At 48.0% G+C, this 71,621-nt stretch overlaps 1 protein-coding gene, 1 long non-coding RNA gene and 1 pseudogene across 2 annotated transcripts; all 3 read right to left on the bottom strand.

Annotated features, from left to right (window-relative positions):
- Window positions 1-22,067: 22,067 nt before the first annotated feature.
- Window positions 22,068-41,296, bottom strand: LOC146752748 (uncharacterized; annotated as a pseudogene).
- On the bottom strand, window positions 24,094-25,457 carry LOC146752749 (zinc finger protein 621-like). The gene is made up of 3 exons (XM_085531484.1): window positions 25,302-25,457; window positions 24,986-25,112; window positions 24,094-24,266 (listed from the first exon to the last, which is right to left on the bottom strand). Exons 1-3 carry the CDS (start codon window positions 25,323-25,325, stop codon window positions 24,118-24,120), a joined length of 300 nt encoding a protein of 99 aa, XP_085387610.1. The 5' UTR covers window positions 25,326-25,457; the 3' UTR covers window positions 24,094-24,117.
- A 13,509-nt stretch (window positions 41,297-54,805) lies between the features above and the next one.
- Window positions 54,806-56,782, bottom strand: LOC146752747 (uncharacterized). The gene is made up of 2 exons (XR_014940467.1): window positions 56,741-56,782; window positions 54,806-55,077 (listed from the first exon to the last, which is right to left on the bottom strand). It is a non-coding gene; the product is annotated as an uncharacterized LOC146752747 (long non-coding RNA).
- Between the last annotated feature and the right edge of the window lie 14,839 nt (window positions 56,783-71,621).

Genomic DNA, 71,621 nt, shown 5'->3' with positions numbered 1-71,621 from the left:
GTGACCTTGAAAGTCCAGGCAAACTGTCAACATTCAGGAGTAGCTGTAAACTCTGAGCATTGCTGTCTTGCTTTTGTAAAGAAAACAAAGGGATTTCTTTCTCTCCCAGAGCACAGCTAGCTAGCTCTGACTTTTACAGCGCCTGCCAGCTACTGCCAGCTATGAGTCTGCTCTTTATTTTAGGAGCACTGCATAGGGGATTCAAAGCCATCATGTTCTTTGGAACTTATTGGCCCCTTCTTAATTTTTGGATTTCTTGTTATAGATATATGCATTATACAACCAAGTAAGGGCATTGATGGAGACACCTGCCTGGTACTTCTATGCATTGTGGTATGATGTGAATTTTGACACTTGCATCCCAGATGAAATAGTTAATTTTACAATGACTAATTTCACAATTGCTAATTTCACAGCAGCTAATTTTACAAACACCACGATGTTCAATCTGGTTTCCAGGCTGCCTTATCAGTTTGCCGCAGAGTTTTTGAAAACCGAGTTAGTGTTCATACTCGTGTTCATACTCATGTTCACGTCATGCGTCATGTTCACATTCTATGCGGAAGTCCCCTCCAAAACCAGAAAATGCTGACTGGCAAGGAATATGGAAAGGTTTAGGAAAAATCTTAGAAGCGTGGGGACCCGCAGTGTCATGGGATTTCACTCTTGAACACCTGAGGGACCCTGAGAAATTGAGTATTTGAGTCAGAGATCTAAGGAGGTAAACCATACTTGGGGTTTGCTTTATGCTTACTGTACGTTGTATAATACTACCCAAGAGAGAGAGAGTTTCCTATCTGAGGTTCAAACCTCAAAAGAAAATCCCCAAGTTAATACTGATCAATCACAGGAGTCACCAGTAATAATATCAGTTGCCCATGTGGAAGGAAGAAATGAAAACGGGTGTCCTTCTGTCTAGGACGAGAAGAAGGAGAAGCAGAGGAGGAGGCAGCAGAAGATCCAGGTAGGGGGTCTGGATTGGCACTGAGAAATGCAAAAAAACAAAACAAAAAAAAAAAAAAAACAAACAACTAAGAGGCATGAAGAAGAGACTGATGAGGAGGAAATCTCTATTACCATTCATCAATCTCTGAAGATGGATGAATTCCAAGGCTCAAGAAAGGAGTTTACATGGCATCAAAATGAAGGTCTCTTGCCTGATTGATTTGCTGCTGGGACAACGGGGCCAACAGCCTGTCTCTAGCTGGTAATGAATCTCACCAACTAGGAAGCATTGCCAGAGACCCAGCTATCGACAGAGAGATTAGCAGATGTTTGGATGGAGCTGGCACCCTCTGGACTGTTAACAGCCGTGAGGGAAATGTAACCCTTCAAGGATGCTTTGAAGCCTCAGACTATTAAGTGGGATACCATTGAAAAAGGTATCCAGTACCTGAGGGAAATGACCGTGGTGGAAATGTTGTATGACCCTGATCCACAAGACCGTGATCCTGAGAGAGTGAGGACCAAGCCTAGCATGTGGCAGAAACTCACAAGTACAGCACCAGAAAGATATGCACACACACTGGCAGCAACATTTGGAAGATCTGAGGAACAAGAGAGAAGACCCCGAGTTTTTGAACTGATTATGACACTTCAAAACTATGAAGAGCAGCTCCCCCCAGTACGCACCACAGTTTCTGCCATCTCACGAGTAGAAGACTGATAGATGAAATGCACAAGAAACTATTTCCATCGACTAATTGTGATGGTTGAGTAGTAGTATCAGAAACGACTGATGAAGGTCAGTCTCCATATGGGTCACCAGGTCTAGTGAAGGACCTGATCAAAATATTCCAATCCTACTCCTCACCTGTATCATCAAAAGTTTCAGCTATTAGACGCACGTGCTTTCCAGCTCGAGCAAGGAACAACAGTAAGATTGCACAGCGTGTTTCCATGTGGTGCTACCTACGGGACCACAGAGAAGACACGAGGAAGTGGCACGACCAACCTACTCCTGTACTACGAGCACGGGTGAGAGAACTACAAAACAGACCAACCACCAGTGGAGTTGCTCCATTCATCACAGGTAACCAATAGAGGGGCCCTGCCCTCAGTCTTGGCGGGGAGAGGGATAATAAGAGTTTATTGGACTGTGTGGATTAAATGGTCTGGCACAACAGAACCACAGAACCACTGCTGGATACCAGTGCAAAGTGCACTCTAATGCCCTCGAATCACAAAGGGACAGAATCAATCCATATTTCTGGAGTGACTGGGGGCTCTCAAGAATTGACTCTGTTGGAGGCCGAAATAAGCCTCACTGGTAAAGACTGGCAAAAACATCCTATTGTGACTGGCCCAGTGGCTCCGTGTGTACTTGGTATTGATTACCTCAGAAGGATCCGAAGAGGTATTGATGGGCCTTTGGAATAGCTGCTGTAGATATGGACAACATTAAGTAGCTGTCTGTTTTGCCTGGCCTGTCAGAGGACCCGTCTGTTGTGGGGCTGCTACGAGTAAAAGAGCAGCAGGTACTGATTGCTACAAAGACAGTGCACAGACAGCAGTACTGCACCAACTGGGATTCCTTGATCCCCGTTCATGACTTGATTTGCCAGCTGGACAATCAGGGAGTGATCAGCAAAACGCGGTCACCTTTTAACTGCCCATATGGCCAGTGTGTAAAGCCAGTGGAGAATGGAGGCTGAGGGTAGACTACCGTGGCCTGAATGAGGTCACACCCGCACTGAGTGCTGCTGTGCGGGACATGTTGGAACTCCAGTACGAGCTGGAGTCAAAAGCAGCCAAATGGTATGCCACCACTGACACTGCTAACGCCTTCTTCTCCATTCTTTTGGCCGCAGAATGTAGGCCACAGTTTGCCTTCACCTGGAGGGGCATTCAGTATACTTGGAACCGTTTGCCCCAGGGGTGGAAACACAGCCCAACCATTTGCCATGGGTTGGTCCAATCTGTATTGGAACAGGGTGGTGCTCCTAAGCACCTGCAGTACATTGATGACATTATTGTGAGGGGCAATACAGCAGAGGAAGTTTTCACAAAAGGAGAGCAAATAATCCAAATTCTTCTACAAGCTGGCTTTGCTATTAAGCGAAGCAAAGTAAAAGGGCCTGCCCAGGAAATTCAGTTCCTAGGGATAAAGTGGCAGGATGAATGTTGTCACATCCCAACAGATGTGATCGACAAAATGACTGCCATGTCTCTACCAACTAGCAAGAAAGAGACAGTCTTTCCTGGGTGTAGTGAGGCTTTTGGAGGATGTACGTTCCAAACTACAGCCTCATTGTAAGTACCCTTTAGCAGGTGACCTAGAAGAAGAATGATTGTGCATGGGGCCCTGAACAGCAGAAGGCTTTTGAGCAGATTAAACAAGAGATAGCCTGTGCCGTGGCCCTGGGCCAGTATGGATGGGACAGGATGTAAAGAACATCCTCTACATTGCTGGTGCTGGAGAGAAAGGCCCCACTTGGAGTTTGTGGCAAAGAGCCTCAGGAGAGACCTGAGGCCGACCCCTGGGATTCTGGAATCGATCATATAAGGGGTCTGAAGAGTGCTACACTCCAACTGAGAAGGAGATCTTAGCCGCGTATGAGGGGGTTCCGGCTGCTTCCGAAGTAGTCGGGACTGAAACACAGCTCCTTTTGGCACCTCGACTGTCAGTGCTGAACTGGATGTTCAAAGGACAGGTTCCCTCCACCCATCATGCTACCGATGTCACCTGGAGCAAGTGGATTACGCTGATTACACAGCGAGCGCGAATGGGAAACCTCAATCGTCTAGGAATCCTAGAGGTAATCATGGACTGGCCTGAAGATAAAAAGTTTGGAACATCACCAGCAGAAGAGGTATCACGTGCTAAAGAGGCCCCACCATACAACGAATTACCAGAAAATGAAAAGAAATATGCCCTATTCACTGATGGATCATGTCGCATTGTAGAGAAGCATCGCAAATGGAAAGCTGCTGTGTGGAGCCCCACACGACAGGTTGCAGAGGCCACTGAATGTAAGGGAGAATCAAGTCAGTTTGCAGAGGTAAAAGCTGTCCAGCTGGCCTTAGATGTTGCTGAACGGGAGAGGTGGCCAATGCTGTATCTTTATGCTGACTCATGGATGGTGGCAAATGCCTTATGGGGGTGGTTACAGCAGTGGGAACAAAATAACTGGCAACGGAGGGGTTAATCTGTTTGGGCCGCTGAACTATGGAAGGACATTGCTGCCCGAATAAGGAACATTGTTGTAAAGGTGCGCCATGTAGATGCTCATGTGCCTAAAAGTAAGGCTACTGAAGAACATAAAAATAACCATCAGGTTGATCGAGCTGCCAAAATTGAGGTGGCTCAAATAGACTTGGATTGGCAGAATAAGGGCGAATTATTTCTAGCTCGATGGGCTCATGAGACCTCAGGCCATCAAGGAAGAGACGCAACATATAAGTGGGCCAGAGACCGAGGGGTGGACTTAACCATGGACGCTATTGCGCAGATTATTCATGATTGTGAAACATGTGCCATAATTAAACAAGCCAAAAGGATGAAACCTCTCTGGGAGGAAGGGCGGTGGCAAAAGTATAAATATGGGGAGGCGTGGCAGGTTGATTATATCACCTTGCCACGATCTCGCAGTGGTGTTATGTACTCACTATGGTAGAGGCAACCACTGGGTGGCTTGAAACATACGCAGTACCCCATGCTACTGCTCGAAACACCATATTAGGTCTTGAGAAACAAGTCCTATGGCGACATGGCACCCCAGAAAGAATTGAATCTGATAATGGGACACATTTCAAAAATTCTCTTATAAATACTTGGGCCAAGGATCATGGCATTGAGTGAATTTATCATATTCCCTACCATGCACCAGCTTCTGGTAAAATTGAACGATATAATGGGTTGTGGAAAACTATGTTGAAAGCAATGGGTGGTGGAACATTTAAGCACTGGGAGAAGAATCTGGCAGAAGCCACTTGGTTGGACAATACTAGAGGATCTGTCAATCGTGATGGTCCTAGTCAATCTAGCCCCCTACACACTATAGAAGGAGATAAGGTCCCTGTTATACATGTAAAGAACATGTTGGGAAAAGCTGTTTGGGTCCTTCCAACTTCTGGAAAGGGCAAACCTATCCGTGGAACTGTCTTTGCCCAGGGACCTGGGTGCACTTGGTGGGTAATGCAGAAGGATGGGGATGTTCAGTGTGTACCACAAGGGAATTTGATGCTGGGGGAGTGCAGTCAATAATTTTATAATTATATTATAATTTTATTTTATCTATCTATATATATATGTTTGCATGTGTAGTGTATTTTAGTTATTATAGTTGTACATTTAGTTATGTTACATGCAATTCTACTATTTAGCTATCATAATTTTACATACGTGTATATATATGTATATATATTAACCATGATGTAATAATGTAGAATAAGGGCTGGAATGTCATGGTTTTGTAATTTTGTAATTTTGCTATCAGTATTCCACATCATAACATCATGTAAAGTATGGATACTTCTATTGAATGTGCAGTCCACAGAAGAAGACTACATATCCCAGAGAACAACAGGGGTAACAATAAGTCACGGGACCAGGACGCTGCATAATCTCGTTTCCAGGCTGGAGTGCCCTCCTTCTTCTCTCCAACTTCTCGGAGAGTGGGAAGCGTTCCAGCCGTGTCGCCTAGAGTTCACAGTAGGCCTCTCGGTTTTCGGGGACTCTCTCTCTCTGTTTCGTTTGATTTGTTAGCCTGAATTATATTATATTGTGTTATCTTGTATTTCGATATCATTTAGTAAAATAAGTTTTTCCTCCTTAGATTGCCGCTGTTTTATCCCACTCCTTTTTCCCCTCTTTTCCGGGCCCCGGGGGGGGTGGGGGGGGGCACGGGGTGGCTTCCCCTGTCACGGGCATAGGTAAATCTAAGTAACCCGTAACAGGGGCCTGTATGGGGTCTATGGGACCTATATGGGGTTGTGGGGCCTGTGTGGGGTCTATGGAGCCCATATGGGGTTGTGGGGAATCTATGGGCTCTATGAGGCTCATATGTGGTTGTGGGGCCTATAAGGGGTCTATGCGTCCCATATGGAATTTTGGGGCCCATATGGGGTTGTGGGGCCTGCATGAGGTCTATGGGGCCTGTATGGGGTTGTGAGACCTGTATGGTGTGTCTGGGGCCTATATGGGGTATATGGGGCTTCTATGTGGTATATGGGGCCTGTATGGGGTTGTAGGGACTGTATGGATCTATGGTGCCCATATGGGGTTTTGGAGCGTGTATGGAGTCCATGGGGCCCATATGGGGTAGTGGGGCCTGTATGGGATCTATGGGGCCAGTATGGGGTTGTGGGGCCTGTATGGGTTCTATGGGTCCCATATAGGGTTGTGGGGCATGTATGGAGTCGTGGGGCCTGTATGGGGTTGTGGGGCCTGTATGGGGTCTTTGTGTTTCATATGGGGTCTATGTGTCCCATATGGGGCCTGTGTGGGGCCCATATGGGGTTGTGAGGCATGTATGGAGTCTATGGGGCCCATATGGGGTCTATGTGTCCTGTATGAGGTCTATGGGGCCTATATGGTTTTGAAAGACCTGTATGGTTTTGTGGGACCTGTATGGGGTCTATAAGGACCTTATGGGGTTGTGGGGTCAGTATGGGGTCTATAGGGCCCATATGGGGTTTTGGGGCCTGTATGGTGTCTATGGGGCCCATAAGGGGTCTATGGGTCCCATATGGGGTCTATGGGGCCTATAATGATTTGTGGAGCCTGTATGGGATCTATGGGGCCTGTATGGGTTTTTGGAGCCTTTATGGCATTGTAGGTCCTATGGGGTTGTGGGGCCTGTATTGGGTTTTTGGGGCTGTATGGGGTTTTTGGGTTTGTATGCAGTCTATGGGGCCAATGTTGGTTGTGGGGCCTGTATGAGGTTTATGAGGCCCTTATGGTGTCGATGGGTCTCATATGGGTTTGTGAGGCCTATATGGGGATGTGGGGCCTGTATGGGGTCTATGGGGACCATATGGGGTTGTGAGGCCTGTATGGGTTCCATGGTGCCCATATGGGGTTGTGGGGTCTGAATGAGGTCTATGGGGCCAGTATGGGGCTTTGGGGCCTGTATGGGGTCTATGGGGCCCATATGTGGTTGTGGGGTTTGTATGGGTTTGCGGGGCCATTTTGGTGTTGTGGGGCCTGTATGGTGTTGTGGGCCCTGTATGGGGTTATGGGGCCCTGTTATAGTTTTGTAATTTGGTTGGTGTTGGTATTCCACATCAGAACACCATGCCTAAAAATGGGAGGAAAGGGGACAAGTTTTTTTTTTCTGTGGACTGCCTTAAAAGTTCATGTGGGGAGGGGCACCGGAGGGGAAGTGGGGCAGGGGACGGGGTTCCTGGCCCGGCTCCCTGCGGGGAGACAACGCGGGCGGAGCTTCTTACCTTCCACAGCTCCCTCGGTGAGATTGGGGACTTGGTATTCTCTTTGTTGAAACTCTCTTGTTGTTGTTTAGCGTTATTAGGTTATTAAACTGCCGTTCGTTCTCAGATCACCTTTTTCCTCCTTCATTTTTTGTTAGACCCAATCGCAATCTCCCTTCCCTTCCCTTCCCCTCTCCCGAAACGCACGTGGCCGGACCGCGCTGTGCCGTACCGTGCAGCGCCGCTAGAGAAAGGGGGGCACTTTTGTTCCTGCTCCCCCGGGTTTTTGCCCACTGTCCCGGAGTGAGCTCTAGAGAGAACTCCGTGACAAGCCCATACGGGGTTGTGGGGCCTGTATGGGGTTGTGGGGCCTGTATGGTGTCTATGGGGCTTATATGGGGTTGTGGGGCCTCTGTGTTGTCTGTTGGGCCCATATGGGGTTGTAGCAATTTTATGGGGTCTATGGGGCCCATATGGGGTTGTGGGGCCTATATGGGGTCTATGGTGCCCATATTGGCTTGTGGGGCCTGTATGGGGTCTATGGGGCTTATATGGGGTTGTGGGGCCTCTGTGGGGTCTGTTGGGCCCATATGGGGTTGTAGCAATTTTATGGGGTCTATGGGGCCCATATGGGGTTGTGGGGCCTATATGGGGTCTATGGTGCCCATATTGGCTTGTTGGGCCTGTATGGGGTCTATGGGACCCATGTGGGTTTGGGGTCCTGTATCGGGTCTATGGGGCCCATATGGGTTCTATGGGTTAATATGGGTCTATGGGGTCTATATGGTTTTGTGGGGCCTTTATGGGGCCTATGGGTCCCATATGGGGTCTGTCAGTCCCATATGGGATTGTGGGGCCTGTATGGGGTTGTGGGACCTGTATGGCATCCATGGGGCTTGTATGGCATCCATGGGGCTTGTATGGTTTCTGTGGGGTTTGTATGGTGTCTGTGGGGCTTGTATGGGCTTGTGGGACCAGTACGGAGTCTATGGGGACTGTATGGGGTTGTGGGACCCACATGGTGTTGTGGGGCCTATATGTGGCTGTGGGACCTGTATGGTGTTGTGGGGAATATACGTGGTTGTGGGACCTATATGGGGTGTATGAAACCCATATGGGGTTGTGGGGCATATCTGGGGTTGTGGGGCCTGTATGGGGTTGATGGGGCCTGTATGGGGTCTGTGGGGCCAGTATGGGGTTGTGGGGCCTGTATGGGGTCTATGGGGCCAGTATGGGGTTGTGGGGCCTGCATGGGGTCTATGGGTCCCATATGGGGTAGTGGAACCTGTATGGGGTCTATGGGGCCTATATGGGGTTGTGGGGCCCATATGTGGTTTTGGGGCCTATATGGGGTTGTAGGGACTGTATGGGTCTATGGTGCCCATATGGGGTTTTGAAGCCTGTATGGGGTCCATGGGGCACATATGGGGTTGTGGGGCCTGTATGGGGTGTATGGGGCCAGTATGGGGTTGTGGGGCCTGTATGGGTTCTATGGGTCCCATATGGGGTAGTGAGGTTTGTATGGGGTCTATGGGGCCCATATGGGTTTGTGGGGCCTGTATCTGGTCTATGGCCCATATGAGGTCACCCCAACTATCTTTTTAACTTGCAGTTTTCGTCCTGATAGCTACTCCCTTGCTGAGTTCCCAAAACCATGGCCAACTTCTCCCCACCATCACACATCCCATTGCTCTCGTCGTCCTTGCAGATGGCACAGCAGCTTGGTCAGCTGCACAGTGTCTACGTGACCCTTCTCAGCTAGCCAGTTGTCAATAAATCTGTCCACACACAAGGTGTGTTTGTTGGCTGCCAGGTTCCTCCTCGCCCTGTCTGCCTCAGCCTGGACTTACTCTGAGTCTTCCTCTGCACACACAGCAGGAAGCTCACCCTGTCTTTCCCTGCTGAGCTGAGTTTGGGATGGAGGGCGAGGGAAAGGAGAGGGCTGTGCAGCCCCAAAGCTGTCCCCACTGCCCTGGCTTGTGCCTCTCAACAGCAGGAGGGGGCTCCTGAGCTCTGTTCCCACACAGGACCACCTCCAGCTCTTCCTCCAGCCAGCCTGTAATGCATCCACCCTTTCTACCTCCTCCACTCGCAAGGGGTCTGGATTCCTACCTTCGGCTCCTTCATCATCCATCATCTCCAAGGAGATCAGGACAGAGGACAGGACCGTGACCCTGTGCTGGCCCGTGTTTCACCTGGCCAGCAACCTCACAGCTGTGCACCACCTCAAGTCCCTAATGGCAGGGAGTCCCTGCCAGGTAGGAGGGGGGATTCAAGCTCTGCTGGCTTTGTGGACGGGGCAAAGAGGGCCACCACATCCCTTCTCAGAAGCAGGCCTACCCCTCGCAGGAGCCCATCCAAACGCAGGGCCGTTCTGGATGATGTCCCTTAGAACCAGTTCTAGGTGGAACAGCAACCATATCATCAACACCATCCCTGGTATTTTCTCAGCCCACAGGAAGGTGGAGCCCCTGAAGTGCAGCCAGGTGGCCGCAGCCGCCTCTGTGAGCAGGCGGAGAGTGCAGGCTTGTATCCAAAGCACCGTATGGTTGCTCTCCATCTGCCTGCAGAATGGGGAGAACGTGGCCGTGGTGCTCAAGGATGTCGGAGTGCTCTTCACTGATGGGCTGACCTTCGAAATAAAGTTCTATTATGTCTTCATTGAGAAGCTGCCAGGGAAAAAGAACTTCAGGAAACCCATTTTTTTTGCTTCAGAGACCAGCTTCAAGCAGGTAAAACTGCACTGGAGAAGGAAACTGAAGTGAAGAAAAGTGAAGAAAAAGGACCAGAAAAGCTCTTTTTTTAGAGTTTTTTGGAGCTAGCACCAGTGCTGTGCTTGGACTAGCAGCTGGCAGCTTGTGGGAGGGCTCCTGACTCACCAGGGGCGGAGCTGACACTGCCTGCTCTTTATCACTGGTAATTGACCTTGACCCATTTGCTGTGTGGATAAAGAGAGGCCAGGGAGGGCGGGAACTAGTTCACAAAACAACACAGAAGGTGTGAACAGCTGTTCTGAGCACCTAGTTTGGAGGTAGTCAGTGTTTGAGGGCTGCTTGCACTGCCCACTCAATAAGGCAGCAGTGGGAGTGGAGGCTGCGTCTTGTGTAAGCACGAGTTAGTGCTCTTGTCTTTTTCTCAGGTAACTTGCTCTTCTGTTGACAGGACCTGACGCTAACGCTTCAAACATGGTCCTCACCAGGAAGCGGGCTTCCCGTGCAAAGCCTGTGGCAACCCAGACAGAGGGTCTGCTCCAAGATGTGGCAGTTCAGGTCTCTGGCTGCCAGGAGTGCCTCAACCTACTGCTGCCAGGAGAGGATGAGAAGGATGCAACTTGTGTGCGGTGTGAGCAGCTAGATGAGCTGCTCAGCCTTGTGGTGGAGCTTAGGGAGGAGGTAGTTAGACTGCAAACAATCAGAGAATCTGAACAGGAGAGGCTAAGGTCCATTAAGGACTGTGAAATTGAAATTGATGGGTGGTGCCATGCCCTATCGGGCCTGGGATCCAGGCACACAGCTGAAGCTCCCCAAGGAGCATGTTGCCCCAGGTCGCCTTACAAACAGGCAATAGAAAGGAGTGTGCAGATGGACTGTGCTCCTGCTGCACTGAGCCGTCAGTCCTCCCTTACCCCTACCAATACAAATGTAGAGGTAGGGGGTGTGGGACTGTCGACAGAGCCTCTATCCTGCAGTTGCCAATCAGACCAAAGTAGCCTGAGAGAAAAGGATGGGTGGAAACAGGTACCGGTGGCTCGGTGAAGTGGGTGCCCCCCCCCACGACCATGCTCGGCTCCCCAGGTGCCTCTGCAAAATAGATTTGTGGCCCTGGAAACTGAGGGAGAGGTGAAGACAGATGTGGAATCAGCCCCACCTGTGAGGGTGCCTCGGGGGAAACAGACACACCTGCACCTCAAAACTTCTTCCACACAGAAGGATAGAAGGGTAGTCGTCATAGGTGACTCCCTTCTGCAAGGAATGGAAGGCCCTATATGCCGGCCTGACCCTACCCGCAGGGAGGTGTGCTCCCTCCCCGGGGCACGGGTCAGGGACATTGCTGGGAGACTTCCCAGTCTGATCTGCCCTTCTGATTACTATCCCCTGCTGGTAGTTCAGGCTGGCAGTGAAGAAGTTAGTAAAAAAAGCCTGAAAGCTCTCAAAGATGATTTCAGGGGACTGGGGCGGGTAATTGAAGGAACAGGTGTGCAAGTGGTTATTGCATCTGTACCTTCAGTGGCAGGGAGGGATACTGAGTTGGGCCTGAAAACCCACCTCTTAAACAAATGGTTAAAGAGTTGGTGCAGACATAGGAGTCTTGGTTTTTTTGATCATGGGGCAATTTATTCGGCACCTGGCATGACAGCGGCAGATGGAAGCGGCCTGTCTCAAAGGGGTAAGAGGGTTCTAGCCAAGGAACTGTCAGGACTTATTGACAGGTGTTTAAACTAGGTAGGATGGGGGAAGGGGACAAAACGAGGGCCGCTGGGTCTGAGGCGGCAGTTCAAGACTCAAAGCAGAGCTCGCTAGGTGCAGACAATGGAGTTAAAAGGCATGGAGAGGGGTGGGGAGATGCTGCCTCTCTCAAGTGCCTGTATACCAACGTGCGAAGCATGGGGAATAAACAGGAAGAACTGGAGCTCTGTGTGCGGTCAAGTGGCCATGATCTCATTGCGATCACGGAGACGTGGTGGGACAGCTCGCATGACTGGAATGTTGTCATGGAAGGCTATGTGCTTTTTAGGAAAGATCGGCTGGCAAGGCGGGGTGGTGGAGTTGCTCTTTATGTGAGAGAGCAGCTAGAATGTATTGAACTCCACCTGGGCGAGAGTAATGTAGAAGTTGAGAGCTTGTGGGTGAGAATCAAGGGCCAGGCTGGCAAAGGGGACACTGTTGTGGGTGTGTACTACAGGCCTCCTGATCAGGAGGAGGAGGTTGATGAGGCCTTCCGTAAGCAACTGGAAATAGCAGCACGCTCCCAAGCACTGGTACTTATGGGGGATTTCAATTATCCAGATATTTGCTGGACGACCAACACGGCCAGGCATGCGCAGTACAGACAATTCTTGCAGTGCATTGAAGTTAACTTCCTGATGCAGGTGGTAGAGGAACCGACGCGGGGTGGGGCATTGCTGGACCTTATTCTCACCAATAAGGAAGGACTTGTTAAGGAAGTAAAAGTTGGGGGCAGCTTGGGATGTAGTGACCATGAGATGGTGGAGTTCGAGATCCTGAGTGGAGGAAGCAAAGCAAAAAGTAGGATTGCTACCCTGGACTTTAGGAGAGCCAACTTTGATCTCCTTCAGGACCTACTTGGGGCTATCCCGTGGGCCAGGGTGCTAGAAGGCAAGGGGGCCTGTGAGAGCTGGTTAGCGTTTAAATGGCTCTTCTTCCAAGCTCAGGATCGGTGCGTCCCTGTGACTAAGAAATCGGGAAAAGGTGCAAGGAGACCTGCGTGGATGAGTAAGGAGCTCATGTGCAAGCTCCACGGAAAGAAGAAAGTACATGATATGTGGAAGAAGGGTCTGACCACTTGGGAACAATACAAGAATGTAGTCAGGGACTGCAGAGATGCAACCAGGAAGGCCAAAGCCCACCTGGAGTTGAATCTAGCTAAGGAGATAAAGAATAATAAAAAAGGCTTTTTAAAATACGTTAACAGCAAAAGCAAGGCTAGGGAGAATGTGGGCCCCATACTAGGTGAGGGGGCGCTCTGGTAACAGGGGATGCTGAGAAGGCGGAAATACTGAATGCCTTCTTTGCTTCTGTCTTTAGTGAAAGGGCTCTCCCTCAGGAATCCCAGACCCTGGAGGTTGATGAGAGAGTCTGGGGAATGGGAGATTTCCCTTTAGTCAGGGAAGAGGTGGTCCGTGAGTGCCTAGGAAACATTAATGTCCATAAATCCATGGGACCTGATGGGGTGCATCCACAGGTGCTGAGAGAGCTGGCAGAAGTCATTGCTGAGCCGCTCTCTGTAACCTTTCAGAGGTCTTGGAGAACTGGGGAGGTGCCTGAAGACTGGAGGACGGCCAATGTCACTCCAGTCTTCAAAAAGGGCAAGAAGGAAGACCCGGGTAACTATAGGCCAGTCAGCCTCACCTCTGTCCCAGGGAAGGTGATGGAACAGCTTGTGCTGGATGCCATCTCCAGACAACTGGGAGATAAGGAGGTTATCAAGAGAACTAGGCGTGGGTTCACCAAGGGGAGGTGGTGCTCGACCAACCTGGTGGCCTTTTATGAAGATGTCACTAGCTGGGTGGACAGGGGGAGGGCGGTAGATGTAGTCTACCTTGATTTCAGTAAGGCTTTTGATACTGTCCCCCATGACATTTTTATAACAAAGCTGAGGAAGTATGGGATAGATGAGTGGACAGTGAAGTGGGTCGAGAATTGGCTGACTGGCAGAGTGCAGAGGGTTGTCATTGGCGGTGCGGTGTTCAGCTGGAGGCCTGTAACCTGCGGCGTCCCCCAAGGGTCTGTACTGGGTCAGGTCTTGTTCAACATCTTCATCAACGACCTTGATGAGGGGATAGTGAACACCATCAGCAAGTTTGCTGATGACACAAAGTTGGGAGGATTGGCTGATACACCTGAAGGCCGTGCTGCCATTCAGTGAGACCTGGACAGGCTGGAGAGCTGGGCAGTAAGAAATCGGATGAGGTTTAACAAAAGCAAGTGTAGAGTCTTGCACCTGGGTAGAAATAATTGCATGCACCAGTACAGGCTGGGGGAAGACCTGCTGGAGAGGAGCTCTGCAGAGAGGGACCTGGGCGTCCTGGTGGACGACAGATTGACCATGAGCCAGCAGTGTGACCTTGTAGCCCAAAAAGCCAATGGCATCCTGGGGTGTATTAAAAAGAGCGTGTCCAGCAGGTCGAAGGAGGTGATCCTCCCCCTCTACTCTGCCCTATTAATGCCTCATCTGGAATATTGTGTCCAGTTCTGGGCACCCCAGTACAAAAAAGACAGGGATCTCTTGGAAAGAGTCCAGCGGAGGGCCACTAAGATGGTGAAGGGCCTGGAGCATCTCCCCTATGAGGACAGACTAAGTGATCTGGGTCTGTTTAGCCTTGCAAAAAGAAGGCTGAGGGGGGACTTGATCCAGGTTTATAAATACCTGAGGTGTGGGAGCCATAGTGGTGAGTCTGGTCTCTTTTCAGTAGTGCGTGGGGATAGGACTAGGGGTAATGGGATGAAAGTACAACATAGGAAGTTCCGCACGAATGTGTGCAAGAACTTCTTTACGGTGAGGGTGACGGAGCACTGGAACAGGCTGCCCAGGGAGGTGGTGGAGTCTCCTTCTCTGGAGATATTTAAGACCTGCCTGGACGCCTACCTGTGTGACGTGGTGTAGGGAGCCTGCTTTGGCAGGGGGGTTGGACTCGATGATCTCTAGAGGTCCCTTCCAACCCCTACAATTCTCTGATTCTGTGATTCTGAGATTCTTTCGGGTCACCTAATAGAGGGGGCTCACAATGAGGCTATAATTCGGGATGTGCACCCTCCAGAAGCCCACTACACCCAGGAAAGACTGTGTCTCTTTTTTGTCAGTGGGTGCAGACATAGCAGTAATTTTGTTGATCACGTCTGTTGGGATGTGACGACGCCCATCTTGCCATTTCACCCCTAGAAACTGGATTTCTTGGGCAGAGCCTTTCACTTTGTCTCGCTTAATAGCGAAACCAGCAGACAGGAGGATTTGGATTACCCGTTCTCCTTTTTTAAAAACTTCCATTGCTGTATTACCCCACACAACGATAACATCAATGTACTGCAGGTGCTCTGGAGCACAGCCCTTTTCCAACGTGGCTTGGATCAGCCCATTGCAAATGGTCGGGCTGTGTTTCCACCCCTGGGGCAAACGGTTCCAAGTGACCTGAACACCCCTCCAAGTAAAGGCAAACTGTGGCCTACACTCTGTGGCCAAAGGGACAGAGAAGAATGCATTAGCAATATTAATGGTGGCATACCATTTTGCCTCTTTCAATTCCAGTTCATACTGGAGTTCCAACATGTCTGGCACAGCAGCGCTCAATGGGGGTGTGACCTCATTAAGGCCACGATAGTCCACTGTCAGCCTCCAATCTCCACTGGCTTTGCGCACTGGCCATATGGGGCTATTGAAAGGTGAATGGATTTTACTAATTACTCCCTGACTTTCTAGTTGTTGAATTAGCTTATGGATGGGGAGCAAGGAATCCCTATTAGTACGGTACTGTTGTCTGTGTACCGTTCTCGTGGCAATTGGTACCCATTGTTCTTCCACCTGTAGTAACCCCACAGCAGACGGGTCCCCTCATAGGCCAGGCAAATCAGACAGCTGCTTTATGTTTTCTGTTTCTATAGCAGCTATTCCAAAAGCCCATCAGTATCCTTTGGGGTCCTTGAAATGTCCCCTTTTTAGGTAATCTATCCCAAGTATGCAGGGAGCCCCCTGGCCAGTCACTATACGATGTTTCTGCCAGTCTCTACCGGTGAGGCTTATCTCGGCCTCCAACACAGATTGTTCCTGCGAACCCCCAGTCACCATGTATATGTATCAGTTCTGTCCCTTTGTAACCTGAGGGTATCAGAGTGTACTGTGCACCAGTATCCACCAGCTCCTTATATTTCTGTGGTTCTGATGTGCCAGGCCACCGAATGCACACAGTCCAATACACTCTATTATCCCTCTAACCCCCTGGCTGAGGGCAGGGCCCCTCTATTGGTTGTCTGCAGCGGTAGAGGCAATCTCAGTAGTGGCTGACCTCTTTTGTAATTCTCTCGCACGTGCTCACAGTGCAAAATTGGGTTCGTCATGCCACTTCCTCATATTCTCTCCATGGTCACGCAGGTAGTTCGACATGGCACCACATGACATAGGCTCACTGCTGTCATTCACTCGGGCAGGCGGGCACTTGCGTCTGATGGCTGAGACTGCCACAGGTTCACTGTGGTTCCTTGCCACGAACCAGTTCTTCAGCACGTTGTCTTGTTTTCTCTATATTTGGTCCAGTCTCTCCGTTATTAGGCAGATGGCTGCGATGGTGGCACGGTATGGCACTAGTGTGCTTTCGGTATTTTGCAGTGAAAGAATAACCTCAAAAATTGGAGGTCTTCTATCCAGCTCTTCATACCTGTTAGAGTTCGTTAATAGTATACTGGAATATTTCTCTGGTGCTGACCGTATAAGTTTCTTGCATAGTTCTGGAGTACTGCTCACCTTCTGTGGGTCATGGCCATCCTCTGGGTCCTTAGGGACAAATGTGGGATCGAACAGAATTTCTGCCACAGCCATTTCTCTCAGGTACTGGATACCTTCCTCAGCTGTACTCCATTTTTCCAGTACAGGCTCCAAATCACTTTTTAGAAGACAGGTTGCCTTTACAACTGATAGCATCCTCTCCCAGAGAGTGGCAACTCCATTGAGACATCTGCTGATCCCTCTATCAATAGATGAGTTTCGAGCAATGTTTCCTAATTGATGAGCCTCATTGCAACTTAGGGACATGCTGGCGGCCCCATTGTCCCAACACCGGAGCAGCCAAGTGACAAGGCGTTCACCTGGGAGTCGGGCAAACTCCTTTCTCGTGCCTTGGATTTCAGTAATTTTCATAGGTTTACGAATAGAGGAAACAGTGACTTCCCCCTCATCATCGCTATCCTCTCCGTGTCTGTTAGTCTTCCTCGGTGGTTTTGGGGAGGGCCTCCTCAACTTCATCCATCCATTCCAGACATGAGGACACACACTCCCATCTCTGGCCTTCCAATGGGGCAACTGACACTGATGCTGGTGCTTCCTGTGGTTGGCTGGGATTAACTTGAAGCCTTTCCCTTAGGGTTTGGATCTCATTCTTGAGACTCTCTATCTCCTTCATAAGCCGTTCGTTCTGAGATTCCCCTGAGTTACACCATCCCTCACTCAAATGTTCATTTAATTTCCCAAGGTTCCCTCTGGTGTTCAGGGGTGAGATTACCTGAAACCGGGGGTCCCAATGCTCCTTGCCCTTTTCCGAAGTCTCTCACTATTCTTTGCAAGTCTCTCTGGACTTTATAGTAAGCTACTACAATTATTACAATTAGAGAGACTAACAACACAGTATCCAATTTGACACCCCAGTCATACTTAAGGAATTCAGAGCATTCGTGAACCAGTCCGAGCACAGTGTCTGTGTTGTTTGTTAGGCTGGAAGGGAGCCAGGCAGGTATCCCTATCCCTGGCACCTGTTGGCTTAATGCATTTACAACTAACCCCCCCAACACGATGCTCTGAAGCCAGGACCACAGGAACATAAGGACCATCAGTCCTACGTACAGGGCTGCTGAAATAAGCCAATTCATTACTGCCCAAAACATTGCCCAGAGAATTGCCCGCATTCTCCACCAAAAAATGTCACGAACTTCCCGCTAGAGCTCACTCTGGGACAGTGGGAACAAACCCAGGGGAGCAGGAACAAAAGTCCCTCCCTTCTCTAGCAGCACAGTGCAGCACTTCACAGCGCGGCCCGACCACATGTGTTTCAGGAGAGGGGAGGGGAAGGGAGATTGCGATTAAGTCTAAAAAAAAAATGAAGGAGGAAAAAGTGATTTGAGAACAAATGGCAGTTTAATAACCTAATAACGCTAAACAACAACAAGAGAGTTTAAACAAAGAGAATACCAAGTCCCCAATCTCACCGATGAGATATGGAAGGCGGGAAGCTCCGACCGCGCTGTCTCCTCACAGGGAGCCACGCCAGAAAAACACGTCCCCTTCCTGACCTCCCCTCCGTTGCCGATCCCCACATGCCCATTTAAGGCAGTCCAGAGGAAAAAAAACTTGTCCCCTTAATTCCCATTTATCCGCATGGTTATCTGATGTGGAATACAAACACCAACCAAACTACAAAACCATAACAGATACCATCAGAAAAGGTATCCAGTACCTGAGGGAAATGACCATGGTGGAAATGTTGTATAACACTGATCCACAAGACCATGATCCTGAGAGAGTGAGGTCCAAGCCTAGCATGTGGCAGAAACTCACAAGTACAGCACCAGAAAGATACGCACAGACACTGGCAACAACATTTAGAAGATCCGAGGAACAAGAGAGAAGACCCCAAGTTTTTGAAATGATTATGACACTTCAAAACTACAAACAGCAGCTCCCCCCCACTACGTGCCGCATATTCTGCCATCTCACGAATAGAAGACCGACTGGATGAAATGCACAAGAAACTGTTTCCATCGACTAATTGTGATGGTCGAGTAGCAGTATCAGAAACGACTGATGAAGGTCAGTCTCCATATGGGTCACCAGGTCTAGAGAAGGACCTGATCAAAATATTCCAGTCCTACTCCTCACCTGTATCATCAAAAGTTTCAGCTATTAGATGCACGTGCTTTCCAGCTCGAGCAAGGAACAACAGTAAGATTGCACAGCGTGTTTCCATGTGGTGCTACCTACGGGACCCCGGAGAATATATGAGAAAGTGGCACGACCAGCCTACTCCTGTACTACGAGCACGGGTGAGAGAACTACAAAACAGACCAACCACCAGTGGAGTTGCTCCAGTCATCACAGGTAACCAATAGAGGGGCCCTGCCCTCAGTCAGGGTGGGGAGAGGGATAATGAAGTTTATTGGACTCTGTTGATTTGATGGTCTGGCACATCATAACCACAGAAATATAAGGCACTGGTGGATACTGGTGCACAGTGCACTCTAATGCCCTCGAGTCATGAAGAATCAATCCATATTTCTAGAGTGACTGGGGGCTCTCAAGAATTGACTGTGTTGGAGGCCAAAATAAGCCTCACTGGTAAAGACTGGCAAAAACATCCTACTGTGACTGGCCCAGGGGCTCCATGTATACTTGGTATTGATTACATCAGAAGGGGGCATTTCAAGGTTCCGAAGGGGTATCGATGGGCCTTTGGAATAGCTGCTGCAGATATGGACATTAAGAAGCTGTCTGTTTTGCCTGGCCTGTCAGAGGACCCGTCTGTTGTGGGGCTGCTACGACTAAAAGAGCAGCAGGTACTGATTGCTAACAAAGACAGTGCACAGACGGCAGTATCGCACCAATAGGGATTCCTTGATTTGATTATCCACCTGGAGAATCAGGGAGACATCAGCAAAACTCACCTACCTTTTAACAGCCCCATATGGCCAGTGTGTAAAGCCAGTGGAGAATGAAGGCTGATGGTAGACTACCGTGGCCTGAATGAGGTCACACCCCACTGAGTGCTGCTGTGCCAGACATATTAGAACTCCAGTACGAGCTGGAGTCAAAAGCAGCCAAATTGTATGCCACCACTGGCATTGCTAATGCCGCCTTCTCCATTCTTTGGCTGTATAATGTAGGCCAGTTTGCCTTCACCTGGAGGGGCATTCAGTATACTTGGCACCATTTGCCCCAGGGGTGGAAACACAGCCCAACCATTTGCCATGAGTTGGTCCAATCTGTATTGGAACAGGGTGGTGCTCCTAAGCACCTGCAGTACATTGATGACATTATTGTGAGGGGCGATACAGCAGAGGAAGTTTTCACAACAGGAGAGCAAATAATCCAAACTCTTCTACAAGCTGGCTTTGCTATTAAGCGAAGCAAAGTAAAAGGGCCTGCCCAGGAGATTCAGTTCCTAGGGATAAAGTGGCAGGATGAAAGTTGTCACATCCCAACAGATGTGATCGAAAAAATCACTGCCATTTCTCTGCCAACTAGCAAGAAAGAGACTTAGTCTTTCCTGGGTGTAGTAGGCTTTTGGAGGATGCACGTTCCAAACTACAGCCTCATTGTAAGCCACCTTTATCAGGTGACCTAGAAGAAGAATGATTTTATATGGGGCCCTGAGCAGCAGAAGGTTTTTGAGCAGATAAACAAGAGATACCACGTGCTGTGGCCCTGGGCCAGTATGGACGGGACAGGATGTAAAGAACATCTTCTACATTGCTGGTACTGGAGAGAAAGGTCCCACTTGGAGTCTGTGGCAAAGAGCCTCATGAGAGACCTGAGGCTGACCCCTGGGATTTTGGAGTTGAGCGTAAAAGGGGTCTGAAGAGTGCTACACTCCAACTGAGAAGGAGATCTTAGCAGTGTATGAGGGGGTTCGGACTGCTTCTGAAGTAGTTGATACTGAAACGCACCTCCTTCTGGCACCTCAACTGCCAGGGCTGAACTGAATGTTCAAAGGAGAGGTTCCCTCCACCCATCATGCTACCGATGCCACCTGGAATAACTGGATGGTACTGATTACACAAAGAGCGTGGATGGGGAACCTCAGCCATCCAGGGATCCTAGAGGTGATCATGGACTGACCTGAAGGTAAAATGTTAGGAACATCACCTGCAGAAGAGGTATCACATGCTAAAGAGGCCCCACCATACAATGAGCTACTAGAAAATGAAAGGAAATATGCCCTGTTCACTGATGAATCATGTCGTATTGTGTGGTATTACCGCAAACAGAAACCTGCTGTGTGGAGCCCCACATGACAGGTTGCAGAGGCCTGAAGGTAAAGGAGAATGAAGTCAGTTTGGAGAGGTAAAGGCTGTTCAGCTGGCCTTTGATGTTGCTGAATGGGAGAGGTGGCCAATGCTTTATCTTTATACTGACTCATGGATGGTGGCAAATGCCTCATGGGGGTGGTTACAGCAGCGGGAGCAAAATAACTGGCAGCAGAGGGGTAAACCTATTTGGGCTGCTGAACTATGGAAATACATTGCTGCTCAAACAAAAGATATGGTTGTAAAGTTGCATCATGTGGATGCACACATGCCCAAAATTCGGGCTACTGAAGAACAGCAAAACAACCATCAGGTTGATCCATCTGCCAAAATCGAGGTAGCTCAAATAGACTTGGACTGGCAGAACAAGGGTGAATTATTTCTACCTCGATGGGCCCATGAGACCTCGGGCCATCAGGGAAGAGATGTGACACATCAGTGTGCTGCAGACCAAGGGGTGGACTTAACTATGGATGCTATTGTGCAAGTTATTCACGACTGTGAAACATGTGCCATAATTAAACAAGACAAAAGGCTTAAACCTCTCTGAGAGGAAGGACGATGGCAAGTTAAATACAGGGAGGAGTGGCAGCTTAATTATATCACCTTGCCACACTCTCACAATGGTAAGTGTTATGTGCTTACCATGGTGAAGGCAACCACTGGGTGGCTTGACACATACACAGTACCCATACTACCACCTGAAACACCATACTGAGTCTAGAGAAGCAAGTCCTGTGGCAACCTGGCACCCCAAGAGGAATTGAGTCTGATAATGGGACACATTTCAAACATTTCCTTATAGATACAGTGGGTTTACCATATCCTATGCCATAACCAGCTTCTGGTAAATTTATTGATACAATGGGTTGTTGAAAGCTATGTTGAAAACAATGGACGGTGGAACACTGAAGCACTGGGAAAAACATTGGGCAGAAGCCACTTGGTTGGTCAATACTACATATATGTATACATAGTATGGGATGTTCAATGTGTACCACAAGGGAATCTGATGCTGGGGGAGTGCAGTCAGTAATTCTTTGTATATATTTGTATGTAGACCTGTGTGTGTAATGCATTTTAATTTTTATTTGTATATATGTATGTACTTTAAGCATGATGTAATGATGTAGATTAAGGGGTGGAATGTCATGGTTTGGTAATTTTTTTGCTATTGGTATTCCACATCAGAACATCATGTGGAGCACAGAGAAGAACTACACATCCCAGAGGACCTCAGTTTCAATAAGACTGTATTATATTGTGTAATCTTACATCCCAACATCATAGTTAGTAAGGTAAGTCTCCACCTTAGATTGTTGCTGCTGCTCTGTTTGTTTCCCTGAGCCCAGCTCCCGTCTCCCTACCCCTTTTTCCTTCCCATTAATGGGGGGCGGGGAGCCCATAGGCCTGCTAACCCCAGTCACGGACATAGATTGATCTAGATAACATAATGACACACTCCTGTGTGGATGCTCTGATGCAGCATCAGTTCAGAACTCCCTTTGAAGCTCTTACCACACTCAGGACACTTTCAGGGTATTTCTTTTGTGTGGATGTGCTGGTGGCGCTTCAAATCAGAACTCCTTTTGAAGCTCTTCCCACACTCAGTACATTTAAATGGTCTCTCTCCCATGTGGATAAACTGATGGGAAGAGAAGCTGGAACTCCATTTGAAGCTTTTCCCACACTCAATACATTTAAAGGGTTTGTCTCCCGAGTGGACATTCTGGTGCAGTTTCAATTTAGAACTGCTTATGAAGGCCTTCCCACACTCAGTGCACTGAAAGGGTTTTACTCCTGTATGGATGCGCTGGTGGCACTTCAGTTCAGAATTGCTTTTGAAGCTCTTCCCACACTCAGGGCACGTATAGGGTTTCTCTCCCGTATGGATGCGCTGGTGGCACTTCAAAAAAGAACTGCTGGCGAAGCTCTTCCCACACTCAGTGCACTTAGACAGTTTCACTCCTGTGTGGATGCGCTGGTGGCGCTTCAAATCATAACTCCCTTTGAAACTCTTCCCACACTTAGGACATATAAAGGGTCTCTCTCCCATGTGGACGCGCTGATGGGAAGAGAAGCTGGAACTCCATTTGAAGCCTTTCCCACACTCAGGGCATTTAAATGGTTTGTCTCCTGAGTGGACATTCTGGTGCAATTTCAATACAGAACTGCTTTTGAAGCTTTTCCTGCATTCAGGACACTGAAAGGGTTTCAGTCCTGTGTGGATGCGTTGATGGCACTTCAAAACAGAACTGATTTTGAAGCTCTTCCCACACTCAAAGCACTTATATAGTCTCACTCCTGTGTGGGTGCGCAGGTGGAGCTTCAATTCAGAGCTGCTCCTGAAGCTCTTACCACACTCAGTGCACTTAAATGGTCTCTCTCCTGTGTGGATGCGATGGTGTTGGGAGAACTTGGAACTGCTTTTGAAGCTCTTCCCGCACATAGAACACTTATATGGTTTCTCTGCTGTGTGGATGCGCAGGTGCATCTTCAATTCATAGCTGCTTCTAAAGCTCTTCCCACACTCAGTACACTTAAATGGTCTCTCTCCTGTGTGGACGCGATAGTGGTAGATGAGGCTGGAACTGTTTTTGAAGCTCTTCCCACACTCAAGGCATATATATGGTCGCTCTCCTGTGTGGACACGTTGGTGTCTTTTGAGTTTAGAACTACATTTAAAGCTCTTCCCACACTCAGGGCACTTGTACATTCTCTCTCTTCTGTGGATACACTGCTGGGAAGTGAGGCTCCCAGTGTCCGTGAAACTCTTTCCACAATCAGAGCACTCGGAGGCTCTCTCTCCTGTGTACATGCACTGATGGCCAGTGGGGTGGACTCTCCTTTTCATGCTCTCTGCAGAATCACAGAACTCGTAATGCCTCTTTGCTGAGTGCATGCACTGGTGGTTAGTGATGCTGGAATCTGTTTTAAAGCTTTTCTCACACTCAGTGCACGGATTCTGCTTTTTCATCCAGCACGCATCCTTGCTCCTGGTTTCCTCAGGCTGCTTTGGACCTATGGTGAAGTCCACTGGGTTCCTCAATGTCATTCCCAGACGCTTTCCCAGGGGCTTCTTGATGTGCTCACCTGGACCTTGCTGCAGGCCTTCATGGGCATCCCTTCTGATTTCTTCCGCAGAGATGTGACCCCACTGTCTATCTGCTACACAACTTCTCTGCAGAACCTCCTTTGCATTTTTGATCCCATCAGCTGCTGGATGACAGAGAAAATGCAGCAATAGCACACGGTGCCCAAAATAAAACAAAGGCAGAGAAGGCTCTTACAGCCCCAACATTCCCCTTCCCTCCACCATCTCACCTGGGATGAGGTCTCCTGGCATGGCCTCAGGGCTACACACATCTGGGATCCAGGGGTCTTCCCCACTTTCAAGCAGGGAGATCACCACGGGCTTGGGGGCTGGAAATGGAGCTTCAGGGAGAGAAACAGGGAACAAGAGAGCATTTCCCTCATTCTGGCACAGTGCCTGTTCAACAGCTCCACTCTGTCTCCCTCCCCATGGACAAACCACCCCTTGGGCCTGAATGTTGGAGCAAAGAATGATATGACATCTGAACATTATGAAGGGATATTTTTTTTATATGTTCAACAGGTCATCAGCACCACTGTGTCCCTCCCCATGGAGAAAACAACATTTGGGTCTGAATGACACCGTGCCTACAGCTTCCCTTGGAGCAAAGAATGCTTTGACATCTCTGAACATTGTGAAGGGATATTTTTTCTTTCAAATTAACTTTAAAACAGATTACTTATTTTCTTACAATCTACCAGTGGTCAAGGCATCAAAATGTTGACGGCAATTGCATGGAAAATCCTCAATTTCATAGCAGTATTCAGGGAGTCATCTGTGAGCTGGAGCTGGTGGCACCATGCAACACACAACACAAGGGCTGGTTTTCTCCCTCCTGGCTGATGCCTGCTTGCCAGCACTGACTCTGCAGCTTTGATCACAGTGCCGTGCATACTATTCCCTTCTGAAACTCATGCTTCTCAGTATCTCCTTTCTTGCTGGCACTGCTGTGTTAGTCAATATGTAGCTGCATGACAATTATTCAAGGCCCAGCTTGCAGAGGCTCATTCTGCACAGCCAAAGGTGCCCTAACAAGGAGGAAAGGCAGACAAGCTCTCACCCAGCGAGGCCACGCACTGGTACGTCTCCAGCATCACGTCCCGGTAGAGCGCTCGCTGCGCAGGGTCCAGCAGCGCCCACTCCTCCCTGCTGAAATACACGGCCACCTCCTCAAAGCTCACGGGCTCCTGCAAGCAAAGAAGCACCTTGCTGAGAACAGCCAAGGCCCAGACAAACAGCTCACACAGGACAGAACCTCCCATCCCAGCCGCTTCTCTGTCCCCAGCACACACATGCTGCGTGAGGGCATCTCCCTCTTCCCCTGCATTCACATCCCTGGCCCTTTGGCCTCTCCTGCCTGCTTCCCCAACCCCTACCTCAGCTGGATGTGCTGCGGCCATTTCCTGCTCTCCTGCAGGCTGGGATGATCACGGCTGGAAGGCAGAAGTTGAACTGGAGCCTGCAGGGAGAAGAGAAATGGCAGGGGAGCTGTGAGAGAATGCAGCAGTCCCAGTCCCAGATCAGCCCTTCTGCAGGGCACAGCCTCGGCTTACAGAGGAAGACAATGTGCTGCAGCACAGGAAACAGCCTAGCTGAGAGAGATAAACTGCCACAAAGCTGTTTCATACTGGGAGGCTGATGCAACTGGTAGCAGACACTTAGTTCAACAGCTGAGACTGAGCTGGGGACTTAAGACAAAGCAAGGCATGGAGGCAGCCATCTTATCACAAAACAGGGAGCAGCACAAGTGCCCCTCCAGCTCTGCTGCACAGCAGCAGGCTGCACTACAGGACCTGCCTTCAAGCAGGGCTCTCTGCAGCTCACACCTGCACAGAGATCCCTTGCAGCTTGACATCAAGACTCCTCCTCAGTACAGATCTTCTCTAAGACAGCCGTGGTTACTTAGGAGCTTTCATGTGCTCTATAAGGCTCTGCCTTAGAGGGACCGTTTGATTCCTTCCACACAAAGCCTTGAGCAAGTTTGGGACTTGGAGAGGATCCAGCCACATCCTAGCTCCTTACCTCTGTGGTCTGAAGACATGAGAAAGAAAGGGGAAGTACTCTGAGCCTCGTGACTCAATGGGATGGCCTCCTGTAGCTGTGCGTGTAACCCTACCCTCTATGCAGTAAATAACCAAGTGTATCCAGTCACCTCAGAAGGGGAGTTTTATTGGAGGTCTGAGTGGAGAAGAAAGTTGAGGACATACAACAAGGACAGGCTGTGCTGACTGGGGATCTTTTGACTGACTGCAAGCACGTCTAAATGGGATGGCTACCCAGGAAAGTGCTGCAAAAATACTGTTAGAAAATGGTATGGCCATCCAACCATCCAGCAGGAGGTGCAGAAAAGCACCTGGTTCATGGAAGAACACTGTGAATGCAGTCCCCAACACACAAACACAGCGAGCCTCAGCGCAGATGGCAGCTGCCAGCAGAGCAGCCTGCTAGAGCACTGCCTCTACAGATCCGTGAGGGGAACACCTGGTGGCAAATAGATTAAATCCTCTGGCAGATGTCTGTACATCCTCTCAGGAGTGGAAGTAGCCTTGGGCTTGCTGAAATCAACCAAGCCCTCATAAAAGGGTTGGGAAAAGTACTTTGTGAAGGAAAATGATGTAGTTCTCAAAACCACCTACTGCTGATGTTACCTAAAAGTGATGAGGGCTCACATTCCTTGTGTAAGGAAGTGCAAAATGGCGAGGAGTCAACTGGATTTTACACACTTCTCAAATAAACAGGATGGCTTACTTAAACACAGAAACAAATCAATAAAACATCCAAAAATCTCCTGAAAAGAGAGAGTATCTGACAGCACTGCAGTCAAACCAGCCTGTGACGGTCACAACCACCACCAGACAATGCTGTGCTGGGAATTTTAACTCAACCAGGAAGGCAACTTATCAAATAGTAGCAGCTCAAAACAGAACAATTAAGGCAATAAACAACCACGTGGTTACAACAGCCTTGTTGAGCCCTTGTTAGAGCACTCCATGATACCTGCATTACATCAATGAATACATTCCTCCCTCTCTCTTCAGCTGAGCACGCAGACTGCGCTCACTGCCAGGGGACGCTCTCAGCAGCGCGTGCCCTTTGCAGAAGGCAGCCTGGGCTGTGCTTTACTGACCTGCTGCTGCCCGGCCGTGTTCTCAACGCGTGCTCCAGTCAGCCCACAGGCTGCCAGCTTCTCATCGTCTGTTTCAGAGCCCAGGGCCGGAGCTGCTGCAGATGCTGAACGTGCTCAGGGCCCGCAGCTGTGCGCTCAAGGCATCTGCAGCTGCCGGGACAGACTCAACAAAAGCCTTGCCAGGGCTTTGCACAACCCCAGCTGAGCCATCAGGCAAGCGCTCAGCAAACAAAAGGTAACGCCATTTCAAGGGTCGCCAGAGGCACGTGTTGCCCGCAGGGTCCCCGAAGGGAAGCTGGGAACTGCCGGGGAGGAGAAGCAGGGGGAGTGGAAATTCCCTCTTGGAGGCTTCACATTAAGACACTCCAAAGGAGGCACCGGGGAGTTTAAAGCTTCCATCAATCCACTCGTGCACAGCTGCAGAGCGAGGCCGTCTCGTGTCTCCTGTAGCCCAGAGGAAGAACTGCAGTCCCAGTTGCTCTGTGTTACAGAGATCCAACCGGGCAGCAGAGCACGCTGACCTCCTCTGCTCCCTTCCTCACTGTCCCAGCTCCCAGCCCGTTCCCGTGCCCCTCGGAGCCCAGCCCGGGCTGCATAAACTGCTGCCCTGGTTGCAGCCCGTCTGGGCCAGCAAACCTGCTGCGCTGAGTGGGAGCTGGAGCCGGGACCAGGGTCCCGCCTGGGGTACGGCAGTGCGGGTTCCGCCCCGTCCGGGGCCGCTGCCCGCTCCTCTCCCGGTGCTGCTGGCAGGGGGCAGGAAGCGTGCGCTCCTCTGCACGAGCCACGAAGGGCACCTACCTTGGGTGCGGAGCAGGCTGCTCCCAGCTCTGGTGCAGGTAGCCAGGCTCCTCGGAGTCGCGTAGAGCAGAGGATGCCGAGTGCCCTGAGCCCGGAGCTGGCCGCAGGACGGCCTTGGTGCACCTCCTGCCACCGCGGTGCTGCCCGGATGGCTTCCAGACAGGCTCTCGCCTCTTCCGCACAGGCTCAGGAAGGCAGGAATTCCCACAGCGAGCACGCCCGGAGCTCGTTCTCATGGCACATCTGCCCTCGGAGGAAGGGCGATGGAAGGGGTGTAGGGGAGAACGGTTTGAGGGAGGGAGGAATGGGGGCTGTGTTTTGTTACGCTAATGAAGCATCGCTTTCTGCCGGCTCTCTTTGCTTCCTTCGGTGGGGACATTCGCACACCCTTGTGGTCAGGCATCCCTCCCTTGCTGTCCTGGCGTTCCTTTCACTCCTCTCACCCTTCAGCCCAATCACGATGCCTTCCAACCCAAGTGCGACACCCTCCAGTCCGAGCACAGCACTCTTCAGTCCGAGCATAATGCCCTCCGGTCCGAGCACAACAGTCTTCAGTTCGAGCACAACACTCTTCAGTCCGAGCACAGCGCCCTCCGGTCCGAGCACAACACTCTCCAGTCCGAGCACAACACTCTCCAGACTGAGCACAGTGCCCTCCGGACTGTGCACAACACTCTCCGGACTGAGTATAACGCCCTCCGGTCCGAGCATAACGCCCTCCGGTCTGGGTACAACACTCTCCAGTCCAAGTACGATGCCCTCCAGTTTGAGCGCTACACCCTCCAGCCCAAGCACAATGCCTTCCGATCCAAGAGTGACACCTTCCAGTTCAAGTATGACACTCTCCAGTCAGAGCACAGTGCCCTCCGGAATAAGCACAACACTCTCCAGACTGAGCATAACGTCCTCCAGTCTAAGAATAACACCCTCCAGATCGAGTGTAAAACCCTCCGATCCGAGCGCAACACCCTCCAGTGGAAGTACAACAACCTCCAGACTGAGTTCAGTGCCACCCAGTTCGAGCGGAACACTCTCCGAAACCAGCTATGTGCCCTCGGGGGTGAACTGAATGTATTTAACCAACTACCAGGGGCACATGTAGTACAATTTGACCAGCCACGGGGGGAACATGTAGTCCAGTTTGACCAGCCACTGGGGGCGCGTGTAGTCCAATTTGACCAGCCACCAGGGGCACATGTAGTCCAATCTGACCAGCCACCGGGGGCACGTGTAGTCCAATTGGACCAACCATCGGGGTCACCAGATATAATGTTGGTTGCCCCTGTAAGAGGGCGAAAGACAAAACGAGTTTCAACTCGGTTAGAGAAAATGCAGAAGGAGTTAGAAGAGCGGAGGAAGTTAGGAGAGCAGGGGGACTCAGGAGAGCAGGGGGAGTCAGAAGGGCAGGGGGAGTCAGAAGACCAGAGGAAGTTGGAGGAGCAGAGGATGTTAGAGGAGCATAAGAAGAAGTTAGATGAGCAGAGGAAGTTGGAAGAGCAGAGGAAGTTAGGAGAGAGGGAAAAAAAAGGAGGGTTACCTGGAGGAAACAATAGAAGAGACAGAGTCAGAAGAAGAAGAGGAGCCAAAAGCTAGATTTTCTTTACGAGAATTTCTCAAGTCCAAACTTCTAGATGGGGCAGCCTCATCAACACAGTTGCCACCATCAACACCTGGGACTCTTGATAGAGCAAAAGGCAAGCAAAGTATTAGGACCATTATTGATCGATCTTTTAAACTGAGTGAAATTCGAGATCTAAGCCAAAAGAACATATGGTCACTTGGTTACTTTGCTGCTGGGACAATGGTGCCAACAGTGCATGGCTCGATGGCAGTGAAGCTCGCCAACTGGGTAGCATTTCCAGGGATTCACGTGTGGACAGAGGTATTGGCACATGCCAAAATCAGTCCTACACCCTCTGGAAGCAGATGTTGATAGTGGTAAGAGATAGATTCCCCTTTAAACGGGACTTGGAGCCTGAGAAAAAGAAATGCACTTATATATATGCACTTATATAGAGAAAGGTATCCAATTTTTGAGAGAAAGTGCTCTGGTGGAAATGCTATACAGCCCCAACTTCAATCATAACGATCCAAACCAATTACATGATCCTGAAACAGTCTGTGTTCCACGACAAATGTGGCGTGACTTTACAAAGGCAGCTCCAGAAAAGCATGTCAGTGCACTTGCATTAGTATATGGCAAAGGGGAAAGGAAACACCTTGGGAATGAACTAATTAGCAGACTTCAGGAACTTGAATTATTTATAAGCGCTACAGAAGTTAATCTGTATACTTCAGCCATTGTCAAAATTGTGGAAAGATTAAACAAGATGGAGGGAACACAAAGTGATATTATTGACAAATTGGCTAACGTGCCTGATGTAGATGAATCCATGGTGGTACCAGATGATGGAGACCAGGATTTCCACGATCACCTATTGAGAGAGCTAAACAACGTGAGTTCCTCTCGACTTGTATCATCAAAAATCTCAACCATAAAAAAGAGACGTCCTCGTATTCAAGCAAATGACAATGATAAGACTACACGTCTTGCCTTGTTGTATTTCCTCTGTTGTCATGGGGAGGACATGAAGAAGTGATGTAATTCATCCACTTCTGCACTTCAGGCACAAGTGAAAGAATTACAATGCAAAACAACCAGTAAGGTGAACTCTTCAAAAAAGGGGAGAGTTCCAGTTGCTGCAAGTCAACGAGGTAAACAATAGAGGGGCCCTTCCCCCCGCCAGGGGGGGGAAAGGGACAACAGAGTATACTGGACTGTGTGGATTAAGTGGCCTGGCACATCTCAACCACAGAAATATAAAGCCTTGGTGGACACTGGTGCACAATGCACCCTAATGCCCTCAAGTCACCAAGGGACACAACCAATATATATACATGGAGTGACTGGGGGTTCCCAAGAATTGACTATGTTGGAGGCCGAAATAAGCCTCACTGGTAAAAACTGGCAGAGACACCCTATTGTGACTGGTCCAGAGGCTCCATGTATATTGGGAATCGATTACCATAGGATGGGATATTTTAAGGATCCCAAGGGGTATCGATGGGCCTTTGGGATAGCCGCTGTAAACACAAATGGTATTAAGCAGCTGTCAACTTTACCTGGTCTGTCAGATGATCCTTCTGCTGTGGGGTTGCTCCAGGTAAAAGACCAAGAGGTACCAATTGCCACCAAAGTGGTTCACAGAAGGCAGTACCGCACCAATAGGGACTCATTGCTCCCCATTCATAAGTTAATTCGCCAATTAGAAAATCAGGGAGTGATTAGCAAAACGCACTCGCCTTTTAACAGCCCCATATGGCCAGTGCGTAAAACCAGTGGGGAATGGAGGCTGACGGTAGATTACCGTGGCCTGAATGAAGTCACACCTCCATTAAGTGCTGCTGTACCAGACATGCTAGAACTCCAGTATGAATTGGAGTCAAAAGAAGCTAGGTGGTATGCCACCTTTGATATTGCTAATGCCTTCTTTTCCATCCCATTGGCTGCAAAATGTAGGCCACAGTTTGCTTTTACCTGGAGAGGTATTCAGTATACCTGGAACCGTTTACCCCAGGGGTGGAAGCACAGCCCAACAATTTGCCATGGATTGATCCAAGCTGTTTTGGAACAGGGTAATGCTCCTGAACACTTGCAGTATATTGATGACATTGTAGTGTGGGGCCATACAGCAGCAGAGGTTTCCAAGAAAGGGAAACATATAATCCAAATTCTTTTGAAAGCTGGTTTTGCCATTAAGCGCAGCAAGGTGAAGGGGCCTGCCCAGGAAATCCAGTTCTTAGGTATAAAATGGCAAGATGGACGTCGTCACATCCCAGCAGATGTGATTGACAAAATCACTGCTATGTCTCCGCCCACAAATTAAACAGAGACCCAATCTTTTCTGGGAGTAGTGGGCTTTTGGAGAATGCATGTCCCAAACTACAGCCACATAGTGAGCCCCCTCTATCAGGTAACACGGAAGAAGAATAATTTCTCATGGGGTCCTGAGCAGCAGCATGCTTTTGAGCAGATAAAACAAGAAATAGCCTGTGCCGTGGCCTTGGGGCCGGTACGGACGGGACAGGATGTGAAGAACATCCTCTACACTGCTGCTGGAGAGAAAGGTCCCACCTGGAGTTTGTGGCAAAGAGCCTCAGGAGAGACCCGAGGCCGACCCCTAGGATTTTGGAGTCGAGCATATAAAGGGTCTGAGGAGCGCTACACTCCGACTGAGAAGGAGATCTTAGCCGTGTATGAGGGGGTTCGGGCTGCTTCTGAAGTAGTTGGGACAGAGGTTCAGCTTCTTCTAGCACCTCGCTTGCCAGTAATAAACTGGATGTTTAAAGGACAGGTTCCCTCCACCCATCATGCTACTGATGCCACTTGGAGTAAGTGGATTTCATTAATTACTCAACGAGCTCGAATGGGAAAACTCAGCCGTCCTGGAATTCTAGAAGTGATCATGGACTGGCCTGAGAGTAAAAAAATTGAAACACCATCTACAGAAGAGGTATCACGTGCTAAAGAGGCACCACCATACAATGAGCTACCAGAAAACGAAAAGAAATTTGCCCTATTCACAGACGGATCATGTCGTATTGTAGGGAAGCATCGCAGATGGAAAGCTGCTGTATGGAGCCCCACACGACAAGTTGCAGAGGCCACTGAAGGTAAAGGAGAATCAAGTCAATTCGCAGAGGTAAAGGCTGTTCAGCTGGCTTTAGATGTGGCTGAACGGGAGAGGTGGCCAATGCTTCATCTTTATACTGATTCATGGATGGTGGCAAATGCCTTATGGGGGTGGTTGCAACAGTGGGAGGATGATAATTGGCAACGAAAGGGTAAACCTGTTTGGGCTGCTGAACTGTGGAAAGACATTGCTGCCCGAATAAGGAACATTGTTGTAAAGGTGCGCCATGTAGATGCTCATGTGCCTAAAAGTAAGGCTACTGAAGAACATAAAAATAACCATCAGGTTGATCGAGCTGCCAAAATTGAGGTGGCTCAAATAGACTTGGACTGGCAGAACAAGGGTGAATTATTCCTAGCTCGGTGGGCCCATGAGACTTCAGGTCATCAAGGAAGGGATGCAACATATAAGTGGGCCAGAGACTGAGGGGTGGACTTAACCATGGACGCTATTGCTCAGGTTATTCATGATTGTGAAACATGCGCCATAATTAAACAAGCCAAGAGGATGAAACCTTTTTGGGGGGAAGGGCGATGGCAAAAGTATAAATATGGAGAAGCATGGCAGGTTGATTATATCACCTTGCCACGATCTCGCAATGGTAAGCGTTATGTACTCACCATGGTGGAAGCAACCACTGGGTGGCTCGAAACATACGCAGTACCCCATGCTACCGCCCGAAACACCATATTAGGGTTGGAAAAGCAAATCCTGTGGCGGCATGGCACTCCAGAAAGAATTGAATCAGATAATGGGACCCATTTTAAAAATTCCCTTGTAACCACTTGGGCCAAAAATCATGGCATTGAGTGGATTTACCATATTCCCTATCATGCACCAGCTTCTGGTAAGATTGAACGATTCAATGGGTTGTTGAAAACTATGTTGAAAGCAATGGGTGGCGGAACGTATAAAAATTGGGAGAACCATTTAGCAGAAGCCACCTGGTTGGTCAACACTCGAGGATCTAGTAATCGTAATGGTCCTAACCAATCCAGCTCCCTACGTACCGTGGAGGGAGATAAGGTTCCTGTAGTACACATAAAGAGTTTGTTGGGAAAAACAGTTTGGGTCCTTCCAGTGTCTGGAAAGGGCAAATCTCTCCGGGGTACTGTCTTTGCCCAGGGACCTGGGTGCACGTGGTGGGTGATGGACAAAAATGGGAATGTCCAATGTGTACCACAAGGGAATTTGATGTTGGGGGAGTGCAGCCAATGATTTTCTTGTAGATATATAGGTAGAGTCTCAGAAAATGTTTGACGAATGTCCAATTAGGTACAGGACTTAAGATAGAGTGGATTAATGTTAAGGAAACACTTTTTTCTATATAGCTTAATTAGGCATTCTGTAAGCAAGTTTTCCATCTGGACTCTATATCGTGCACTGGCCATGCATGTGTAGAGCACACATGGAAAGAAGTATAAGTCAAAAGGAAATCTGCAGTGGCGGCTGGGAAAGGATGAGTGCACCTTGATGTGGGGGACGCCCTACTAGTGCTGCCTTTCTCCTCCACCGCTGACATGTTTTCCTTTTTCTGGCAGTTTGGCCATTTTTCTCAAAATTAATAATTAATAGTGGGTTAGGTTATAGAGTTTTGTTCTCAACTTAGGGATTTGTATGGAATAAATATAAATTGTCAAGAAAATAAGGTTGCTGATTACTCACAACTATACGTATGAGTGTGTATGTATGTATAAACATAATGTAATGATGTAGAATAAGGGGTGGAATGTCATGGTTTAATAATTTTGTAATTTTGCTATCAGTATTCCACATCATAACATCATATAAAGCATGAATAATTTTACTGAATCTGCAACTTACAGAAGAAGACTACATGTCCCAGAGAGCAACACGATAGGTCACGGGACGTGGACTCTATATTAACTCTGTCGCAGACTAGACTGACGTCTTTCGAGTTCTGGCGTTCAGGGGAGTGTGTGGGAGCCTTCAGCCGTTCGCCTAGATTCACAGTAGGCCTCTCGGTTACGGGACTCATTCTCTCTCCTATTTTGCTTGATTCGTTAGCTCAATTTTCAATTTTCAATTATACTGTATTATATTGTTTTATCCGGTATTTCGATATAGTATTTAGTAAATAAGTGTGCCTCCTTAGATCGTTGCCGCTGTTTTCTTTTCCTAATTAACTTTTTCCTTTCGGCCTAGGGACCCTCTGGGGCCCACGGCCCCCTGTCACGGACGCAGGTGGATTTTTCGTTCAAACCGTGACAGCGGGACATGTTGGAACTCCAGTACGAGCTGGAGTCAAAAGCAGCCAAATGGTATACCACCACTGACATTGCTAATGCCTTCTTCTCCATTCCTTTGGCTGCAGAATGTCGGCTGTTGGGGTACTAAGCTGTCTTTGCAAGGATTTATGAGTGCATACAGTAGTTCTGAGTAGATGGAGTGTTCTAGAATAGCTGAGTAAGGCCTGCAGATTAAGAGTTAGTGGGTGGGGTGTTTAGTTAGGTGTGTGTAGAGGCTCTCTCGCGTGCATCGGGTTTTGCGTAGAGGGTGTACGCGTCTGCACAGGATTTAGGATGGTATATAAGGAGTGTGATGCAGTGAAAAAATGAGAGAAGACATCATGGCATCCATGTTTGTGTCTCTCCCCCGGAAAGTCAAGGTCCTGGGATAAGTCAGGTTAATTTGCAGATACATCAGTAGGCCACAGTTTGCCTTCACCTGGAGGGGCATTCAGTATACTTGGAACCGTTTGCCCCAGGGGTGGATACACAGCCCAACCATTTGCCATAGGTTGGTCCAAACTGTACTGGAACAGGGTGGTGCTCCTGAACACCTGAAGTACATTAATGACATTGTTGTGAGGGGCGATACAGCAGAGGACGTTTTCACAAAAGGAGAGCAAATAATCCAGATTCTTTTACAAGCTATTAAGCAAAGCAAAAGGCCTGCCCAGGAAATTCAGTTCCTAGGTATAAAGTAGCAGGATGGACATAGTCACATCCCAACTGATGTGATCGAAAAACTCACTGCCATGTCTACATCAACTAGCAAGAATGAGACACAGTCTTTCCTGGGTGTAGTAGGCTTTTGGAGGATGCACGTTCCAAACTACAGCCCTACACCTTTATCAGGTAACACAGAAGAAGATTAGTTTTGGATAGGGCCCTGAACAGCAGAAGGCTTTTGAGCAGATTAAACAAGAGGTACCCTGTGCCATGGCCCTGGGGCCAGTACGGATGGGACAGGATGTAAAGAACATCCTCTACACTGCTGCTGGAGAGAAAGGTCCCACTCGAAGTTTGTGGCAAAGAGCCTCAGCAGAGACCTGAGGCTGACCCCTGGGATTTTGGAGTTGAGCATACAAGGAGTCCGAAGAGTGCTACACTCCAACTGAGAAGGAGATCTTAGCTGCATATGAGGGTATTCAGGTTGCTTCCGAAGTAGTTGGTACTGAAACACAGCTCCTTCTGGCACCTTGACTGTCAGTGCTGAACTGGATGTACAAAGGAGAGGTTCCCTCCACCCATCGTGCTACTGATGCCACCTGGAGCAAGTGGATTGTGATGATTACACAATGAGCTCAGATGGGGAACCTCAGCCTTCCAGGGATCCTAGAGGTGATCATGGACTGGCCTGAAGGTAAAAAGTTTGGAACATCAGCAGCAGAAGAGGTGTCATAGTATCATAGTATCATAGTCTCGTGCGGGTTGGAAGGGACCTTAGAGATCATTGAGTCCAACCCCCCGGGATTCGAGCCTCCTGTGTAGCAGAGCGGCACTTCTACCACTTGCGCCACAGGGGGGATTCACGTGCTAAAGAGGCCCCACCATACAACGAGCTTCCAGAAAATGAAAAGAAATATGCCCTGTTCTCTGATGGATCATGTCACATCGTAGGGAAGCATCGCAAATGGAGCCCCACACAACAGGTTGCAGAGGCTACTGAAGGTAAAGGAGAATCAAGTCAGTTTGCAGAGGTAAAGGCTGTCCAGCTGGCCTTAGATGTTGCTGAAAGGGAGAGGTGGCCAATGCTTTATCCTTATACTGACTCATGGATGGTGGCAAATGCCTTATGGGGGTGCTTACAGCAGTGGGAAAAAAGTAACTTGCAACGGAGGGGTAAACCTATTTGGGCTGCTGGACTGTGGAAAGACATTGAAACCCGAAGGTACGGTTGTAAAGGTGTGTCATGTGGATGCACACGTGCCCAAGAGTCGGGCTACTGAAGGACAACAGAACAACCATCAGGCAGATTGAACTGCCAGAATTGAGGTTTCTCAAATTGACTTGGACTGGCAGAATAAGGGTGAGTTATTTCTAGCTCGATGGGCTCATGAGACCTCGGGCCACCAGGAAACAGATGTGACATATAAGTGGGCCGGAGACCGAGGGGTGGACTTAACTATGGACACTATCGCGCAGGTTACTCATGACTGTGAAACACGTGCCGTAATTAAACAAGCCAAGAGGTGAAACTTCTCTGTGGGCAAGGACAATGGCAGAAGGTTAAATACAGGGAGGAGTGGCAGGTTGATTATATCACCTTGCCACCATCTCACAATTGAATAGTGAAAAAAGACCGCATAGTAGATGAAAAGGGAACACTTTGCTACAGAAAGGGAAAGGGGGCCTCACTAAGGCAAAGGGTAGTTACAGATAGATAGTTTATGTTAAGGGGGGGCAGAGAGGGGGAATTGCAGACACTAATTTTGAGAAAACAAGGAGATGAAGGCCATGAAGAGAAGGATGGAAGAGCCCCAGAACAGTGTGGTGATTAGATGTCCACAGAGCAAGCTGGAATGAGTTTGGGGGTGCCCCTCCCGCAGGGTCAAAAGTTTACAGCGAGGAAGATGATGAGCCTTCATCCCACAACCACCCCCACAACTCAGTACACATACGCAAGGGGGGAGGGACTGCATGCTAATGCGGTCTCATGAATATAATTAATATGTATCCAAATTCCTGCAAACTATTGATTATGTATTAGTTCAGCCTATATCTGTTGCACATTTTGTCCTAACGGTGTGCAAGTAAGGTGAAGCTATCCCCCATGCACCAGGGTGTATGCGCATCACTCATTAAACATACCTGCTTTATAACTGCTTCGTGGTTATGGAGTTGGATTACGCAAGTCACAATGGCAAGTATTATGTGCTTACCATGGTGAAAGCAAACACTGGGTGGCTTGACACATACACAGTACCCATACTACCACCTGAAACACCGCACTGAATCTTGAGAAGCAAGTCCTATGGTGACATGGCACCCAAGAAAGATATGAATCTGAAAATGAGACACAATTCAAACGTTTCCGTGACATGGCACCCAAGAAAGATATGAATCTGAAAATGAGACACAATTCAAACATTTCCTTATAAAAACAGTGGGTTTATCATATCCCCTACAGTGACCAGCTTCTGGTAAAATTGAACAATGGGTTGTTGAAAGCTATGTTGAAAGCAATAGATGGTGGAACACTGAAGCACTGGGAGAAGCATTGGGCAGAAGCCACTTGGTTGGTCAGTATGAGAAGATCTGTCAATCATGAGGGTCCTAGCCAATCCAGCCCCCTGCACAATGTAGAGAGAGATAAGATCCCTGTAGTACATGTAAAGAACATGTTGGGAAAAGCTGTTTGGGTCCTTCCAGCCTCTGGAAAGGGCAAACCACTTGGTGAAATTTTTTTTGCCCAGGGACCTGGGAGCACTTGGTGGGTGATGCAGAGAGATGGGCATGTTCAATATGTACCACAAAGGAATTTGATGTTGGGGCAGTGCAGTCAGTAATTCTATGTATATATATGTAAATAGACCCGTGTGTGTCATACATTTTAATTTTTGTTTATTTATATGTATTTTAAGCATATTATAGCGATGTAGAATAAGAGATAGAATGGCATGGTTTGGTAATATTTTTTCTATTGGTATTTCTCATCATATCATCATGTGGAGCACAGAGAAGAACTACACATCCCAGAGGACCTCAGTTTCAATTAGACTGTATTATATTGTGTAATCTAGCATCCCGACATCATAGTTAGTAAGGTAAGTCTTCCTCCTTAGATTGTTGCTGCTGCTCTGTTTGTTTCCCTGAGCCAGTTCCCATCTCCCTACCCCTTTTCCCTTCCCATTTTTGGGGGGCGGGGAGCCCAAAGGCCTGCTAGCCACCTGTCAGGGACATAGATTCATCTAGATAACACCGTGAAACTCTCCTGTGTGGATGCTCTGAGGCATCTTGAATTCTGAACTCCCTTTGAAGCTCTTACCACACTCAGGTCACTTTAAGGGTCTCTTTTCCATGTGCATGCTCTGATGCAGCATCAGCTTAGAACACCTTTTAAAGCTCTTCCCACACTTAGAGGGTTTCTCTCCTTTGTGGATGCACTGGTGGCGCTTCAAATCAGAACTCCATCTGAAACTTTTCCCACACTCAGGACATTTAAAGGCTTTGTCTCCCGAGTGGACATTCTGGTGCTGCTTCAATTCAGAACTCCTTCTGAAGCTTTTCCCACACTCAGGACACGTATAGGGTTTCTCTCCTGTATGGATGCGCTGGTGACACTTCAAAACAGACTTGCTGATGAAGCTCTTCCCACACTCAAGGCACTTAAATGGTCTCTCTCCTGTGTGGATGCGACGGTGGTAGGTAAGGTTGGAACTTTCTTTGAAGCTCTTCCCACACTCAAGGCACTTATATGGTCTCTCTCCTGTGTGGACGCGATGGTGGCAAGTGAGTTTGGAACTGCTTTTGAAGCTCTTCCCACACTCAGTGCACTTATATGGTCTCTCTCCTCTGTGGACGCGATGGTGACAAGTGAGTCTGGAACTGCTTTTGAAGCTCTTCCCACACTCAGTGCACTTATATGGTCTCTCTCCTCTGTGGACGCGATGGTGACAAGTGAGTCTGGAACTGGTTTGAAGCTCTTCCCACACTCAGTGCACTTATATGGTCGCTCTCCTGTGTGGACAAGTTGGTGCCTTTTGAGTTTATAACTATCTTTGAAGTTCTTCCCACACTCAGTGCACTTATATGGTCGCTCTCCTGTGTGGACACGTTGGTGCCTTTTGAGTTTATAACTATCTTTGAAGTTCTTCCCGCACTCAGCACACTTGTACAGTCTCTCTCTTCTGTGGATACACTGCTGGGAAGTGAGGCTCCCAGTGTCTGTGAAATTGGGGTGGACTCTCCTTTTCATGCTCTCTGCAGAATCACAGAACTCGTAATGCCTCTTTGCTGAGTGCATGCACTGGTGGTTAGTGATGCTGGAATCTGTTTTAAAGCTTTTCTCACACTCAGTGCACGGATTCTGCTTTTTCATCCAGCACGCATCCTTGCTCCTGGTTTCCTCAGGCTGCTTTGGACCTATGGTGAAGTCCACTGGCTTCCTCAATGTCATTCCCAGACGCGTTCCCAGGGGCTTCTTGATGTGCTCACCCTGACCTTGCTGCAGGCCTTCATGGGCATCCCTTCTGATTTCTTCCGCAGAGATGTGACCCCACTGTCTATCTGCTACACAACTTCTCTGCAGAACCTCCTTTGCATTTTTGATCCCACCAGCTGCTGGATGACAGAGAAAATGCAGCAATAGCACACGGTGCCCAAAATAAAACAAAGGCAGAGAAGGCTCTTACAGCCCCAACATTCCCATTCCCTCCACCATCTCACCTGGGATGAGGTCTCCTGGCATGGCCGCAGGGCTACACACATCTGGGATCCAGGGGTCTTCCCCACTTTCAAGCAGGGAGATCACCACGGGCTTGTGGCCTGGAAATGGAGCTTCAGGGAGAGAAACAGGGAACAAGAGAGCATTTCCCTCATTCTGGCACAGTGCCTGTTCAACAGATCCACTCTGTCTTCCTCCCCATGGACAAACCACCCCTTGGGCCTGAATGTTGGAGCAAAGAATGATTTGACATCTGAACATTATGAAGGGATATTTTTTTTATATGTTCAACAGGTCATCAGCACCACTGTGTCCCTCCCCATGGAGAAAACAACATTTGGGTCTGAATGACACCGTGCCTACATCTTCCCTTGGAGCAAAGAATCTCAGAACATTGTGAAGGGATATTTTTTCTTTCAAATTAACTTTAAAACAGATTACTTATTTTCTTACAATCTACCAGAGGTCAAGGCATCAAAATGTTGATGGCAATTGCATGGAAAATCCTCAATTCTATAGCAGTAACCAGGGAATCATCTGTGAGTTGGAGCTGGTGGCACCATGCAACACACAACACAAGGGCTGGTTTTCTCCCTCCTGGCTGATGCCTGCTTGCCAGCACTGACTCTGCAGCTTTGATCAGAGTGCCGTGCATACTAATCCCTTCTGAAACTCATGCTTCTCAGTATCTCCTTTCTTGCTGGCACTGCTGTGTTAGTCAATATGTAGCTGCATGGTGTTTATTCAAGGCCCGGCTTGCAGAGGCTCATTCTGCACAGCCAAAGGTGCCCTAACGAGGAGGAAAGGCAGACAAGCTCTCACCCAGCGAGGCCACGCACTGGTACGTCTCCAGCATCACGTCCCGGTAGAGCGCTCGCTGCGCAGGGTCCAGCAGCGCCCACTCCTCCCTGCTGAAATACACGGCCACCTCCTCAAAGCTCACGGGCTCCTGCAAGCAAAGAAGCACCTTGCTGGGAACAGCCAAGGCCCAGGCAAACAGTTCACACAGGACAGATCCTCCCATCCCAGCTGCTTCCCTGTCCCCTGCACACACACGCTGGCTGAGAGCACCTCCCTCTTCCCCTGCATTCACATCCCTGGCCCTTTGGCCTCTCCTGCCTGCTTCCCCAACCCCTACCTCAGCTGGATGTGCTTCGGCCATTTCCTGCTCTCCTGCAGGCTGGGATGATCACGGCTGGAAGGCAGAAGTTGAACTGGAGCCTGCAGGGAGAAGAGAAATGGCAGGGGAGCTGTGAGGGAATGCAGCAGTCCCAGTCCCAGATCAGCCCTTCTGCAGGGCACAGCCTGGGCATACAGAGGAACAATAAGCTGCAGCACAAGAAACAGCCTAGCTGAGAGAGATAAACTGCCACAAAGCTGTTTCAAACTGGGAGGCTGATGCAACTGGTAGCAGACACTTAGTTCAACAGCTGAGACTGAGCCGGGGACTTACGACAAAGCAAGGCATGGAGGCAGCCATCTTATCCCAAAACAGGGAGCAGCACAAGTGCCCCTCCAGCAGGCTGCACTACAGGACCTGCCTTCAAGCAGGGCTCTCTGCAGCTCACACCTGCACAGAGATCCCTTGCAGCTTGACATCAAGACTCCTTCTCAATACAGATCTTCTCTAAGGCACCTGTGGTTACTTTGGAGCTTTCATGTGCTCTATAAGGCTCTGCCTTGGAGGGACCGTTTGATTCCTTCCACACAAACCCTTGAGCAAGTTTGGGACTAGGAGAGGATCCAGCCACATCCTAGCTCCTTACCTCTGTGGTCTGAAGACATGAGAAAGAAAGGGGAAGTACTCTGAGCCTCGTGACTCAATGGGATGGCCTCCTGTAGCTGTGCGTGTAAACCTACCCACTATGCAGTAAATAACCAAGTGTATCCAGTCACCTCAGAAGGGGAGTTTTATTGGAGGTCTGAGTGGTGAAGAAAGTTGAGAATATACAACAAGGACAGGCTGTGCTGACTGGGGGATCTTTTGACTGACTGCAAGCACGTCTAAATGGGACGGCTACCCAGGAAAGAGCTGCAAAAATACTGTTAGAAAATGGTATGGCCATCCAACCATCCAGCAGGAGGTGCAGAAAAGCACCTGGTTCATGGAAGAACACTGTGAATGCAGCCCCCAACACACAAACACAGCAAGCCTCAGCGCAGATGGCAGCTGCCAGCAGAGCAGCCTGCTGGAGCACTGCCTCTACAGATCAGCAAGGGGAACACCTGGTGGCAAATGGATAAAATCCTCTGGCAGATGTCCGTACATCCTCTCAGGAGTGGAAGTAGCCTTGGGCTTGCTGAAATCAACCAAGCCCTCATAAAAGGGTTGAGAAAAGTACTTTATTAAGGAAAATGATGTAGTTCTCAAAACCACCTGCTGCTGATGTTACCTACAAGTGATGAGGGCTCACATTCCTTGCGTAAGGAAATGCAAAATGGCGAGGAATCAACTGGATCATACACACTTCTCAACTAAACAGGATGACTTCCTTAAACACATTAATAAATCAACAAAACATCCAACCATACGGAGAATATTTTTCCATCTCCTGAGAAGAGAGAGTATCTGACAGCATTGCAGCCAGACCAGCCTGTGATGGTCACAACCACAACCAGCCGATGCTGTGCTGAGAAATTTAACCGAACCAGGAAGGAAACTTACCAAATAGTAGCAGTGCTAAACAGAACAATAATGGCATCGTGGACTTATCCCACTTTGTGATGCCAAAGACAATGCACAACACACCAGGAAACACTCCAGCAATAACAGATGAAAGGCCATAAAACTGCAGTACACAGACTGCGCTCATTAGCAGGGAACGCTCTCAGCAGCGCCTGCCCTTTGCAGAAGGCACCTGGGCTGTGCTTTACTGACCTGCTGCTGCTCGGCCGTGTTCTCAACGCGTGCTCCAGTCAGCCCACAGGCTGCCAGCTTCTCATCGTCTGTTCCAGAGCCCAGTGCCGGAGCTGCTGCAGATGCTGAACGTGCTCAGGGCCCGCAGCTGTGCGCTCAAGACATCTGCAGCTGCCGGGACAGACTCAACAAAAGCCTTGCCAGGGCTTTGCACAACCCCAGCTGAGCCATCAGGCAAGCGCTCAGCAAACAAAAGGTAACGCCATTTCAAGGGTCGCCAGAGGCACGTGTTGCCCGCAGGGTCCCCGAAGAGAAGCTGGGGGCTGCCGGGGAGGAGGAGCAGGGCGAGTGCAAATTTCCACTTGGAGGCTTCACATTAAGACACTCCAAAGGAGGCATCGGGGGGTTTAAAGCTTCCGTCAATCCACGCGTGCACAGCTGCAGAGCGAGGCCGTCTCGTGTCTCCCGTGGCCCAGAGGAAGAACTGCAGCCCCAGCTGCGCTGTGTTACAGAGATCCAACCGGGCAGCAGAACACGCTGACCTCCTCTGCTCCCTTCCTCACTGTCCCAGCTCCCAGCCCGTTCCCGTGCCCCTCGGAGCCCAGCTCGGGCTGCATGAACTGCCGCCCTGGTTGCAGCCCGTCTGGGCCAGCAAACCTGCTGCGCTGAGCGGGAGCTGGAGCCGGGACCAGGGTCCCGCCTGGGGTACGGCAGTGCGGGTTCCGCCCCGTCCGGGGCCGCTGCCCGCTCCTCTCCCGGTGCTGCTGGCAGGGGGCAGGAAGCGTGCGCTCCTCTGCACGAGCCACGAAGGGCACCTACCTTGGGTGCGGAGCAGGCTGCTCCCAGCTCTGGTGCAGGTAGCCGGGCTCCTCGGAGTCGCGTAGAGCAGAGGATGCCGAGTGCCCTGAGCCCGGAGCTGGCCGCAGGACGGCCTTGGTGCACCTCCTGCCACCGCGGTGCTGCCCGGATGGCTTCCAGCCAGGCTCTCTCCTCTTCCGCACGGGCTGAGGAAGGCAGGAATTCCCACAACGATCACGCCCAGAGCTCGTTTTCATGGCACATCTGCCCCCGGGGGATGGCGATGGGAAGGGGTGCGGGGGAGGAGGGAGGGAGGAATGGGGGCTGTGTTTTGTTACGCTAATGAAGCATCGCTTTCTGCCGGCTCTCTTTGCTTCCTTCGGTGGGGACATTCGCACACCCTTGTCATCAGGCATCCCTCCCTTGCTGTCCTGGCGTTCCTGTTACTCCTAACCCCCACGAGTATGTCCCAGCAAGAGGCAATCTCCGGTACAGCACCAGAGGACATTCTGTGTTGAACAGAACTCTTGCAATGGAACCGAGCTGTGGGAAGGAGCTTTACCCAGAAGCTGCTGTAAGAATACGACTTTCCCCAGATCCTTGTCTAAGGGTCCTAATAAGTCTTCTGTGCAGCGATACCTTGCGGTTCTGTGTGGGTTTGTGGTCCGTATGGCTGGCCATACCTACCCAGTGGGAAATTGCATTTAGGAAAGCAGGATATTGAGGTTCATTTTCTGGTGGATATGGGTGCTTCTTACTACCCATAGATGGTTTTGTAACAGTAGTAGATGCTACTGCCCAACGGGAAAAGGTTTCCTTTTTTGGATTAATTAAACATAAGCTAAGAAAACAAGCAGGAATACAGAAATTCTTGTACCTGCCGGGTTACTCTGGCAAGAAATTGAATAAAACTGGAGCTAAGAGTGCAACAATATTGACTGATTAAAAACTGTAACTCTGGCTTTAACACAAACTGGGCAAAACAATGTTGTACCCCCAGGAGTTACAGCAATCTCAAATATGATACACTTAGTGGTGTGGGCATCAAGGCCAAAAATGAAGCCCTAAATAGAAGTTAAAAGCAAGAGCTTGTCTAGTCAGGGTAAAGCGGTGCCCTTTGAGGGTATGGGACTGTAGAAGGATAAAAGAAATAATAGGTAACTTTTTGGAGTTTGGATTCCAATTTTGATAGCAAGTGCTGTAGTTTGGTACAAGACTTGAGGGCAAGTACTAGAATAGTTGAATGGATACACTCAGTGGTGGCAAATCCATGCACTTTATTAACCAAGTTAAGGAACGAAAAGATGGAGTTTACCTTCTGGATTTGAGGGATGTCTCTTCTGCCTGGTTTGGCCAAAGGAAGCCCAAGGTTATTTGCCTTTGAATAGGAAAGCCCTGATATGGGGAGAAGAGTCTCAGTTAACCTGGACAGTGTTACCCAGGGTTGTGAGAACAGCTGAATGATGGTCAGCTCATGAGCCTGAGATCTGGGATCCTCCATCCTAGGGTGGAACTTTACTGCAGCACGTGGCTGCCACAGCAACAAAAGGACTGTGTACAATAGACCGAGAGTTTGCTGAGTTTCTTGGTTTACAGAAAGCACAAATAACTCAACAGCAAGTGACATATTTGGGATATGAGATTACAGCTGGACTTTGAACCTTAAGGACTGCCAGGAAAAAAGTCATCTGCCAAACCCCTGAGCTGCAAATTGCCAAGGAAGTGAGTAAGGGATGGCCAGGGTGCCTGAGGGCGGTGGCTGCACTGGTACTTGTGGGAATACAAGAAAAGCTGTTCAGAGCAGCAGCTGTGGAGCAAGATAAACAGCATGAGAACCAAGGACACCTCTGCAAGGAGAAGAAGGGTCTCACAGCTCTGATTGGATACGTGCCTGCATGGACAGTTGAAAAGGGTTCTGTAGAATGCTCTGTTGACATGTAAAGGTGGTTGGGAAAGTTGTAAGGGCGGACGGGAAAGTTAGAAAATAACAACTTGTGAAGGTCTATAAGGGATGTGAGAACTTGTAATAAACGATTTGGATCGTTCACATCTGAGTCCGTGCCTCAAACGCTGCAAATGTGGTGGTGATAGGTTGATGGTTGGACTTGTTCTTAGAGGTATTTCTAACCGTAATGATTTTTTTATTCTATGAGGGTTAAGGACTCCAGGACAGTATCAGTGAATACTTCATTCATGGCTTGAAAGCTGAAGCTTGAAGCTGCTGAGGTTGAATGAGGAAGAGTATGTCCTTTGATGTGGTTGAAAACTGATCTTGAACAGACTTTCTCAACAGGATACTCTTTGGTTGGGACAAATACAGAGGAGTGTATTTGTGATTTTTCTTGCGCAGGGTCAGTGATCGCTGTCTGCACAACAGTTTTAGGAAACAAGAAAAGAGAAACAAAAAAAACTGCACGGGACCTAAGTAAAATGAATTCTTAATGACTGACTGTGCTAGTGAAACATATTGAGTAGCTTGAAGCTTAAGACAAAGGAGTTAATTGCTTTGTTGTATGTGACTATATGAAGGGTTGCTGTAAAGAAGAATAGTAAACTTGTTATATGGCAAACAGGCTATGAACTAGTGGTTGTATCAGTTAGGAAGATTCGTGTTAGTTACTGCCTTTGAGTAGTAAAGCTTGTAGAGCTTGGGAATAATAGGTTGGAAAAGCTACAGAATTTTCATCAGTAACAGCTTAACATGTATTAGGGTTAGTCTAGTTATGGATTTTATTGCTGTAAGACATGAGGGACGGGCAAAATGACTTGTTCCTAGTCCCTCCCAGTGCTGTTATTCTGTGCTGCTTGTGTGTTTTCAGAAATCTATGTATTACTTACTATTGTGCCTTTGTTCTTTAGTTGTCATTAGTTGTGGCAAGGGTGACAGCCCTTTCTTCACTCTGTTTCCTTACTGTAGAATTAGGAAATGTACAAAGAGGAAAAACGTGAATAGTCAGGAATATTTTGGAAAGTGTTTCCACTGTTAAACACTTCAGAATTTCTCAGAAATTCTGCTTCCCAGCTGTAAAGAAAAGGCTTGTGCATAATTTCAAAGGGTTGAGAATACTTAATCCTGAAATTGTTTATTGGTTTTTTACTCTGTTTTGGCCTTGTACTTTGTCTCTGTACTTTTTTGTCTTTGTACTTTTGTCTTGTACTTTGTATGTAGTTGGCACTCAGAAGTAATTTGATTCAGCTTGTCCTTCTGCACTGTTTGCTTTCTGTTCCGTTGTGCTGCTTTGCCTGTGGAGTCCTCTAGTCTGAGATCTGTTGTCTCACCTTGCCTGAATTCTGCCTCAACTGAATAGACATAGATTCAAAACCTGTGTTGCATTATTTTCTGGTTTCAGAAGTGTCCAGTCTTTTACTAGATAGACTTTCCTGGTTTTGAGTAACTTGCAAAACTTGAGAGTATTCCTGCCTGCTTCCCAAGAGTCTCTGTTTTTCAGACAAGGTTATGTTAACAAATCCATGAAACCCCAATAGAAATTCTGGGCTCTTTGCTGTGTGTCTACTTGCATCTTCTGCTTTCTGCCCTTGTCTTTGTGATGTCTTCGTTTTGCACATCCTCTTTATTTGTCTTACTTGAGTAAATGAATCCATCTGTCACAATCTTCTCACCTGGATGTCTGAAAGTTCTCTTCCCGGCAGGGGAATTATTTCACTGTTTACCTCTTAACTTTTGTCCTTCCATTTCCTTCTCTGTTACTTTGGTTTTATTTGCTGCAACGCTTCCTCCTCTTTATTTTCAGGAGTACTTCTAATCTCTTAACATGAACTGTGTGTTCCTGTACTTCAGGTTCTCTTCAAAGATTTTTTCCATATCTCTTCTTTGATTTTGATTAATGTTAACTGTTGAGATTTTTCTGGATGTATTCCCAAGACTCAGTCTGAGGTTTAAAATCCATCCAGTAGTACTACTGAATTCAAGTCTGCAATTCAGAATTGCATCGTTTGTAGAGCAGGGCCTTTTTAGAATTGAATTCAGTGGGATGTGAACAGAAGACTCAGGACAGCAGGGTCTGTTTTAGTTGGATAAGGCTTTTGGTTAACTCTTCTCATTCCTGTAGATATGGATTTATCTTGTTTCATCTACACGCAAAACTTTGTAGTGTAATCAGTTACATAAAAATACATTCTCTTCTCTTCCTGTGTTTCTAGTTCTGTCTTAGTAGTTTTCTTGAAATGTGTTAGCACAGTCCTGCTTCATGTAGTTCCTGTCCTTGTTTTTCTGTTCCTCCTGCTTTCCCTAGTCCTGTTCTGATAACCTCAGAAGTACTCTCTGTTCTTCTTAATTTCTTCATGCCTAAATAGAATTGTCCCCTCAACACCAAATCTGAAATGTTTTTGTGTTATCTTAGCAGCCCAAAAGTAAATACCAGGTTAGTTTTTATGAGAATTTCCTTTTCAGTGTCAGAATCTGAGCTTGGTTTACCAGAAGAGCTCAGGAAAACTAATGTTTATTAAAAATCAGTGTATTCTGTAACTCCACCACGTTCGGCATAGTGCAGTTTAGGTTCAATGGAATACAGTATTCTCCTGAAGCTTTGAGATGTTTGTCTTTTTGATTAATGGAAATGGTGGAAAGCATTGTACTTGAATTGCAGGTGTTGTGCTTCTTCCAAGGATTATGAAAATCAGCTATATTGTCTGGTGCCTTGCGAAAAATACAGCAGGAATTGAAAAGTCCTGCCAGGTTTCGTGCTTTTGTTTTGCATGTGGTAGTATTGAGCTATTAAGAAAGACTTCAAATGTTGTGCGGTACAGCTCGTATTTCCTATCTGCTTAAAGGGAGAAGCAAAGTCTTTGATACTGCTACAGCTGTTGGATGTGAAGCTTTAATTAAAAAGTTCTTTGCTTTGTTTGGTAGCAATAGCTAAATATCCTGTTGAAGGAAATGTAACTTTTTTTAATCAGGGGTGATTAAATTCTTATGATCACGTTAGCAGATGTTTTGGGACAGATCTTAAACGAAAGTTTTAACAGTCATATCTGTTTCCATTGCTTACATGTCCATTACCAGTAGTTGTGGGTCTGTTTAACATGTTTTTCTTTGCTCCGTGTAATTATTATTTTTTCAACAAAATAACAGTACTTTGTGCTTTTACTGTGCATTCTGCTATTATCTTATTGTAAAACATGGGACCCCATTGTGATGCATCTATGAGGGCTGCTCTGAAAGTAATGCCTCCTATTTTATTATGTCAGCCCATGACATCAGAGGCAGATGTTAGTGGGATGGCAGTAGAGGTTGAACCTCCCCGCCAGTATTCCATTACATTTTATTACTGTGCAATGAAAGCTTTGCTTCTATCATAAGCATGTATCCTTCTCAGTGTCTAGCTTCAGCAGTAGAGGTTTTCACAGAGCTCTGAGAGCAGAGCTACACTTTAAAACTGGTGAGTCTGCCCCATGGGTTGGAAGTGATAAGCTTGGCTTTTGTTTGTAACTTTGAGACAGCTGCTCAAGAGTGGGGTTATTCTTATGTGTGCATTAACAGATAGCTTATTACCTGCTGGTGAAGATTAGTTAAGCATCCATAAATGTTGACGGTTTTTGTCATCACCAGGCATAATGTTAGGATTTAAATGCATTCCCAAAGTGGAAAATGCTCATGAAGATTTCTGTTTGATTGTTTTCAGAGTTGTGGGTTATACTGCTTTCTTTTAATGGGCTTGCAATGACAAATATAATGCCTGTTCTTTTCAGCCTTTAGTTTACTAGCTATTAACAACAGAATATTTACAGTGAAAAAGATCTAAGGGGATAAACACATTATATTTTAGCACCTCAACATTTGCAAAAAATAAATGGACAAAACCACCTCCCTTCCCACTACAGCACTTATCTGGCAGAACTGGTTGGATTCCTTCTGTTCTCTTAGCTCTTGGGGCTGTTGTTTTGCCACTCATAGAACTGCTTCCCATGAGTTTATGTTGTGTTTGCACTGGAGGGGTTGAGAAGCAGCTGAAACTGTCAGCTTCATTCTTGTCCTGCATCCCACTGAATGTGAGCTGTGTATGAACTCAATAAGAAAATACGATTTTTGGTACTGCATTAAGTATATTCCTGTGCTGTGCTCTGGTGGTATGTAACTGTTCAGGCTTTGATATTATTAATGGAAGCATGCCTGACTTCAGCATGTGCAAGGCTTAATCATGAGCATCTAACCCATCTTTTAACAATGAGGCAGAGTTCAAGTAGATTTGCAGGTGATCAGTTGTGCCAGACAAAACTGAATTCCTTCTTTGATAGAACAACCAATTCCTTTTTTCCTCCAGACAAAGAGATGTAGTCCCATATGTCATACTTCACTTGTGCTCTTGAGGCTGTGCCAGACAGTAAACAGCTAATTCATGTAAAAGAGATGATCGTTGCGAGAGTTGGTGTTTACTGAAGGAAACAACTGCTTGTGGTTCTTTTTTTTATTTAGGGCAACCACCTCAAAAGCCATAAGCAACAACAAAAATTCCTGCAGGAGTGATTGGAACGAGAAATGTTGGCAATAAGGGGATTTTCCAAGGGCTCAAATTGAGGGCTAGTCTTGCACTGTTTGCAGTAATGACCTTGGCACCAAAAACTCATTGGGATTTTCTTATGAGAATTTGTGGTGTGTTGTCAGTAGGTGACAACTGAGGAAACGCATGTGCAGCAGAACACATGCGTTTGGGACATGGTACAGATACAGAAAAACCAGTGAGACTGGGCATGTCAAGGCCAATAACAACCCTCCTGGGAGACAGTAGAAATCCTTATCGTTGCAGCATGGATAACTGGAGAGAAGTGAACATGAGAGTGGAAGATGTATAGGGAAAGATATTCTGTGGAGAATAAGCTGCAATTAAGGCATTGTACAATGTTCTTCCAGCTGGAATATTACTTGCAGTTCTGGCTACTGTATTCAAGAAACATTGATTGAAGCTGATTGGAATTCAATGAAGGGAATATTATGGGAATAAAGAGCCTGTTATGAAAGGACAGTAGAGAAGTTTTTCAGTCTGTGGATAAGAACTAATGGCTGGATAAAATAAATGTAAATGCATGGAAAAGCTCTTGCCTCTTAAGGTGGGATCCTGGAAGAGATTCTGTGGTCATTTGTCCAGTGTGTTTTCCCCCAACTCTTTCTGTACAGGGAGTGATATTGTTTAAACCTACCTTTATAAATGAATCAGTTGGGTATCTTACATGAGTTATTGCCTTTGTTTATAAACAGTATTGGACAGTATTGATTTATGTAATTGGAAATGAAAAATCATCGTTATGAAGATTTTGTTTGGGACCTGAGCAAGGTCAGTTGAGCTCCCAACACACTGTGGAAGAAAACTTGTTTTTATTCTTGTGAATTATTTTTTTAATCTCTAATGTCGTTCTGGGAACACTGTTACATCCCTAAAAGGCAGCAGCATATTTAAATTATCCCAGTAATGAACAATAATATACAGTAAGGAATAACAATAGTTTCATTATAAGTGTTAAAATTTTCACTGATAGTTTAAAAAAAGGAAATGCTATTTATCAGATGTCAAAAACAGGATAATTTACCAAATGCAGAAATTTAGGATTTAGTGAAATTAATTCAGGTGTAAGAATATTGGTGGCCTGTATTTGACTCCTGCATAGTTTGCAAGGTTCTTGCACATAAAACCTAGTTTTGTGGTATTTTTGCTTCTAATTCTACCCTCTTGTTAGCAATTTGTGGGTCAGGCTGGGTCACATCACACTTCATTTCAGTTTTCAGTTTCTTCTTACTTCATCTACTTTTATTCCTCCATCATACAGGTAGTTAGGGCAGTCGATATATGAATCATTGTGGAGATGACTGTTCCTGTAACATTTGAAAGAAAAAATTGTTTTTTGATCAAGCGTTCCCAGTAAAAGATAAATAATTCTATGTGAACCAAAAAACTCTGAGTAACTAGTGAAATAAGTTGACCTTTTTCTTTCCAGTTTTGCAGGTAGGAAGACAAACCTGATGAGCTGAATGAGTTTTCTGTTTAGCTGCTGTGTCTGAAATAAAACTAGTTCATAGACTGCATGCAATTTCAGTTATTCATTGGTGGGGTATTTCTTGTTTTGCTTGTAGTTGCCTCGTGGTCACCGGTGTGAAGAGATTTGCCATTCAGGTGATTGTCCTCTGAACTGCAGCCAGAAGGTTAAACTCAAGTGTCCTTGTAAGCGACTGAAAAAGGTAAGTTTTGAAGTTGCAGTTCTGAGAGTGACACATTTTCTTTGTATGTTCCTAGGCTTGTGTACATGGATTGTCTCTGGTCAAGACTGGAATAGAATCAGTTACTTGAGCAGAGCAGCAACAGCAGCTGAAAGTCTGGGTGGAACAATCAAAATATTCACTAAGGAAAATAAAATTCACTGTAGAAAATGTTAGCTCCCAGATTTGCAATACCTTTCTCTTCAAGCACACTTCAATTTTTGTAGTTCCATTAGGAAAATAATCAGATGATCTGGAGTGATTTAAGAAGTCAAAGCACATTTTCCTCATTAGGAACTGAGAAGTTTATAATTACATAAATTGGAACAGTCACAGATGTTTTGAATTCCTAATTGATGGTTGTCTGAGGCCCTTAAAGCAAACAGAGGCATCAGCATCCTTAGCTTTCAGCAGAGATAAAGGACAAAGCTTATAGCTATCAGGTATGATGAGGGGAAAAACAGAGGCTGCTGTGACCTCTTGACAAGTGTTAACTTAATGAAAAATTCACTATCTGGCTTGAACAAAGCATGCTTAAATTATTTTCAAGACCCGGTTAACTTCTGAGCTTTCCACACAGATGCAGTTTCCCCAGAGTTCTTAGCTTCTCCAAGAAATGTCTTCAGAAATCTCAGATCTTGCAGGGTGCATGTTCAAGAGAAAGGATGGTAATGCCCAGAGTACGTGCTTCAAATTGAGCAGTCTCTGCTTATAAATAACTAGCTTTTCTTTATTTGTAAGTTGAAATGTTGACTTCTGCTGAGGATAAATTATTTGGTTGTGACTAAGTGCTCTTACTAATTTCAGTTTTTCTTACTCTACTGTGTTCAGTAAAATCAATAATATCATTGGTTGCGTGTATACTTCTGCTTCTTGTTCCTTAAGATATAGGTTTACAGTTGGACTTGATGATCTTTGAGGTCTTGTTTCTTATGCCAGACTTAATTGAATAAGGAAGATGGGTATTTCCATGATAGCTCTGTTACATCTAGTTGTTGCTGTCCCTAATTTTCATACTGTTTTTGGAAAACTGAAATGTGTTATCATCTTCTGCTGAGTTCTGACGCTGTATAGCTATTTCAGACCAGTTCAGATTTTATTGTCCCAGAGTGCCGGGATGTCTTCAGTGATTATGTGGATGTCCAACTGAAATGTGGTAGCAAGAAGCAATGAAATTAATGTTTAGGATGCTCACTTTTCACTTTTACAGTGGCCTGAAATGGAACATTCCAGATCTGCTATTCTGAAAGTTTTATGGTCCTTAAATATGATGACGGTTACTTTTTTTCCCCCCCCCAATCTTGTAAATTTGATTTTAATAAGGTGGAAAGGTTGTTGAGTTAATGATATAATTAATAAAAATTAATTCTTATATGATGACAGCCCACTTATTTAAATAGCCACGAAGTGGTCCTTCTGATTCCTAGTGAAATGGTGTCTCCCTTCAGAAAGAGAATAAAACACTATTCCCACCTTAAATATCATCTCACTGTTTCCAGGTCAAGCCCCAAATCCATGCTCTCTTTTGTACAGAGAGCTACAGTGTAGAGGGTAAATGATGGTAGAACCAATAAGCCACTGATAATTGGACTGTGTATTAGTTGCAGCTAATCTGACTGCAGAAACATGACTTGTTTCTGTAGTGTGAAAGATGATGTCTTTTAACGTTTGCTTTATGCATCTGCCCTTGTCTCAGATCGTAATTAGGGTATCTTTGATTCCAGAAGGTCCTTATGCATATTTGCTTGGAGCTGCATACTTACAGCAGATAGTGTACTTCATTCTTAGCTTGGATTGGATAGTGTACCTGTATATTTAGTCTTTTGTGCCTGCAGCCTGTGATCTTGAAGATAAGGAGAAACAGAATTGAGTACCTAATATTTGCAGTTGAATTCTCCTCTACCAGTCTTCTGTCTGTGTATACTACTGGTGAAGTTGGGGGTTGACAGGACACGTATTCCAAGCTGCTCTGTAAATATGCCTCATCTGAACCATCACAATTAATATCAAATGTAGGAGCTCATAATTTGAGTGCAAAACAGGAGGATTTTTTCTTCCTTTTCTGGTGTTGAAGTTAACTGTTGCATCATGAGGCTATGCATGTAAACATGCAAGGTCGTATAACCACTTGAATTTGTAACCCACAACTTGTAGTGGACCATATTCTTAACCATCTAGGCAGGTGGTTTATCTTAGCATGCTGGAATTGCTCTGAAGAAGTTAGTTTTTGGATTTTGCTGTATGCTATGAAAATTGTTCTGCATATTGTCAGAAAGCATGAAAACCAGAATAGCTTCTGGCTATGTTACTGTGCTTTCCTGACAAAATTCTTCATAGGCTAGTAGTATAGATTATAAGATTATAACTTTCTCTCTGTGCTGGTATTCTGTTTTGGTTTTGTTGGTGGTTTTTTTTGGGTTTTTTTTTCTGTTGTTGTTGTTTGTTTGTTTGTTTGATTGATTGTTTGTTTTGGCCTTCAATGTAAGGGGGAGGAAGGAGAAGGAAGTAGGGGAGATCTTCCCATGACCAGACCTTGCCCTGTAGTTTCAGCCAGTTTAGAGAATTGATACGAAGTTTCAGAAGAGTTACTTATTAGTTACTTTGCATGGTATCTTTTGTAACAGAGTTCACAAGGCTATATTGCTTTGTCTTAAATAAATAAGTGAAAAAAAAAAGACAAGAAAAATTAAACTGAACCATTTGATTTATCCTTGTTTCAGTTTAGCTTATCAGAAAGAAGGAAAATAGAAAAGGATGCTTGAATACAGTTACAGTTTCAAATAATATTTATTTATTAGCTTCATTCTGTAAATATACCGAATAAAATTGTTTTACAATTTTCCCAACAAAATGAACGTTATAATTAAATTTTTATATAGGGAAATGAATTACAAACAATTCAATTTATACTTAACAGGAAGTACAGTGCAGCAAGATACAAGAAGGCCAAGTTTCACTGGAGTGTGATGTGTTATGCAAGGAAATGAAACGGAAGGCGTCTGAGGTGGTGTATCCATTTTAGTTATGTTGTCTTCATTGCCTTGAGAAAAGTTGGAAAAAACAGGCAGATCGTTATTTTTTCAAGACAGTAATAGCAAGAAATGCAGTGTAACTCAGCGTACAGTTTAATTGCACATTTAATTTTTGGACTATTGAATCTGGCTTATTGCTGAGAATTGCACTACTTGTAGATAGTGTCAACTCACTTGATGAAACACTGTGTTAAGGTAATGCTCTATTACCTCTTTATTTTTAATGTACATTGGAACTGGAGATTTCCTCTTCAGCCAAGAAGTGCTAATCAATGATAATAAAATCATTACTGCTAGTGAGAGCTATAGAAGCACTTCATTTAGGCCTTACTTTTACTTTGAAGGTTAGCAAAGTGTTATCTTGTGTGTTCCTGTCACACAGTATTAGGTGACTGCCACAATTACAGAGAGCTTTCAGCAACTGCATGTGCTTTTCAGCCCATTGTAAACATGGATGCTCTCCAATAATTTTGTTTGAAGTAAAGAAACTGCTGCATAATCTCACCTAAAGAGACAGAATATCCACATTGTTTTTCTAGGCCTTTTATGGAAACATGAGGAAGTGGTGCATGAACTGGTTAAGTTTCTGGCATTTAATTTGCTGTCTTGAATGCTATGTAACAGTTCTGTAGAGTGATCAGTTGTAGTTCCAGGTTTTATTTTTCATAAAACTTTCTGATGGTGAAGCAAATGTAATTGCATTGACAGTTTCCATTACAACAAGAGCAGTAGAACAATATGAGTATGCATTATCCAATATGTCATTTGGTACAAAAGTGGAGATTTCCTTTTGCTCTAGCAGTCAGGGCATATTTAACTACTTGGAATGAAGTGTGTGAGTGTAAATTACATACATATATAAGGATTTACCCATCAGTGTACAGTGTGCTGAATTGAGGATTGAGTTACTGAAAGCTTAGAGTGACTTTATTAAGGAATTTTCCCTGGTATTAATGAATATATATATTTATATTTTCCCCAGGATTTATATTTGTCATTTGAATTTTCCAGTTAGTCAGAAGTTTAGTTTTATAACATGGTAGCGTCTCTTATGTTCCGTGTTTTTCAAACATGAATTGATAGAGGTTTTTCACAGAATGTTTTAGAATCTGAGTAAGCTCATAGCTCACTTGGTGAAGGTTTTGCTCGCTTTTCTGAGAACTGTTCTATAAATTATGGCTCTGTAAGATAATAGTTTTACCTGCTTTTACAACAGTTACTTATCACTTTGTATGTCTGGACAGATAAAAGAGGCAGAAGCCAAAGCTGTTATTGAAGAGGAGAAACGAAGACAACAGGTATCAAACTTAATTCTTCTTCCCCCCCAACCTCGTTGTGTTAATAAATCACTTGATGCACGTGTAGCCCAATCTGTATACTTTGTATAGTGTTTTTCCCAGTTACTGCTTTCAGCTGTTATGTTGTCCTTAGGTATGTGCCATGGGTGATCTACAGTGGTTAAAAGCAAGTATATTTTCTCTTAACAGTTCTCACATCTGTGGGGAAAATGGTAATCATTTGATGTCGCATTAGAATAACTGTATAATGTATACATATATTTAAATACAAAATACTTCTTATTTTTATCCATCATTTTATAATTCCTTAAATTCACAGAATTACTAAGTAGCCTCTGTAAGGTTGAATTACTGAGTGAAACTTCTTACTTACTCCCCTTCGTGAGAGTGAAGAAACCTAAATTGGTCTCTGTCCTTCAGGGTCTGTTGGGGGTGGGGAATTTTTTTGTAATTGCTGGCTCTGGTGAATGTGTGTTGTCAGCACTGTAATCCAAGAAGCTTCTGTGCCAGCTGCATGGAAATACTATCACTAATCTTGTTTCAGAAATTAACCGTAAGCTTGGTTGCTGGTGACAGCTAACTCAGGTTTATCATCTGGGCGCTGCAGCCTCAATGCACTCCTTCCAACAGGCTTGTATGCCTGAGACAGAGCACAGAACCCCCCCCCCCCCAATTAGATTTCCCCCCCCCCCCCGGTTGTACAGCCCCCATCGGACCCCCCCCCACATTAGATCCCCCCCGTTGTAAACGCCCCCCCCCAATCAGACCCCCCCCCCCATTGGAGCCCCATTGGACCCCCACTTTCGATCCCCCCCCATCGGACCCCCCTGGTCCTGGTCCGTCCCCACTCACCGCTTCCTCCTACGGGGCTGCCAACACCTCCACGCTTTATGGCACCGCTGTCACAAAAGCGTCGCACCCCGCTGCGCTTTACGGCGTGCCGCGAACTGCAACTCCCAACATCCCCTGCGCGGCGCAGGCGAGAGCGCGAGGTGTGAAAAAGGCGGGAAGGCGTTGGGCGGGAGCTGAGGTGAAGCAAAATGGCGGTGGGGCCGGGAAGGGCCTTGGGGCGGGATGGGCGCCATTGGGCCTCGTTATAGCGGGATAACGGTGTTATTCTGGGAAGTGGAGGGGGAGGGAGAGAAATCAGGCGGCCAGGGGTGGATTTGAGGGGAAATAGTGAGGAAATGATGCTCAGTGGGCGTCTGTTCCCCTCAGGTGAGCGGCACCATGGGCAAAAGGAGGAGCAGCCAGGTGACAGGTAATGACTTAAAATGGCCTCAAAATGACCAAAAAATGGCCTCAAAGTGGTCTCAAAATGGCCTCCAAAGGGCCTCAAAATGGCCTCAAAACGGCCTCCAAATGGTCTCAAAATGGCCTCCAAGTGGCCTCCAAGCGGTCTCAAAATGGCCACCAAACGGCCTCCAAGCAGCCATAAAATGGCCACAAATGGCCTCAAAAAGGCTAAAAAAGTCGCTGCTGTTCCTCCTGCAGGTGGTGACCACCATGATGGCCCCAATGTCAAAGTCAGGGCAGGACTGAGGGGAGACAGTAAGGGGGGGGACGACTATAGGGGGGACAACAATATGGTGGACAGCAAGGGGGGGGACATCAATGGAGGGGGCACTAATAGAGGGGACACCAATATGGGGGACACTAATGGGGGGGACACTAATATGGGGGACAGCAAGGGGGGGGACGACAATGGAGGGGACAACAATATGGCTGACAGCAAGGGGGGGACATCAATGGAGGGGGCATAAATGGAGGGGACACTAATAGAGGGGACACCAATTAGGGGGACATCAATGGAGGGGACACCAATATGGTGGACACCAATATGGCGGACAGCAATATGGAGGACACTAATGGGGGGGACACTAATACGGAGGACAGCAGGGGGGGGGACAACAATGGAGGGGACGACAATATGGAGGACAGCAAGGGGGGGGACATGATTGGGGGGAACACCAATGGGGAGGACAACAATAGAAGGGACAGCAAGGGGGGGGAAGCCAATATGGCGGACACCAATGAGAGGGACATCAATGGAGGGGACACCAAGGGGGTGGACACCAATATGGCGGACACCAATGGAGGGGACAAAAATGGAGGGGACGGGGACGGCAAGGGAGGGGACACCAGTATGGTGGACACCAATATGGCAGACACTAAGAGGGGGGACATCAATAGAGGGGACACCAAGGGGGGATACTAATATGGGGGCATCAAGGAAGAGGAAACCAATGGAGGGGACAGCAATATGGGGGACACCAATGAGGGGGACATCAATGGAGGGGACACCAAGGAGAGGAACAGAAATGGGGGGGACAATAATAGAGGGGGCCGCAATGAGGGGCATGTAAGTGGAGGGGACACTAATATGGGGGACACCAAGTGGGGAGACAGCAATATGGGGGACAGCAATGGGGGAGACATAAATGGGGGGGACACCAATATGGAGGACATCAGTATGGGGGCCATGATTGGAGGCGATGCTCTGGACTCCCCACCCCCCAGCTCCCCACAGCTATGGGGTAAGGAGCACACAGGTTATGGGGGGGGTTGTTCCAGGATGGGATGGATGGCTGCGAGCAGCAGGAAGACCAGAACAGCCCTGATATGGGAGACCTGCAGCCCCATAGTGACCCACAGCCCCATAGCACCCCACAGCTCCCCACAGCCCCATAGTGTCACTGATGGGGGCACAGAATGCATTGAGGCCACCAAAGAGCCATTGGAGGGGGAGTGGGCAGCCAAAGCGGAGCCCACTTGTGGGGCAGAGCGTGAGGAGCGCTATGGGGCTGGCACTGTGGGGCTGCCCCACATCTCAGCACCAGAGCACAGTGGGGTGCCAGGGGGGGACACCAAGCTGCTGCAGGTAATGCCAGAGTACTATGAGAACCCATAGGGAACAGCCCCATAGCACTCCACTGCAACCCACATTGTCCCACTTCACCCCATAGAGCTCCAGTTCACCCCAGTTTACCCCCCATTCCACTCTAGATTGCCCCAATTTACCCCAGTTCACCCCAAATCACTCCAACTTACCCCAGTTCACCCCAGTTCTCCGCCATTCACCCCCAAATCACCCAAATTCATCCCAGTCCCCCCCTAAGTCACCCTCAGATCCCCCAATCCTCCCCAATTTCCCCCCATTCACCCCAATTCATCCCAGTCCCCCTTCAGGTCACTCTCATATCCCCCAGTCCCCCTCAATTTGCCCCCATTCACCCCAAATCATCTCAGTTCCCCCCCCCAAGTCACTCTCAGATCCCCCCAGTCCCCGCCAGGTCACCCCATTTCATCCCAGTTCCCCCCAGTTCAGCCCTTGGTGCCCCAGTTCACCCCAGTTCCCCCCCATTCACCCCCAAATCATCCCAAGTCACACCAATTCCCCCCCAAGTCACTCTTAGATCCCCCCAATGCCCCCCAATTCACCCCCATTCACCCCAGTCCCCCCCCAAGTCACTCTCATATCCCCCAATCCCCCCCCCATTCACCCCCATTCACCCCAGTTCATCCCAGTTCCCCCCGGTTCATCCCCTGTTGCCCCAGTTGCCCCAATTTCACCCCATTTCCCCCCCAGCCACCCACCCCCTCCCAGCCTGCAGCCCCTCTGTGCCCTGTGGACGCCGATGGGGACCCGGCCTCACCCAGCTGCACCCCCAGGTCGGACCCCCCTCCCCCCACCAGAACCCAGAGCTCATTTTGGGCTTAAAAAGCCCCGGATTGGTGCCATTTTCACCCCCTTCAACCCCCAGGAATGAGGTGGCACCACGTGAGGATGCGTCTGCGGTGCTGGAGGGGCTGATCCTCGAGCTGTCCAACCTCAAGTGAGTGCTGGGGGGGCGTTAGGGTTAGGGTACCATTGGCACTTATGGGGCCTCGCTGTCCCCTATGGGGTCTCACTGTCCCCTGTGTGGTCTCACTGTCCCCTGTGGGGTCTCACTATCCCCTATGGGCTCTCATTATCCCCTATGGGGTCTCGCTGTCCCCTATGGGGTCTCATTGTCCCTGCAGCCGCCGTGTGATGAGCGCCCATCGTGCCCTATAGGGGTCTCACTATCCCCTATGGGGTCTCACTGTCCCTTATGGGGACTCTCATTGCCCCCTATGGGGTCTCATTGGTCTCTGTGGGGTCTCATTGTTCCCTATGGGGTCTCATTGGTCTCTATGGGGTCTCATTATCCCCTATGGGGTCCCATTATCCTACAGCCGCAGTGTGATGAGCGCCCATCGTGCCCTGGAGTCGCTGCTGCGGCTGCGTCGTGAGCGGAGCCGGGGGGTGAACAACAGCAGGAGGAGGAGGAGGAAGATGGAGGGGGACCAGCCAGGATGAAGCTGCAGCTGTGAGTGGGGCTTTATTGGGGGAAAAAAGCCCATAATGGTGCAATAAACACACGAGTGTGAGCAGGGCTGGAACAACACAACTACACAATAACACAACAACACAACAGGGAATGGCTGCTGAGCTCTGCTCCTGGTGCAAAGTGGGGGTGTAAAGCTGATGGTGTACAAATGATGGTGCAAAGTGGTGGTGCACAACTGAAGGTGTAAAGTGGTGTAAAGTGATGGTGTAAAGATGATGGTGCACGAGCGGTGGTGCAAAGCTGATGGTGTACAAATGATGGTGCACAAGTGATAGTGCACTGATGATGGTGCACAGTTGGTGCCCAGCTGCTGTCTTCTGTCCCACATTGCGCTCAGCACAGCCTGGGGATGACACAGAGTGCGTTATTAGTAATAGTAATTAGTAATTACGGCCTTAATTAACATCATCACCACCACAACTGCCCCGACACACACAGTACAATATGTGGGGGCCAACCCCATAACCCCTATAGCCCATAACCCCTTATAACCCCCATAACCCCACAACCCCAAACCCCAATAACCCCATACCCCTATAACCCCATAAATAACCCCATAACCCCATAAATAACCCCATAACCCCATAACCCACAACCCCATCACCTAATAGCCCCTATAACCCCATACCCCATTACCTGCTATCAGTCACCGCCGTCCCCATGTCCCCGTGCTCTCGGTGCATACACAGAGCGATATGACGCCGGGGTGAGCGGGCAGAACCTCCTGGTGTGCGCGTTGTCCCGCATCCTGCGAGGGACCGGGCCACGAAAAGGGGGAAGCGTGTGTGTGTGCGCGTGTGTGTGTTCGCGCGCGTGTCTGTGCGTGTGTGTCTGTGTGTGTGCGTCTGTGCGTGTGCGTCTGTGCGTGTGTGTGTGTGTGTGCATGTGTGTGCGTGCGTGTGTGCATGTGTCTGTGTGCGCATGTGTGTGTGTGCGTGTGTGTGTGCATGAGTGTGTGTGTGTGCGTGTGTGTGTGTGTGTACGCGTCTGTGTGTGTGTTTGTGCGTATCTGTGTGTGCGTGTGTGTGTGTGTGCGTGTGTGTGTGCGCGTGTGTGTGCATGTGTGTGTGTGTGAGTGAGTGTGTGTGTGCCTGTGTGTGATTGTGTGTGTGTGTGTGTGTGTGCGCGTGTGTGTGTGTGCGTGTGCTTGTGCGTGTTTGTGCGTGCGTGTGTGCGTGTGTGTGCGTGTGTGTGTGTGCGTGTGCTTGTGCGTGTGTGTGTGTGTGTGTGTGCGTGTGTGTGCGTGTGCTTGTGCGTGTGTGTGTGCGTGTGCTTGTGCGTGTGTGTGTGTGTGTACGTGCATGTGTGTGTGCGTGTGTCTGTGTGTGCATGTGTGCGTGTGCGTGTATGCATGCGTGTGTGCGTGTGTCTGTGTGTGCATGTGTGCGCGTGTGTATGCGTCTGTCTGTGTGTGCATGTGTGAGTGTGTGTGTGCGTGTGTGTGGGTGTGTGGGTGTGTGGGTGAGTGTGTGTGCATGTGCGTGTGTGCATTTTTGTGTGCGTGCATGTGTGTGCGTGAGTGTGTCTGTGTGTGCGTGAGTGTGTGTGTGCGTGTGCGCGTGTGTGTGGGGGGGGGCGTGCGTGTGCGCGTGTGTGTGTGCGCGTGTGTGTGTGTGCGTGTGTGCATGTGTGTGTGCGTGTGTGCGTGTGTGTGTGTGTGTGGGGGGGTGTGCGTGTGCGCGTGTGTGTGTGCGTGTGTGTGTGTGCATGCGTGTGTGTCCGTGCGTGTGTGCGTGTGTCTGTGTGTTCATGTGTGTGTGTGTGCGTGTGGGTGTGTGCGTGTGTGTGTGCGCGTTTGTGTGCGTGTCTGTGTGTGCCTGTGTGCGTGCGTGTGTGTGTGTGCGTGTGTGCGTGCGTGTGTGTGTGTGCGCGTGTGCGTGTGTGTGTGTGCGTGCATGTGTGTGCATGTGTGCTTGTGCGTGTGTGCATGCGTGAGTGTGTCTGTGTGCTCGCGCTTTTGTTTGGAGGATCCTGGACGGCCAAATCAGCCGCTGGCAGTACACTGCCAGGACTTAGGTTGCAAAGTCTTTCACGTTTCCCCTTATTTCCTGTCAGTGAGTAGTGCTTTCTGAAACTCATTCTCACAGAGCACGCAAGAGGGAAAAGAGAGCAGCAGAAGCAGCAGATGGAGCTGGGGAAGGCAACAAGACAGACTCTGACCCAGTCAAACAAGAATCTCCGTAATAGCTCCAGTCCGTTCCATTCTGCCATTGAAGAGGCCAGAAGTCTTCAAGGTCATCTGGAAGACCTGGAGCTTGAACTCAAAGCCATGAAAGAGATCCTTGGGAACAGTCCTGAGTGCTGCCTTCTGTCAGAGGACGGCCCTGAATGTGAGAGCAGAGCTTTTGTCCTTCATCCTGCATTCTCCAGGACAGGTATCACCAGCAGTTTGAAGATTCTTAGCTCGACACAGCTACATTCCTGTTGAGGGTCCTAATGAGGACCCAGAAAACGAGCTTCCTCTGACTGCCGGACAAAACGTAATGTCTTTGGAGATGTGGGTGAGAATGGCTGGTTTCAGGGAGAGCTGACAGATGGCACAAGAGGACTGGTCCCTTCCAATTTGATTGCTGAGCTTTCAGATGATGAACTGGATACACCTGGAGATCCTGTCAGAATTCCTGCATTGCTCCATCTGCAAGACTACCATTGCTCCACTCAATGTTGAGCAGAATGTGGTTGAGCTCCTTCCGGAACTCTCTGAGGCGACTGACAGCGGAACTGCATAGTTTTATTGTATATTAAAAACAACCAAACAACTGTCCCCTCCCTCTCCCTTCCCCTCGCACCCCCCACCCCCTACACTCCCCACCCCCCCTTCCCCCCCCAAAAAAGACAAAAAAACCAAAAAAAACCCTAAAAAACCAACAAAAAACATCCCACCCTCAATAAAACAAAAAACCAAAACCAATTAAAATCTCAACGCTGTTCTTTTTCTGGGATACACTGAGGTGACGCTTCTTCTAGCTTAGACTTTGCAATGAGTTTGTGTCATGGAGTTCTCTCTAGAGCTCACTCGGTGACAGCGGGAACAACAAATCCGGGGAGAGAAGGAACAAAGAACCTCCCCTCTCTAACAGCGCGGTGCGACGCGGCCGAGAGGGGAAGGGAAGGGAGATTGTGAATGGGTCTAGGAGGGAAAAAATGAAAAAAAACCAACAATCTGAGAACGAACGGCAGTTTAACGAACCCAGGGACACTAAACAACAACGAGAGAGTTTCAACAAGGAGAAAAACAAGTCCAAATCTCACCGGCTTGCTGTGGGAGGCGGGAAGTTCCTACCACGCTGCCTCCACACAGGGAACCGGGCAAAACCCCATCCCCTTCCCGACCTCCTCTCTGATGCTGTAAAGCGCAAGCTGGGGGGTTATGGGGCTCTAGGGTGGGGGGGGGCGGCCATATGTGGGGCGGGGGGAGTTATGGGGTGGGGGGGGTTCTATGGGGCTCAATGGAGCAGGGGGGTTATGGGGCTTCTATGGGGTTTCTATGGGGCTCTATGGGGGTCGGGGGGGCGTCTCTCAGTGGGGTGAGGGAGGTTATGGGGCTTCTATGGAGCTCTAGGGGGCGGGGGGGGCTTCTATGGGGCAGGGCTTTTATCGGGCTCTATGGGGCGGGGTGGTTTTCTATGGGGAGAGGGGGGGCTTCTATGGGGCGGGGGTGGGTTACGGGGTGGGTAGGGTTATGGGGCTTCTATGGGGCAAGGGGGAGCTTCTATCGGGCTCTATGGGGTGGGGGGGGCAGCCAGATGTGGGGTGGGGGGAGTTATGGGGTGGGGGTTCTATGGGGCTCTATGGGGCGGGGGAAACAGCCATATGTGGGGCAGGGGGCCTGTGGGGGGGTTATGGGGCTTCTGTGGGGTTTCTATGGGTCACTATTGTGGGAATCAAATGTTGTTTCTGCATTTAGAACAAAATATGAATATATAAGTGAAGAAATTTGTAGTTATTAGGTAAAAATCATAGTTATAAAGACCACAGCTCCCGTCTGTCCAGCTATCTGAAATAAAACTACTTTTTGGTGCTGGACAAATAGGACCTGAGTGATAAAAGATCCAAAGAGGATAAGTTAAAATAACAATATAACCGTATAAACTAGCAATAATATATGATTTAACGTTTTTGTTGTATACACTGTAAAACCTACAAGTCATGCCATACCTAAGGATGTGCCTGGAGAGATATGGGAAGGACTGGAATCACCCTCCCCCCAGGCTTTTTGTTTAACTACGGTGTCTGGGACAGAATGAAAGAAGCTTTGAAGGAAATCAACATATCAATGCGATAAGAGTACCGAGACATCTTGGAAACAAAACCAGCGGGATGGCGACTGACTATCACAAGATAACGCGGGAATTAACAAATGTTGTAATGTAATTACCTAATGCAAATCTCGAGTAAAATTGTAACCTGGAATACCCAATCAAAGGGGAAACAGGAGGGGAAAACATATGGGAGAAAAGGTTTAAAAACTGTAACATCATGTCCATAGGTGCGCTTCTGCCATCAGGGCACCCGCCATTGCAATCGCGAATAAAAACTGCTTTTTATCAGAGATACCGTCCTGACCAAAAATTATTGAGGATATTTCCAACAATTTGGGGGCTCATCCGGGAGTCATTATCGCTTCTTGGGGTGTTCCCCACTGCACTGGACAGGATAAGTGCACTCCGCTGATTTTAGCGGTCCAATCTGGGTGGTGCGGTGACTTCTCAGGACAGCCGATAGGAAACCGAGATTGTTACATAAAGGACGGACTCTGTGAAAGCCAAGGGGCTAGGCAGGCACAGGTGTTAACCCTTGCAGACCCGGAAAATTCGTGCACGGATCAAGGTAAGGGAATTTAATTCTTATCTTGGGTTGAGACTCTTGAGCGTGTGTGGCTGAGACGCACTTCCAGTGCGAAGTGAGTGTGGAGTCCCAATCCGCGGTTCCGTTGTCCCGCGAGGGGCACGGCCGGAGACGGACGAAGCGGCTGCGGTGCTGAAAGCGAGAGTCTCGGGTGGGAGCTGTTGGTGTACGGTACCCTGCGCACTTGACGAAGTGCCAGCAGTACACCCCTATTTAATCCCAGAGACGGAGCGGGTGCTCCCGAGGGATTGGGCCCAAAAATCCGAGAATCGGAGTGTGGGAGCCTGTGAGCTGGGTAGTTCACAGTAGCACTCCGGAGGGATGGGTAATAGGAGCTCCGTATAACAGGGTAAAAGGGTCCCTAACACTGTGCCCAAAGATAGCCCCTTGGGAAAGATACTAGACCGGTCTTGTGCAGTCTGTGTGAGTGTGGTTGTGAGTGAGACGCAGCACAGCTGCAGGGCGAGTGAGGAGTCCCGACCCGCGGTTCTGTCCTCCCGCGAGGGAAACTGCCGGGGACAGACGAAGCGGAACACCTCAATGTTCTATATGTTGCGATGTTTTTGTATTTGTTACGATATTTTTGTCTTATTAATTGTTGTTAGTATTGTGGCAATTGTAACGCACATATTAGTGAAGTGCATATGGAGTCGGGTGGGGGAAAAAGCCCACAAAAGGCAAACCACAATTAGTATCGAGACCCTGTTGCTTTTGTTGTAGAAAATACCGCGGTTTAAATGTGATAATGATCCAGATTAGAGAAACAATAGGGTTGTGTTACCTCTGCTTTAACATGTTAACTTTACAAAATTTGTTTTTGAACCATTATTCCCCCTCCTCGTGTGTGTACGAACATAAGGGAAAGAGATACCTAAGAAAGTCTCTTAGGATGTATATTGGCATATCGGAGGGATATTGCTGGGGAACCGGGAGGGACTCTAAGCAAGAACACCCTCATCAAATAATGTAATCATTGGTGGTTAGTTTATGAGTTGGAGGACGGGTTAAAATGATCCCAAAACCAGGAAAAAGGATAAGGAAAAGATGTTTAAATATTGTGTTAGATATGGCCTAGAGAGCCACTACAGGGAAAATCAATATTTGGCCAAAATACGGATCTGATGAAGGTTGGGTTTGTCAGATCTCGAATTTATATGTAAAGAACAAAACCTCTTTTCAAAGGAGGAATCAGAATATGCTTCCTGTTGGATACAAGAAATCAGCCTGTTATTAGTAAAAAGAAAAAGGCCCGGACCAGGAAGGAAAGGAATTAGAAAAAGGAACTAATCAATGGGACCCTCCTGAGAATCTCCCCCCCCCCATATAGCCCCAATGTAGCACAAAGGGAGACAGGCACTGCCCCAGTAAGAGGAAATGGTAAAGCACACAGGGACATTTCACAGAAAAAAGGGGGGGGGGCGGGGGTGGAATGCTGGGCTCAGGAGAGAATTAAAACAATGTAAAAGGGACATAAAAATTTCTCCTTTCCCAGACACTAGCTGTACCAGCACCTCGGTGTACCCCTTATGGGAGGTCCCACTGGGACAAGGACAAATATGCTATGTAAACTCCCCACAAACTAGTGGAGAAATTAGAAATTTTAAGAAGGAAATGAAATCTTTAATTGAAGATCCTATAAGAGTAGCAGAACAATTAGATCAATTTCTGGGGCTTCCAAAACTTTGGTCCCACCAGGAGCCCCTGGGAAATATAAAAGTGGGACCTGAGGGGGAAGAAGTTGTGGATTTAGTTGATACTGGGACAGCTCATTCATCACTGGCCCATAAGGTGTAAGGACTCAAATTAACAAATGAGGCCTTAAAGATAACAGGGGTAGAGAGAATCGGGATGACAGTACCACTTTTTGAGAATACTGTATTAAAACTAGGGGATAAAGATGAAATCGGGATTCAAGAAAAACATGAAATAAGGCCATAAAGATAAGGGTGGAACAGCCCAAGGAATTGAATGATATGGATTGCTAAGGGAAAGTTATATGGTATTAAGGGTGTTTGTGGAAACTGAAAAATTGTACTGTTTGATATGTGGGGTTTGAAGGGAATGGGACAAACTGCTTTGATGGTATAAGAAAGTGTAATTGCTATTGGTATGCAAAAGTATAATTGAGGGTGTGTCAAAGTGTAACTGACAGTACAAATAGTGAAATCGTGTAGAAAGGAAAAAGGGTTAAAGAGAAAGTGAATTTATCTGTGCTGGTATGAGAGCAACCCCCTGTATTGTTTCCCCCCCTTGCAAGAATTCTTGGAGTGAGAGAGAGCCGGGTACGGAGACTGTTGCTGTAAGCAGCAAAGGGGGGAGGTAGGGAGGAGGGGGCAATGGAAGTGAGAATAACCTTCATGTGCAGAGATGTAGGAAACCTGAAATCCCAGTGTTAGCACTGGACACCTGGAGAGAAGGAGGTGAAACTGAAATAGGATGTTAGTAGTTTATGTAATGATGAGAGTTTGGAAAGTGAGAGAGTTTGGGACAGACACAGGCTGGAGGAGGAAGGACTTAATCGCAGGAACAGGTGTGCAAGTGGTTATTGCATCTGTACCTTCACTGGCAGGGAGGGATACTGAGTTGGGCCTAAAAACCCACCTCTTAAACAAATGGTTAAAGAGTTGGTGCAGACATAGGAGTCTTGGTTTTTTTGATCATGGGGCAATTTATTCGGCACCTGGCATGACAGCTGCAGACGGAAGCAGCCTGTCTCAAAGGGGTAAGATGGTTCTAGCCGAGGAACTGTCAGGACTTATTGACAGGTGTTTAAACTAGGTAGGATGGAGGAAGGGGACAAAACGAGGGCCGCTGGGTCTGAGGTGGCAGTTCAAGACTCAAAGCAGAGCTCGCTGGGTGCAGACAATGGAGTTAAAAGTCATGGAGAGGGGTGGGGAGATGCTGCCTCTCTCAAGTGCCTGTATACCAACGCGCGAAGCATGGGGAATAGACAGGAAGAATTGGAGCTCTGTGTGCGGTCAAGTGGCCATGATCTCATTGCGATCACGGAGACGTGGTGGGACAGCTCGCATGACTGGAATGTTGTCATGGAGGGCTATGTGCTTTTTAGGAAAGATCGGCTGGCAAGGTGGGGTGGTGGAGTTGCTCTTTATGTGAGAGAGCAGCTAGAATGTATTGAACTCCACCTGGGGGAGAGTAATGTAGAAGTCGAGAGCTTGTGGGTGAGAATCAAGGGCCAGGCTGGCAAAGGGTACACTGATGTGGGTGTGTACTACAGGCCTCCTGATCAGGAGGAGGAGGTTAATGAGGCCTTCCATAAGCAACTAGAAGTAGCGGCACGCTCCCAGGCACTGGTACTTATGGGGGATTTCAATTATCCAGATATTTGCTGGACGACCAACATGGCCAGGCATGCGCAGTCCAGACAATTCTTGCAATGCATTGAAGATAACTTCCTGATGCAGATGGTAGAGGAACCGACGCGGGGTGGGGCGTTGCTGGACCTTATTCTCACCAATAAGGAAGGACTTGTTAAGGAAGTAAAAGTTGGGGGCAGCTTGGGATGTAGTGACCATGAGATGGTGGAGTTCGCGATCCTGAGTGGAGGTAGAAAAGCAAAAAGTAGGAATGCTACCCTGGACTTTAGGAGAGCCAACGTTGATCTCCTTCATGACCTACTTGGGCTATCCCGTGGGCCAGGGTGCTAGAAGGCAAGGGGGCCTGTGAGAGCTAGTTAGCATTTAAATGGCTCTTCTTCCAAGCTCAGGATCTGTGCATCCCTGTGACAAAGAAATCGGGAAAAGGTGCAAGGAGACCTCCATTGGTGAGTAAGGAGCTCATGTGCAAGCTCCGCGGAAAGAAGAAAGTACATGATATGTGGAAAAAGGGTCTGACCACTTGGGAACAATACAAGAATGTAGTCAGGGACTGCAGAGATGCGACCAGGAAGGCCAAAGCCCACCTGGAGTTGAATCTAGCTAAGGAGATAAAGGATAATAAAAAAGGCTTTTTAACATACGTTAACAGCAAAAGGAAGGCTAGGGAGAATGTGGGCCCCATACTAAGTGAGGGGGGTGCTCTGGTAACAGGGGATGCTGAGAAGGCGGAAATACCGAACGCCTTCTTCGCTTCTGTCTTTAGTGAAAGGGCTCTCCCTCAGGAATCCCGGACCCTGGAGGTTGATGAGAGAGTCCGGGGAATGGGAGATTTCCCTTTAGTCAGGGAAGAGGTGGTCCGTGAGTGCCTAGGAAACATTAAAGTCCATAAATCCATGGGACCTGATGGGGTGCATCCGCGGGTGCTGAGAGAGCTGGCGGAGGTCGTTGCTGAGCCGCTCTCTGTAATCTTTCAGAGGTCATGGAGAACTGGGGAGGTGCCTGAAGACTGGAGGACGGCCAATGTCACTCCAGTCTTCAAAAAGGGCAAGAAGGAAGACCCAGGTAACTATAGGCCAGTCAGCCTCACCTCTGTCCCAGGGAAGGTGATGGAACAGCTTGTGCTGGATGCCATCTCCAGACAACTGGGTGATAAGGAGGTTATCAGGAGTACCCAGAATGGGTTCACCAAGGGGAGGTCATGCTCGACCAAGCTGGTGGCCTTTTATGAAGATGTCACTAGCTGGGTGGATGGGTGGAGGGTGGTAGATGTAGTCTACCTTGATTTCAGTAAGGCTTTTGATACTGTCCCCCATGACATCCTTATAAAGCTGGGGAAGTATGGGATAGATGAGTGGAAGGTGAAGTGGGTCAAGAATTGGCTGACTGGCAGAGTGCAGAGGGTTGTCGTTGGTGGTGCGGTGTCTGGCTGAAGGCCTGTGACTAGCGGCATCCCCCAGGGGTCTGTACTGGGTCTGGTCTTGTTCAACATCTTCATCAACGACCTTGATGAGGGGATAGTGACCACCCTCAGCAAGTCTGCTGATGACACGAAGTTGGGAGGATTGGCTGACACGCCTGAAGGCTGTGCTGCCATTCAGCGAGACTTGGACAGGCTGGAGAGCTGGGCAGTAAGAAACTGGATGAGGTTTAACAAAAGCAAGTGTAGAGTCTTGCATCTGGGTAGAAATAATTGCATGCACCGGTACAGGCTGGGGGAAGACCTGCTGGAGAGGAGCTCTGCTGAGAGGGACCTGGGCGTCCTGGTGGACGACAGATTGACCATGAGCCAGCAGTGTGCCCTTGTAGCCAAAAAAGCCAATGGCATCCTGGGGTGTATTAAAAAGAGCGTGTCCAGCAGGTCGAAGGAGGTGATCCTCCCCCTCTACTCTGCCCTATTAATGCCTCATCTGGAATATTGTGTCCAGTTCTGGGCTCCCCAGTACAAAAAAGACAGGGATCTCTTGGAAAGAGTCCAGTGGAGGGCCACTATGATGGTGAAGGGTCTGGAGCATCTCCCCTATGAGGAGAGACTTAGGGAACTGGGTCTGTTTAGCCTTGAGAAAAGAAGGCTGAGAGGGAACTTGATCCAGGTTTATAAATACCTGAGGTGTGGGAGCCATAGTGGTGAGGCTGGTCTCTTTTCAGTAGTGCGTGGGGACAGGAATAGGGGTAATGGGATGAAAGTACAGCATAGGAAGTTCCGCACGAATGTGCGGAAGAACTTCTTTACAGTGAGGGTGACAGAGCACTGGAACAGGCTGCCCAGAGAGGTGGTGGAGTCTCCTTCTCTGGAGATATTTAAGACCCACCTGGATGCCTACCTGTGTGACATGGTGTAGGGAGCCTGCTTTGGCAGGGGGGTTGGACTCGATGATCTCTAGAGGTCCCTTCCAAACCCTACAATTCTGTGATTCTGTGATTCTGTGAAGTCCCATGGGGCCAATGTGAGTAGAAGCGAGGTGGGGAGATTGAGGAGGAACTTTCTCCACACAGAAACACAATAGAACTCACTGGGGACATCCTGGATTGACATCAGTTGCAAAGTGTTTCTTTAACTTCTTGTATAAAACAAACTATAAACAAATTGACAATAACTGCATTTTGGATTCTTGCTCTTTAAGCTGTCTCCATTTTGCTGAACAGGTTCTGAAAACCTGAAGAAGATAACAAGAAGGCACAAGGCACAAGAGGCTCT

The sequence above is a fragment of the Coturnix japonica genome, unplaced genomic scaffold (assembly GCF_054131305.1).
Source record: "Coturnix japonica strain WE unplaced genomic scaffold, WE-NBRP24 Scf042, whole genome shotgun sequence".
Classification (NCBI taxonomy): domain Eukaryota; kingdom Metazoa; phylum Chordata; class Aves; order Galliformes; family Phasianidae; genus Coturnix; species Coturnix japonica.
The sequence above is the reverse complement of the archived record's forward strand: the minus strand, read 5'-3'. Positions and strand labels throughout refer to the sequence as shown.

Coding starts and splice junctions, on each gene's coding strand:
- LOC146752749 (XM_085531484.1), bottom strand. CDS start 25,325: ATGGCCGCAGCACATCCAGCTGAG. Junction 25,113..25,301: donor CCGCAGCACATCCAGCTGAG/GTAGGGGTTGGG, acceptor CTTTGCTTGCAG/GAGCCCGTGAGCTTTGAGGA. Junction 24,267..24,985: donor CCAGTGCGTGGCCTCGCTGG/GTGAGAGCTTGT, acceptor CTCTCCCTGAAG/CTCCATTTCCAGCCCCCAAG.